Raw genomic sequence first — 72,089 nt, forward strand, 5'->3', positions numbered from 1 at the left:
TATCGTGTTTGATTAGTTTATGAGTTATAAGTGAATCAAGTTGAAACTAAATAAAAAAAGGGTTCGATTTTTCTGCAGATAAGTTATCTGCAGTAAGCCCAATACGACGTCATTTTAGAGCAGAAATTATGGTATTTTTGTAATTTTAATTTATTTCAGGATTATTATAGTCGTTATAATTATAATTTTCTAATCTTTCAATTTTAAAATAACGTCGTTTTGAGAGTAAATATAAATAACTTATCTGCATTAACTGAAGAAATATTTTTCTTGATAAAAAAATTGACTCACTTTTTTTAAGAGTAAATATCATTTTTTGGTACTCAGCAAATTTTACGATATCTGCTTTAGTCCCTAGCAAATAAAAAGGCTCATCGTGGTCCCTAAGAAATTCAAAATGGACCCATTTTAGTTCTTTTAGGGACTAATATGGGTCTTTTAAAATTTGTGAGGGACTACGATTTCAACTAAATTGGTCCATTTTAAATTTTTTAGGGACTACGATGGGCCTTTTTTTATTTAGTAGAAATTAAAACGGGCATCGCAAAATTTGCTGAGGACCAAAAAAAAATATTTAGTCTTTTTTTAATAAACCGTCTTCTTTTTATATCCCAACTTGGAAGTTAGAACGAAGACCTTGACGGGATAAATTATGTGAGTCTCGTGTGTGTTGGTGACCGGAAATTGGTCCCTTTGTTTGTGCCGCAATGTCCTGCTAGTTTGAATTATTGGGTCCATGATAAATGATGTTGCAACGTAACTTAACTATTGGTTTTATATTTTTATTTATTTTTGTGGGAACCATTTTATTTTTTAAATGATGTGGTCCACTAGGAATTCTCGTCTGCTTGTTCTAAGTTACGAACCTTCAATAATATAAGGGTACTTTTGTGTTAAAGTGACGCAACAAAATATTAGGCTATTTGACCAATTGAGGTTTTAATTTATCAATTTGATATTTGATTCACAGTATTTATCATTTAGTGACGCGAGGGGACCAAGCGTCATTGAGTGCCGCGATCCTTCCCTTGCATCACTCACACTTTTTTTTTTTTTGCTTTCTTTTCTTTCAATTGAGTGAGGCCTCCTCCCCTGGGGCATTCATAGGATTGTGCTAAGTGACACAATCTCGTTAATCTTGTTACCGTAAAATTTTAGAAGGCCATAACTTTTGATTCAGGTATCCAAATCAGATAATTTTTTTTTATTTCATACAACTTTTCGAGATCTACGCAATGACATCTCATTTGACTTATTTTATCTCTCACAAATATAATTCAAATTTGCAACAATAGTTTCACTTTTTTACAAATTTAAACTATGTTTGTGAGAGATAAAATATATCAAATGAGGTGTCATTGCGTAGATCTCGAAAAGTTATGTGAAATAAAAAAAATCATCTGATTTAGATACTCAAGTCAAAAGCTATGACTTTCTAAAATTTTACGGTAACGGGACTAACGAGATTGTGCCACTTGACACAATCTTGTGAGTGCCCCAGGAGAGGGGGCATCACTCAATTGAAAAAAAAAAAGGAATGTTAGTGACGCGGGGGGCGGGTCATGGCACTCAATGTAGCTAGGTCCCCTCGCATCACAACCTTGATTGATAAATACTGTGAATCAAATATTAAATTAAAAAATTAAAGGCATAAAAACCCTAAATGGGTCAAAGAGCCCAAATTATTATCTAATGATATATGATTAATTTTGTTTGAGCGAATAGTGGTTTTGGGCTAAGATAAAATATCTTATTAAGTTGGGCCATATCATTGGCATCAAGCAAATTCAATGCCCATCCTTGCCAAAAGATCAAGATCCAAGTCCCAACCCAACATGAGTCCTTGAAGCTTCCAAACCTGGGCCTCATCCAAATATTAGATTGTTGAAGGTTAATTATATCTATTATTTCCTTTTTGGGTCAAACAGTAGACCCACTTGATTCAAGCATTATTTTTTTCTCGTGCCAGATTCAAACAATTGTTACCTTTACCTCACTGGTCTTCAAGCAAGATAAGAAGTAGCCATGAGGTATTCTCCCCTCTCCCTCCCTCCCTCCCTCTCTCTCTCTCTCTCTGGTTAATGGGGATCAAAAAACAAAAAACCCGCAAGGAATTAGATGTCTAAATGAAAAATATCTTCAATATTACAGGAGTATTGAAGACTCAATATATCTTTTACCAAAAAGAAAAAAAAAATTAATTTTACTTATTTTATCCACTCTTTTACGGTTATGTCATCTAAGTCTCACTTTTTCCCATTTTTAGTAAAGAAGTAACTATTACAAGAGTATCAAAGATATGCTCCTATAAATGAGGTATGTTAAGCCATGAGGTAAGGAGAAAGAATATTTAAAATTATAAGAAATATTTGCATAATTAATTTAATAGAATTTAAAATTTTATTTATATACAGCTCTCATCTTTTCTGTTATTTTGTAATTATACTTGTCAAAGTTTTAAATTTTCTTAGGATTATTTTACATAGTTATACTCTCAATTTTGATCGTTGATACTAGATAGGGGATTACTTCTCTCATGTAGTACGAGAGAAGTTTTCTCATACTAAGAGACAACTAAAGTGGATTTCATCAACTTTTAGAAAAAAGAAAAAAAGAAAAGAGAGACACATTTTTTGAAGAGAGAGTGACATGAGAGATCCATCTCACTGTTGTAGAACCCGGTCCGACCCGGAACCCGGTGACCCGATCAGCGGACCGGTTCGGGTCAAGCATTAGACTGGTCATGCATCGACCTGGTCAAACCCAGTTAAAACCCGGACTAAATCGGTCAAACCCAGTAACCCGGTGACTCGTGACCCGGTCGGGTCATGCATTTAAAAAAAAAAACCAGAAAACAAAAATTGTTTCATCTTATCAAAAAAAAATGTAGAACTCATTTTAATTTTTTTTTTGTAATTTTATTTGCTAGTATATTCTTCTACAATGACCTCAAATTTTAGTTTCCAATACTGAAGCAATTTGCGGAATAATAAATTAAGAGAATGTGACATATGTCATTTTAATGTAGTTGAATTTGAAAAATATGAAATGTTATTGTAGAAAGTGACTCTAAATCAGCTATTGCTCTGCTCACTAGTGATGGTGATGCAGTCCGAGAGAATCATCTGATTTCTCGATTACGGACATGGATTCAAAAGGATTGGAAAGTTCATTTGGTTCATACTTTCAGAGAAGGAAACTGCTGTGCGGATTGGCTGACAAATTTTCCTTTTATGAATGTTAATTCTGATGATTTTTGTGTTTTTAATTCCCCTTCCCTTGGAATTGGTCTGCTGTTTGATGCAGATTTAGCTTCTATTTGTAGAACTCGTCGTATTTCAGTTATTTAATTTGTATTGTGGTGTGTTTTACCCCGCTTACCAAAAAAAAAAGAATTTGAAAAATATGAGTTCAATGTCATTGAAAGGGATGTTTATGGAAATTATGAATTGCAATTTAAATTGACATAGTTATTGCGTGCATTTTTATTTATTTATACTTCACGTTTTTGAGCTTACTTAGTGAATCTTGTTTAATTTATTTTATATATGGAGAATATAATTGAATTTATATGTTTATATTTATATATTTTTTTATATATCTATATATATCCGGGTCAACCGGTCTGACCAGTGACCCACCGGTCCGACCAGTGACCCAGTACCCCGATCGGGTCGATGCTCGGATCAGGTTTAACAACACTGATCCATCTTATGCAACAGAAGAGTATGATTTCCCTACTAGATATATTTAATGACTCTTATTTATTGGAGATACAAGTCTATTAATGATCAAGATAGAATATATTTTTACACCGGTCTAAAAATAACTGGTCTCGTGTTTGATATATTTGAATTTTTCTTAAGAAAATTTACGTGAAATAAAATAATTGAAAAAAAGAGATGTACATGTACTTGACTCAAAAGAAGTCAGTAAATCGTTGACGTGATATTCTAATTTAGTATAGAAAGGTAAATATATGTGCTAAACTATTTGTGTGGTATATAGATTAGAGGAGGGATATTCTTACTACCAAAATTTTCTACTACCAACTCACTACCTATCTAATCACTATTGGATCAACATTTTCTCTTTTTTCAAAATTTTTTTAGCATTCTCTCTCTTTGATTCAATGGTGATTAGATAGGTAGTAAGTTAATAGTAGAAAATTTTGGTAGTACGAATATCTTCCCTCTATAGATGATAGTATGTTTCTCTCAAGAGGTATTATTAACTATGAAGCACCGACACTTCAAAAATTCTAACGTGTCGTGTCCGATACTTTTCGACACTCTCGGACATTCCCTGACACTTCAACACGCGTTATAGAAATTCAAGAAAAGTATTAAAGGTTGCGTTGCGTTGAGTTTTTAGTTTCAACTATTAGATTCGTTGGATTACGATTACTATTTTATTGATTTTAATATAAATATTTGGGATATCTTATGTTTCTTTGCAAAATTTATGAATATTATAAATTTAGATTCATTTTTTTGTTAAATTATTGAATATTAAATATAATATACACTATATAAATTAAAAATATTATTTAATATCAAAACGTGTCCTAACGTATTGAAATCTAACATTTTTAGTAATTAATGTGTCGGAGTATCGTGTCGTATTGTGTCACGTGTCCTGTGTCGGTATCAGTGCTATATAAGTATTATATGTCGATATATATAACAATGATCCAGTGAGACAAATGTACAGACCTTAGCTCAATAAAAGAGTTATTTTGAGTGAGTCTCATATGTAGGTTGAGAATTAAGGGAAGAGTGTATGACACAATGATTTTGTTGTTGAATTCTCACAGCATAATAGTAAGAAGAATGAGTGTGCAAAAAAATCCATTTTTAATGGTAACAATGGATATTTATAGGTGAAGAAAATTCAAAACTCATAACAACTTATGTCATTGTAGGTTCCATTAGGCGTGACACAAACATCCTCACCTGATGCAGAAGTGTGTGTGCAAGGGAGTGAATTTCGGTTATATAAGATAATATTTGTCTCATTTTACAAATGTAAGAGTAACCGTTAAATAAACCTTACGGATATAGGTGTAAATAAGCTAGGTTAACCAATAGGGATCTACGGCCTAGTTTATATTAGGCTAAGTTTGACCTATTATAAATAGTCAAATTGAACAAGTCTAGACTTTCAAAAAAATCTATTTAAAAAATAAGTCATAGGCTTTTTTTTGTACATGTCGGACCTATAAATCTACAAGCTGACCAATATCATATTATTTATTTTAAATAAAATAAATAAAATTATTATTTTAATAATTTTGAATAATAAAGTAACATTATTTTTGTTTTTTTTATAATTATTGAATGTTTAATAGGCTTAAATAAGCTAACAGGTTTAAGTCAAAAAATTTATTTTTTAAATATAGGTCAAACCAGACTTGTAATTTGGGACCTGTATAGGGTAACAGTCCAAGGCAAACCTAAAAATTTTAACACAGGCCTGACCTATTTAAGCAAAAACCTAACCTATTTACACCCTTACTTACAGACGAGCCAATGAATTGAACCTCTGTGATTGGTCCACAATATATATAATTATATGAGACCAAAAATGAAAATGTAATGTAACCATTTTAACTCAACCATTTAAATTATTTGATGAAAAATATTTAATAGTTTTAAATTATATATATATATATATATATATATATATATATATATATATATATATAGGGACATGATCCGTTTACAAACTTTTTTGCAATTACACTAATGTAGGACCGGTCGTACACTGTGGGATAAATGTAGGGCGGTCCTACATAATGTAGTTTGTAAGAGTTTGTAAACAAAAAAGTTTGTAAATATAACCTGCATCATATATATATATATATATATATATATATATAAAGATGAAAATATAATATTTTGATTTTCTACAATTAATTTTGAACGCAAACTTTCTTTATCCCATCTAAAATAATGTCATTTTTGGTTGACAGTACGAAACGTTACATACAATGACAGTATACATAATAAATATATATATATATATATATATATATATATATATATATATATATATATTTTCTTTTTTGGTAAGCTATATATATATATATAGAGGTAGGATTCTTTGATACCAGTGTCAAATTTAAAGTTTGACACCTCATCTGAGAGTCATTAGATCAAAAAAGATCAATGGTGTCACATGCTTACAAATCAGAGTCATTGATCTTTTTTGATCTAATGACTTTCAAATGAGGTCAAATTTTAAATTTGACACTGGTGTCAAAGGATCTTACTTATATATATATATATATATATATATATATATATATATATATATATATATATATATATATCTTTTAATGTGAAGGAGTTGGTAAAGTGTACACATCAATTTTGACTGTGCTTATGGTAAGATTGTATTCCATGATTATAAAGTTTTTATTTTTGTGACAACACATGTTCTTTTACATTCTTTTTAGCCCTTTTCTAGCATCATTTACTGTGCTAATCAGTTATGGAAATGAATGAATGGCTTGGACCACAACCAAGTCTTTGGTCGACAAAGCAATTGTGGAATGATGTACAGTACTATAATTCAATACAACTGTGAAGACTGCGTTTTTCTACATTTTCCAATCGAAATCATAAAGGGTGCTTTAACTTTCCACAAATAAAGGGTGGTCATAGGACAAACGGAAATGGCTATTTGGAAAACATTGTATAGCCGAAAGGAACCTAAAGCATCTTTTGTAAAAGTTGCAACATATTACTATATATGCAGGCCAAGTCTGTGTTTTAATTAACCATGGCTACTAGGGGTCGGTGTAGACATAAATAGGCATTAAGAATGATTTTATTTTGGGTAATAAGGTTTAGAATTCAAAGTTTAACAAGTCAAATGACAATATGACATTGTCTTTCAATGCTCCTTTTATGTTTAGATGCATGTGTGCGCTCCAGGCTCTTAATTGCATAGAAAAATAGATCAACAGCTAGTATTAATGACTTATAACTTTGTCTTTGTTCTCGGTTTACTTTACTAAAATGTTATTATAAAATCTTAACACCTTCTTGACGTGTTTGATCATGACCCCAATTTGTTAACGAAAGATGGTTGGATAGCCGCTCGAGGTGCTTGCAATTTTTTATTTGGTTTTGATGTATGTTTTCCTGAATGAATACTATGTTGAAGAAGAAGCACATTGGAATAAAGCCTTAATCCCGTGAACTGAATAATTGAGGTGAAAACATGTGTTCGATTCTCTTAAGTACTATTTTTTGAGAGAGGTTTAAAATCTTAATCTCAAAACCTGTCCTGAATCAGACTAGTCGCGAGGCGATGAATCAATTGAACCGATTGAAATATCTCCAAAAAAAAGAAGAAACACGTTCAAATTCAAATTTTTCATTATGTAATTTTTTTTTTTTTTTGATAAACCATGAGTCAGTAATAAGGCTTTAAATCACTTCTAAAGATGGCATTGACGAGAATTGAACACATGCTCTAATTTCCATCTGCTTAACTCTTATGCACCAACTAAGCTACCATCATTTGATATGAAGTCACTGTATTCAATATATGAGTATCTATCTATTTGATTCCTCTCTCTCTCTAGGCCTTCGTTCTATTTTTTTACACTCCGTATTTAACCCTTCTAGCGTTATATAGGCCCTTGTTCATGGAGCGCATTTTTGTATCGTACTGAATTGGGTGCACTTTTGTAGTTTATACTATGTATTACCGATAGTACATATTATAAATTACAAAAGTCACTTTTTTTTCTTTCTCTAGTACAAAAGCATGTGACATGATACGTTTTTATTGGCTGATCGCACTTACACCGGTTGTATTCTAGATTTTCGTTGTTTTTGGTTTCACAAGCGTACAAAATGTTTAAATAATAAAGGAAAAAGTTCACCGATGCCCTTCTGGTGTGCTTCAGAATCAACTATGCCCCTGTGATTTTTTGTTTATCACATATGCCCCTATAATTTATAAAAAATAAAAAACCACAGGGGTATATATAATAAAAAATATACCCTTTTACAAACCACAAGGACATATATGATAAAAAAAAATCACAAGTACATAAGTAATTCTGAAATAAATCACATAAATATTGGTGAACTTTTCGTAATAATAAATTAAGACACCATTATCAAGATTTAGTAGGTATGAGAATATTAATTATCTAGAGTCATGATTTGATAGGAATTGAAGAAAACTAAACAATTTACTTCATTCAAGCAGGCCACAAAATTTAATAGTTTAGCTCAACTAAATAAATTTTTAGGATTGAGGTCTCAGTCTATCAACTAATTTCAATTGTCCCTAAAATTCTCATAATGCAGGTTAATATTATTCTCAAAGGGGAATTATTCTAATGAACTCTTTTTTTATAGGTTATTCTAATATAATTCAAGCAGCATATTATTCTTAAATCAATGTAAAAATAAGAAGTATTATACTCATTTTTATTCTTTGATTAATTTATTTTCAATGACTCACGTAACAAAAAAAATTATATATATATATATTAAATATAAATGCGACCAACGCCCAAATATTAAAAATATAACCTATAATTCAATTCTAGCTTTCAAGTTCAACGAAATATTTTAGACTTAAAATAATAATTACTTTTGTGATATTATATGAATCAAATTAAATAAATTAAGATTTTTGATAATTCATTTATCCTCAAAGGACTCAGTCCATTTCTAGATGTTAAATTCTTAAGCTTAATTTTTTTTTTTGGGTATAATCTGGAGCGTATCCCCATTTAACCTCCTCCGATCACCTTATTTGAACTCTTGACTCAAGCAAATTTTTGAAAGCTCAGTTGTCAACTGATCTACCGGTTAATTTCCAGAGGTTCCATATTGAATTTCATCTTTCAATTCCTCACCCAATATCTTAAATATTTGTATGTATGGGCCATATTATATAGCAAATATTAAAGGGAAAAATTACTCTTACGCAACATAAGAGTAATTTTATCTCCTACATACCCATCGAAAATCGCGACACTTTTTTTTTTTTCTTTAAATGACGGACTCCACCATATGTATCTCTACAACATGAGAGAAGATCTCTTATGTAACATAAGATTAAATGAACCCAACATTAAAACACTATATTTGAAGGGCTCAACTAATCTCATGTTATATGAGAGAAAATATCTCATGTTGTAGAGACAAATGTGATGAGACCCACAATTTACAAAAAAGGAAAAGAAAAAGAAAAAGTGTATCACTGTTTTCGATGGGTCTATAGGAGATAAGCTACTCTTATGTTGCATAAGAATAGTTTTTCCCATATTTGAATTAAGAAATTATAATTTTTCATATACCATGAAAAGAATCACATAAAGGGAAAATTCAAAAGAAGAAGCTTGAGAAAACTCGTTGATTTCTCTTTGCTTTTGCTCCTATATCCTTGCCGTTACCCTTTTTTCCCCTCCTGCATGTGTTAATAATCTTTTTCTTTTGTTGGTTTTTAAAATCTTTCTAGGCTTTTTTTAATAATTTTTTAAAATAACTTTAGATCAAAAATTGATTTGGATAAAATCTCTTCTTACGTTTATTGGATTTTCTTGAATCAATTTAAAATCTTCAATGTTATACTTTAAAGTATACAAAAAAAATCATAAAAAGCATATAAAAGATAAAATATTATGAATTTAAATAAAATAAAAATGCTAATAGTTAGAAAAATTAATGAAATTTTACGTCACGTCATTCATTTGACACTTTTGTACAATTAATGACAAATTTATTGTAGAAAGTGTATATATTACATATTTTTTCTCTTTAGTTTATAGAACAACAATGACTGATTCACTTAGGTATAAAAGGTGAAACAATAGTGCCTAGTGGATAGTGAATACTAAATGATTTTCTGCAGAAAAAGGAATAATATTACTTAGAGGTTGTTTGTTTCATCTTTTAAAAAAAAGTAGTTTTTATCACTTTCTTATTTAAAAGTACTTTTTACAAAAGTTAAAGCTATTTATATTTTTATAAAATTATTTAATTTTTGAAAAAAATATTTGACTTTTGACTTCTGCTTTTTTAGAAGTTAAAATTTTTAGCTTCTGAAAAAAAGTAAGTTTTTGACTTTTTTTTGTGACTTCTCCTTTTTTTAAAAGCAGATATCCAAACGAACTAAAAACGAAAAGTACTTTATTTCTTGAAAAAAAAAAGCAGTTTTTGAAAGAAAAAAAAGTTCATCCAGGCCCTTATTCTTGTCATGACCGTTATATTATTTTCAAGAGATTCAAAGATTAGATGAATAAATCTCAATTTCATCTTTGTCATTAAGGGAAAAGGAACATTGTTGGCACTGTGCAAGACACTTATCTTTTTATTTGTTGAGCATAATGAAAGGAAGATTTCGGGGGTCCTGTGGGGCGCAAGGAATAAAATCTTTTGATGTTTATTGATAGAAAAGATAGAGACAAGAATTCCCTAGGTAAGTACAAAGCACCAAAGAAACTAGGCCAATCCATAGATAGAATTTGAAGATTTTGACTTCAGTTGCGTCAAGAATATGAATTTTCTGGTGGGAGGAGAATTGTGTGAATGTAAGAGCCATCTCGTTTCTTCGATCTATAGAAAAGGATTCTGTTTTTTTATTTTAATATAAAAACATCCAACTGGTATCAATTTTGTTCTAAACAACTAAAAGTACTAATTTAAAATTTAAAACTCACAGGTGGGATATACATATTAATCACAAAAAGAAAAAGGAAAAAAGTCACACATCAACTTTTATAAGTGTTGCTTAACCTGAAATTCCAAATCTATGAAAGGCAACCATTGCCATTTGCCATAGTGGAATTTGTTCCTTACTGAGACTCACTGTACCATCAATGTTCATTCAATGACTCATCTGGCTTGGGATATATGCCAGTAACCAGGATCATAATCAAAAGTAAAAACTTACCAGATATCCAAGGTGGAGAATTTTCTCGGGCGCTAAGTTATCCTCTCAAATGGATATTATTAAATAACCCAATAGAATTTACGCATAACTTTCTTTTTCCTTGATAATTAAAATTATCCAAAAATCATCTCGATAACAATAGCTCATTATTAAATGATTAGCTCACCAATCCTCTTGTATCATTTTTTTTTTCACAAACCACATAGTAGGAATTATTGTTCGATCCGAAAACATTCATAATATTATGGTGGAGTACTCGGGCTAGCTCTCTTAAATAGAATTTTTTGCATTCACAAGAATTTGAACCCAAGGCTTTGCTTAAGCGGAATCAAACACGTACTCTTTGAACCAACCATATTTGGTATCCTCTTGTATCATTAATTTTATTAAGAGTAAATATCTTTTTTGGTCCTAATCAAATTTCACGATACCCGCTCCCTAGCAAATAAAAAGGTATTCGTGGTCCCTAAGAAATTCAAAATGGACTCATTTAGTTGAAATCGTGGTCCTTCACAAATTCAAAAAAGACCCACATTAGTCTCTCAAAAGGACTAAAATGGGTCCACTTTGAATTTATTAGAGACCACAAACAGCCTTTTTATTTGCTAGGGACTAAAGCGACCATCGTAAAATTTGCTAAGGACAGAAAAGAGTTCTTTTATTAAAATATCTTACTTTTTTTTCATAATTATTTTAGAATTATATGAGATAATATCTCATATTGTAGGAGGAACTTAATTCCATTATTTAATCTTAAAACTCAACGCATTCAACTTATTTTTTTTTTTTTTTTTGGAAATCTCTTTTATTATAACTGTGAAAATGTTACCGCGAGACAAATATTTCTTGCTATAGTGCCATAGAAGCCATGGCACGTTACCAGTTTGCGCAGGAAGCGTCCAAGAAAGACAGATCAGTGCCAAGGTGACATGCAAAACCGTCGAGCAAGCAAGCATACATACAACGAGACATAACGGAGCAACCTGTGTGAATATTTGATAATACGTGGAAAATAACCGACTAGAGGGTCCACAAAACCTGCAACTTAGGAAAAGTGTCAATTTACAACCAAGCAGCACCTTCTAATTAATTTTCAAAGGAAACACTCAAGTGACTCATTAGTGCCTCATTTTGCAACAATTTTTTTTTTCTAAAAAAATTTTATAACTCATTTGAATGGGAATAGTTTATCAAATGTCTTTTCTAACATAGCCGTGTAAAAAATCTCACTAATTCGTTCATAAATTTACTATCAACAATTAGAATAAATATTTTATCTTCTCCATTCTACAAATTTCATCATTAAAACAAAGGAAAAAACTATTCTTATGTTACATAAGATATATTTTCTCTCCTACACACCCTTCGATAACTGTGTCACATTTTTCTTTTCTTTTCTTTTTTCAGGTGGTGAAACCCACAAATTTATCTCTATGACATGAGATAACTATCTCCTTTACCATGAGATTAATAAAATCCTAAAATAAATTGTGATGGTTATCTAGGAACTTGGTCAATAAATTTATCATTCCTCATTTGAATATTATAAGAATTTTGACAAAATTTATATACATTTAGAAGTAAAAAATTTCAAAGTTTTTGATTACTTGTAACATATTTTAGTTTCAAAATATTTTTAATTTTCACCGAAATTCTTATGACTCTAATCAAAAGAGTAGTAATTTTCTTCAGAATTTTTGTAAAATGATTCAAATTCTGGGTCAAGGTAAAAATGAGAGCTTTTGACCATTTGCGTCACTATAGTCAGTACTATAGTACTTAGTAACAGAGGCAAGCAAAAGGGGTGGCAAGGCAATGGTAAACTTTGTTTTGTGTTAAAAGGTTATATGCTGAAATGGGTGACAGAGGGGGTTCTTGTGAGCTTCTGATTAATTAAGATTTCGACAAATAATATTCTTAGTTAAATACTAAACTAAATTCGAGGTTAATAAAGGTGAAGGTGAAGATGCTTTTATGTGAAAACTTTATCATTTTTTGTTGAAGAAAAGAAAGGGAATTAAAATATTGTAAATGTTAAAGCAATGGAGGACACTGGCTCCTACTTTTGCTTTTTCCACATATTCACACTCTAACCTTTTTTCGGTTTTCTTGAACTTCAAGGGGTTCTCGGGCTAAGAAATCTTCTAGCATTTGAAGCATTGCATTACGTTACTGACAAGGTGTGTGTCACCCCTGACCTTGCTCATTGTCTTTTTGTGAATTTCCAACTCCAAAAGAGCGTAAAGAGAGCACAAAAAAAGGGTTCAGTTTGCTTCGTCTCTTCTTTTCTATACTATTTATTTTCTTCTCATTGTCCCTGTTCTAATCATTCTACATTTTGTTTGAAAAAAAAAGCTTGGATTTTTCTTAACCTTTTCCTTTTTGTTTAGTTGGGTTCTGAGAACTGTGGGGTTTCAGTTGTTTTTGGTGCATTTGAATTGATCAAGTTCATTGGGGTAAGAGAAGAAGAATGGCAGGAGGGGGAGGAGCTGCACCGCCGCCTAAACAGGAAGAGCATCAGCCACATCCTGTGAAAGATCAATTACCAAACGTTTCATACTGCATCACAAGTCCTCCACCCTGGCGTGAGTTTACTGCTTCATTGACACCAATTTTTATCTTTGTTAAGAATTGTCTTTTATTTTATTTTATTTTTTTGTGCCCCATATTTTCATGGATGATTATTTATTTGTAATGTCATGGTAATTCTTTGATTTGTCACTTTGATTTCTTTCTATATGTAGAAAAACTTTTGAAGATAATTTTTTTCTTCCTCTCTGTATGAAGAGTCTTTCTGTTCTGCTAGAGTGAGTTTGAGTTTTCTTATGGTTGTCAACTTGAGTGAAAGTTCAGGTCTTTTAGATGCATTAGTCCTTCTATGTTTTTGAGGCACTTTTTTTTTTTTTTTTTTAATTTTTTTAATTTTTAAAAAAGTGTATCTTCATATTCAATTTGATGATTGAGTCTAGAATTTAATTGTTAATGAAGCGGAGGCGATTCTACTTGGTTTCCAACATTACCTGGTGATGCTTGGCACAACTGTTTTAATACCAACGTCTCTAGTTCCCCAGATGGGAGGAGGAAATGTAAGTCTTGACAAGGAGAAGAGGGGGAAAAAAAAAAAGCATGTGATTTTCAATAATGCTGTGTGATTCCTAAGTCTAACAAAGATCTCAATTGTGCTTCAATAGGAAGAGAAAGCAAAGATGATTCAGACCCTATTGTTTGTGGCTGGCATAAACACATTTTTCCAAACATTATTTGGGAGTCGTCTACCTGCAGTTATTGGAGGATCCTACACCTTTGTGCCAACTACCATTTCAATTATTTTGGCTGGTCGCTACAGTGACATTGTGAATCCTCAGGAGGTTGGTTTGGTTCATTACAAACCTGCTTGTTCTTCACTGTTTTGCCATTTTTGTTATATCACACCATCCTTGTTTACCTGATTTGTGATAAATATGCAGAAATTTGAGAGGATAATGCGTGGAACACAGGGTGCGCTTATTGTTGCTTCAACCCTCCAAATTGTTGTTGGCTTCAGTGGCCTTTGGCGCAATGTAGTGAGGTTGGTTCTAGTCTAGATACTTAAATTTTTTTTTTTCTTTCCTCCATCTTAGTCACGTTGTGCTTTGTAAGATTATCCATGCAGTGCTTTTACTTTCTGATGTTGAGATGTTTTCAATTTACTTGTTTGGGTTAGATTTAATTATTTAAATTCTTGTCGAAATCAATTGCAATTTCACTGATATATAGGATTTTATACATTCTTAAAGTTCTTAAAATCATCTTGGTGAATAATTTGCTATATTTTTGTTTAGGTTCTTAAGCCCTCTCTCTGCTGTTCCTTTGGTTGCTCTGTCAGGCCTTGGACTTTATGAGTTGGGCTTTCCTGTGGTATGTTTATATACAACAAGATATGGTCCTTATTTCTTTCCTACATTTATGAATTGCAATTGGTATGATTCACCACTTTCTTGATTGTGGCTTTTGAATTCTAGCTTGCAAAATGTGTGGAGATTGGGCTTCCAGAAATAGCAGTCCTACTAATATTTTCACAGGTGATTTATAATTTTCATGATGCTGAATTCCCTTTCCTTCCATCCTTAGGGTCATTTTTAAAAATAACCATGAGCACCTGAGATGAAATTTTGTTAGTTCTTGCTTTCTCTTTTCTTTCTTTATTCAATTTAAATGTTATATTCTAAAGATAGTGATGTTTCTTTGCACAGTACATTCCTCACGTGATGAAAGGAGAAAAGTCTATCTTTGATCGCTTTGCAGTACTATTCTCAGTGGCAATTGTGTGGATTTATGCTCTTCTTCTTACTGTGGGTGGAGCTTATAAAAATGTACCACCTACAACTCAGATTACTTGCAGAACTGATCGTGCTGGAATCATAAGTGCTGCACCTTGGTAAGGTCCTTGTGGTTTTTCTAATAATAGAAAATGGTTTCTTCTTTATGTAGCAGCAAGGATATTTTGGACTACACAGTTGTTGGTGACTTTTGAAACTTGTTTTTAGTTCTTTGGATATAGTCTTGAATGACAAGAAAGAATGGATTAACTTCTAAGTATTGCTTCTGGCAAAATATATTAATCAGGATTAGAGTCCCGTATCCTTTCCAATGGGGAGCTCCTACATTTGATGCTGGAGAAGCTTTTGCTATGATGGCTGCTTCATTTGTTGCTCTAGTTGAGGTTTGTTTATTTTTTATGCTTGTGATAATGTTAACTATATACTTATCTTTGAACTAAGTGCTGTGAATTCTGAACTTTGTCTCTTCTCTAGAAGCTCATTGTTTTGAGTTGGGCTTTTTGACCAAATCAATACAATTTTAAAAACTATTTATAAATAATGTTGTTAAAAAACAATCTCCTTGCTTAAGTTCTATTTGGCTACGTAATATTTGAGTTTTTTTTTAATATTTTCTTGTTATCATCACAAATTAAAAAAAAAAACAAAAAAAACCTGTTACGTGGAGTTGCGCCTCTCACGCAGTTATGTCACGTGCATGACTGCACTTTGCAGCATGCCACTGATTCTCAATCTTCAACCTTCCCCTCGAGTAAAGTTTGAGTGAAAGTCAGTGCAACCGGATATTTATTTTGTGATACTTAGATAAAAAAAAATCACATCAACATTTTGAATGTGACTTGAATAGATGGCCGATTGCACTGACTTGAATGCAACGGTTGCACTCAACATTTATCCCTTCCCCTCCCACAACAACTTCCATCAATTCCCAAGACAATTAAGAAAATAGTTAGATATTATATTGACTTGTAAAATATTACTGACCACAATTTAACTAATGTGAATAGTTGGACTGCACTCGCTGTAATTTTTTTGAGATTTGGAGAAATTATTATATAATATTAAAGTATGTATTTGATAGAGTTGTATTTATTCTCAGGATTTTGTTTTTCAATAAGAAAATTGTACTTAACACTCTTATTTTTACAAACAGTTTTAAAATTGTAATTAAAATATTATCTAATATAGTTATACAATTAAGATCGGTATAAATATATTTATCTTTTTCAAATAATTTCATCTTTTATTTTTCAAACAACCAAGTTGAAAATATAATTATTATTTTTTTGATACATAATATAATCAATTTGTTTGTTTGTACATAACTAAAATAAATATATAATTGTTATAAAAAAAATAAAAATAAATATATAATTATAATTAAATATACATTGTCTATATTAACATAACCAATTAACCATCATATAAATTTTCATGATTTTTGAGAAAAAAAACTTATGATAACTTTTCTTGACTTTTAAAATTTAAAGTTTATCACAAATAACATTGTCTTAAAAGTCATTAAAATTTTATTAGATTATTTTTAATATTAGTTTTTCACCGGCCTTTAAATTATTCAACTATTCTCTTAATTGCATCGGAAATGAACGGAAGTGGGTTGAGAATTGAGAATTGAGAATTGAGAATTGATGGGATGTTGGCATGTTGCCACACCAGACACTTCTCACAAGAAAAAAACCCAAATTCCACGGGACGAAATGTATCCCAAACAGGTAAATTATTTTTTAACTACATTTTTTTGGGTAAATAGTTTTTAAAACTGTAGTAGTTTAGTAAAAAAAAGCCTTGTGATTAGCATATTTTCCTGCAATTTATTGTATTATAATTTTTTATTTTTGGCTAGAATCTGTTTCATTTGACTCATTAATCTGATAATATGTAGAATGCTTATAGAGTTGAGACAGGAACGGCATTATATATGTTCTCAATAATTTATTAAAGATATAAGCAGATATTTAAAGATATAAACCCTTCACTTTTAAGAAATTTGTGATGACCATCCAACTTGGTGTAGACAAATTTCTATGCAGTTTGTTGCATACTATATATTGGTTCTTTTCTCACATACATTTCCAATTTTCTACAGTCCACTGGTGCTTTTATTGCTGTTTCAAGGTATGCAAGTGCGACTCCATTGCCACCTTCAGTTCTTAGCCGTGGTGTCGGATGGCAGGTAAACATAATTTATGAATTCAAAGTATTTTTCTCACCACCTAAATTATTTGACTTCTCTTTGTGTGATATCTAAATTATAACATTAAGACTTTTAAATCATTTCATCAAATTGCATAATGAATGTCAGCATGTATACGAATCATGCCTTGTTGGTTTTCTGCTTGCTCTAGATGCTATGTCAAATTTTCATTTTTGTTATTGTTTGAGATTATCATTTATTGCTATTTCTTGTGTATCAGGGGGTAGGAATTTTGTTATCTGGGATCTTTGGGACAGGGAATGGATCATCAGTATCTGTGTAAGATTCTTGTTCAAAACTCAATGTGCTGGAGTTCTTGATAGGGTTAGTATATATGAATCATTATAAGAAACATTCTTGGCTTTTCTCCAGGGAGAACGCTGGACTCTTAGCTTTGACACGAGTTGGTAGCCGAAGGGTTGTTCAAATATCAGCTGGATTCATGATCTTTTTCTCCATACTTGGTAAGTTCATAAGGCTAGCAATTTTAGTATATTTTTTCACCTTGGCGAACCAAATGTACTTACTATGAAATGCCATTATATATGCAGGAAAATTTGGAGCTGTCTTTGCTTCAATCCCAGGGCCAATAGTTGCAGCTTTATATTGCCTTTTCTTTGCCTATGTGGGTATGTATGATGAACTCCAGAATCTGATAGTTTCATTCAAGTTTGATTTGTTCACCATTTCTTTTTTTTTTGGCCTTTTTCCTACAACACAGGTTCTGCAGGTCTCGGATTCCTTCAGTTTTGCAATTTAAACAGCTTTAGAACTAAATTCATCTTAGGATTCTCTATTTTCATGGGCTTCTCTATACCACAATACTTCAATGAGTACACAGCATTTAAGGGCTATGGTCCTGTACACACCCACGCTAGATGGGTATCCAGCTTCTCTCTTTCTTCTAATGATTGAATGTGCATTCTTTTGTTAATTAGTTGATGTTCAAACTTGGAAGTAGTTCTTGAGTTATGTTTTCTCATTTTGGCAGTTCAACGACATGATCAATGTCCCATTCTCGTCCAAAGCATTTGTTGCTGGTTCATTGGCACTGTTCTTGGATGCCACATTGCACAAGAAAGACAACCAAACTCGTAAAGACAGAGGCATGCACTGGTGGGACAGATTCCGTTCATTCAAGACAGATACAAGGAGTGAGGAGTTTTACTCTCTACCCTTCAATCTCAACAAGTTTTTCCCTTCTGTGTGATTTTGGATTGGACCATGCTAGCTGTTAATTAGAAAGTTGTATGGTGAAGCCAAAAGATATGCACCCTCCAATGTCTCGTTGTGGGTACTAAAATGTGATCTATAACTTGGAAATCATCAATTTCTTCATTCTTAACTATAAATCAATGTAACAACATGAACATCTTCACTTTGCCGCAGCTTCTTTCTTGCAAAGCTAATAACTTAACCTCGTGGAAAGCTTTAACCATTAAGTGAGCCGTGTTAATTCAAGTAACTTTTACGGGTATCTATTTTAAGGAATTAACGTTTCTATTGCAATTCCAAAAAGATGCTGAGGAAAGTAAAATTTTTAAAATATCTGTATTTTTTTTTTCTAAACCCCATAATGAAATTATTTTAATGTTACATGAGATACATGTTACATATGAACATATTTTAATTGTGCTGGTAATAAAATGAAATCCCCATCTTTTACATGATGAAATGAGATGGAATAGTTATAGAATAGTATAAAATGCTTATAACTAGAAGTTTAAAAGAATCCACGTTTTAACTTTCTGAGGTCTAGTGCTCTAGTTTAGTTGTAACCCTTTTTCCATGGACTTGGTTCTTAATAAAAAAATTGGAACATGAAATCTGAGTTAAATAATGTTACTTTTTATTTAATAATTATTTTGAATCAATTTAAAAAATTATAAAATTCCTTTTCCTTTGACATCATCAGTGCCTGCGTCCGAGGATGATCCTTTTAGTTTGGAACATGAAATCTGAGTTAAATAATGTTACTTTTTATTTAATAATTATTTTGAATCAATTTAAAAAATTATAAAATTCCTTTTCCTTTGACATCATCAGTGCCTGCGTCCGAGAATGATCCTTTTAGTTCCATCTGTTTTTCCGTTGTTTTTTAGCTTCTTGTATTTTGGGTTTGATTGCTTCCGTGTATACCTATAAAAAAGGCCGGACCCGAATCAAGTGCAGTTCTTTTTTAACCACACCTTCTTTAATTATTGAAAACTTTATAATATACTTACTTTTAATTTTTTTTATTTAAAATGTAATTCAGAGGTTAGGATAAAAAAGGCCTAATGTTATTTATTAAAGAAAAGGCCTTATGTAAAGACATATCTGAGCCAAAACCACGTACAATCCAGCTTGATCTGTTATACGAATTAATTAATAATTAAAGGCATCTATTTTGATCATGTCGCTAAGCTAAAGTTAGAACACACACCATCAAAAGCAGAAGGATGACACGATAGGCTCATTAATGTGAATGAGATTGCCTCTGGTTTTGGTAAAATTAATTGATGGCCATTACCAAATGTCAATTGTTACCGGAGCCTTTTTAAGATTCTTGATTCAGACATATAATTCTTTCTGTACATCCGTGACCATAATGAGACTTAATATTATCACAAAATTTTCCAAGGTTTTTGGCCACCAAGTAAAATAACCTGTTATTTGTAAAAAAAAAAAAAGAAGCATTATTTTTACTAGGTAAGGTTTGTTAATAATTTAAATATATTGAAATGTATTTCCATTTGTAGCAACTAGCAAGCATATATTATTTGATTAGTGCAAAATGAGGTTGTAATCAAAGTCACCTGCAAGAGTCATCCTATCAACTTGTAGAATTCCTGAACAATTTATAAAAAGAATAAGAGAATTATTAATCTCATGTTGAAAAAATCTTATCTTATATCAGATAAATACATGGGTCTCTTTAATTTTATTTTTATTTTTATAAAAATAGATTCCACATATTTATCTCTATAACATAATATAATGTCTTCAATAACATAAAAAAATATTTTCCCATAAAATAATGGGAAATATAGTTCTCATATTTTAAGAGAAGTTGTATTCTCTAATAACAAATTAAGATTATGTTTTATGTGTAGTAAATAATTATAATTTTAAATTTTTTTTTTCTCTTTTCTAAAAAAGTTGTTCATTGATATAAAAGAGAAAAAAAATTAACTTTAATATTATAATTATGCATTATCAATAGGGTTTTATTAATCTTCTTTCACATAAGATAGTTATCTTATGTTGTAGAGAGAAAATGGGTGGGTCCCACCATTACAAAAAAAAATGAAGTGCAAAAATCAAAGTGAGAGAAAATGAGATAAGTTACCTTATATAAAATGAGAGTAATATTTCTCTTATCAATAATACATAATATTAAATGATTGCAGGAGAATTCCTTCATTCACATAAAAAGTTGGAAATTTTTTAATATACTACCACTGCACTCAATTTTGTATACATCTATCCAATAAAAATTAAACACATGTTTAATTATTAACGATACAACAGTTGTACAAAAGATGTGCTCGAGAAGTTGGGACCCTCAAATAATAACCAAAATCGTGAGTCAGGCTACTTAGGGGAAAAAGTTCACCTAGCTGTAGCCCAAAAATAGGGTGGATTAGGAGTAAAAAATCCTTCAGTCCAAACAAAGCACTGACTGCGAAAATGGCTTGGAATACATTAGCTGAACTGTAAAAGTTGCCCCAAAAAATGCCCAAAAAGTAGCCCCCAAAAAATGCAAAATAGAAACTGTACAAGTATACCATCAGCCTTATCTTTTTTCTTTTTTTCTTTTTCCATCTCTCTCCAGACACTGACCAAAATGTCATGCTTTGACAAAAATATTATCAGAATGCAACGCGAACAGTAAAATTTTTTAAATTGCCACGCGACATAATTCGCTACACAGTATAGCAAAATATGTCACGTCAGAACCAAAAAGTATCATGTGTCAGAATGTTGAAATTCGCTACATAGGGTAGCGAATTTCAACAATTTTGACACATGGCACTTTTTGGTTCTGACGTGACATATTTCGTTACACTGAGTAGCGAATTATTTGCATGCATAATTCGCTACACTGTGTAGCGAATTATGCCGCGTGGCAATTTGAAAAATTTTACTGTTCGCGTGGCATTCTAATAATTTTTTTGCCAAAATATGACAAAATGGTCTGTGTCCCCTCTATCTCCACCTTTCCTTTTCTTGTTTTCATCTACGGATTGCAATGATGTCTCTGTTTGAAATTTCAGTGTAACTTACATTTCTGATATTAACTGATTTCTTCGATTACAGTTACATTTCAAAACAAGATCTTGAGTGCCTAAAGTTTGTTTTTCCAATGCTGATAAATTGATGAGTTACTTAACATTTTATTAACCTTGGTTTTAAATTACTAATAAAATATTTGACATATAATTTTGAATAATCCAAAAAACTTGATTAAGGAATAAGGTTTGAGATTGTTTTTGGATTAAAATATAGCTAATCTCCATCAAAATTTAAAAAATTGCTAACCTCAAGTGTTTGATATAAATATAACTAAAATTTAACATGTGATCATGTGCCTACTAATATATCTTATGCTTACACGCCACCAAACAACTAAGCTTGAGATTATGTTAAAAATTGAGATAGTCCTAAGATTAGTCAAAAAAATCATATTATTGAATTATTCTTATCATAATATCTTACGATATGATAATTGTTTTTTTTTTTTTTTGAAGGTGAACATCTATGCATTTAAAAAAAAAATTGTAATTATAAAATGTATTGACAGGTGGCATGATTACTTGGTATTACAGTCTGTCTTACCTTGTTGGGTACTGAGAGGTGGTTCTTGCGCTTTGGCTTTAGCTCCCATCCCATATATGTTATGCTACTATGCATCACTTCCACTCACCTTTCTCTCTCTCTCTCTCTCTCTCTCGCACGCACGTTGCCGCCTCAGAAATCTCGTGCTCTCTCATTCCATCATCTATGGCGTCCATCATCGAATCTGGTTGGCAGGTTCTATCTTCTCTGCCCACTTGCTTCATTCATTCATTCTTTGCAATTTCTACAATTACTAGTACCCCATCAACAGCCACTTTTTTATGCTGCGATTTTTTTGACAAATTTATTAGCTTTTTCAAATTATACGTAGATGTCAGGGTTTATTTTGATGTGCATATGCTATTTAAGCAATGGGTTTCAGGGGCAGTAAGCATAAGCATTGATTGTTATTTATTAATTAATTACTTAATTAATTTTTTGCTTTACTTGATGAGAGCATAGACATTAGATTTAGGAATGAGAAATGGCACTTGTTTGGGGCTATGGTGATGGGAACTATGCATTATCATTGTCATGGGTGTTTTGATGCCACTATGAAAAATGCTGGCCCAAGCTCTATTTGGAAGTTGAATTGTTGTTCTTACTCTGCTATCAACTGGATTCTTTTAGATCAGTGTGACTGATAAATTTTGAAATTAAAACACGGGGTTTCTATTTTTTTTCTTTTCTACTTCTAAATTTTTATTTTTTATTGCCCCCCTCCTTCTTGACGTTGGATTTGTATTTTTGGTACTGCAGTACTTGACCACACATTTCAGTGACTTTCAACTGGCATGTTTGGGAAGTTTCTTTCTACATGAAAGCGTTTTCTTCTTATCTGGACTTCCTTTTATATGGCTCGAGAGGGCAGGATGGCTGAGCAAGTACAAGATTCAGGTGCACCCTTGTTGGTATTTGTTGTTATCTTTATATTGTATGATTCCTCCGTTTGTTCTCCAAGATAGAAATTCAATGCTTTATCTTTCTATGTTTTTTCTTTCCTTTCTCTAAAAGTATTTTAGAAAGTTCTCTTTAGAAGGACATCATTCATAACTAAACTGCTCCAGAATTGTTTGCTTAGACATGATATAAATATTCCTTAGCACGCACCATGTTCTTCATATCAATTATTAACTTTACCCTGTTTTCCGTAGTGCTAATAACAATGCTAATACTATCTGGGCCTTTACAAGTAAAAGTTCCTGGAGATCTCTTTTCAATTTCTTCTTCCTTATCTGTGTTCTTACATAGGTAGATGTTCTAACAATGCCCTTTGGTGTTGATTCTCAACCTTTTGGTTGGCCGTTCCATACCGAAACATTTCTCTCCAAAAGTATGTAGCATGGTTTACTTTTTGAGACTTGTACATGCTATACTTGAAGATACTATATTTGAATAATGTATTGACTGAATCCTCCTGATACCAGCAGGAAATGATAATTGTTTTCCATTTTCACTTGTAAATACATTGTTACGTACTTTAGAAAAGAAAATAAAAGTTCAATTTTGTTGATCATGGTATGCAATCAATTTTTCCTGTTGGATCACTGGGTAAGATACTAAGATTTACTTTTGTTGCTAATGCTTGCTTTAATGCAGGCAAAAATTAATAGTCCTGCAGCTCAGGAGAAGTGTATTGCTCGCCTGTTGCTTTATCATTTTGGTGTCAATCTACCTGTTATGATTTTTTCATATCCTGTCTTCAGATTCATGGGAATGCGGAGTAGTCTTCCCCTACCATCCTGGTACTTTCAGGTTCTTTGAGCACTGACATTATTCTAAACATCGGAGTCCCATGTTAGGAGGTTTTCCTGTAAATATTTGGAATGTGTTTCCTTTAAGCTTACTTAGCAAGATTTAATTTTGGTTTTGCAGGAAAGTAGTTTTTACTCAAATAATCTTTTACTTCATTTTGGAGGACTTTATATTCTACTGGGGACATAGGATATTGCACACAAAATGGTTATACAAGCATGTACACAGTGTTCATCATGAGTAAGTGTAATGTGTATTCTGGGGTTTTGGTTTATTATATTGATAATCTATAAACTACTATAGGTTTTTGCTATATTGTGAAGGTATGCTACTCCATTTGGACTTACTTCTGAATATGCTCATCCTGCTGAGATACTTTTCCTTGGGTTTGCAACCATTTTTGGTCCTGCCATCACTGGGCCGCACTTGATAACTCTCTGGTTATGGATGGTGCTGAGAGTCCTAGAGACAGTTGAGGCACATAGCGGTTACCATTTTCCATGGAGTCCCTCAAACTTCATTCCATTGTATGGGGGGTGAGTGTGAAGTTCCTTCTCCTTAACCTGAAACCAGTCACCAGTCACCAGCCATTAGGTTTATATTCTGGTATTATGCTTATTGTTGTTAAATGTTGTATCTTCACTTACAGAGCTGATTTTCACGACTATCATCACCGTTTGCTGTACACCAAATCTGGGAACTATTCATCAACTTTTACTTACATGGACAGGTAAGTTTTGAATTGTGCTTAAAGAATTCTTCAATTTTTCGTGATGGTTGGAATCTAAGATGGTGTTTAGCGATGCCTTGGAATTTGGATGTTTTACTTGTTATACTGACACTGTACATGACGTTTTTGCTGTCATATTAGGATATTTGGAACTGATATAGGGTACAGAAAGTTGAAAGCATTGAAGAGCCCAGGAGTTGAAGACTACGAGCAAAAAAAACAATTAGAACAAATGTTTGGGAAAATCCAGAACGATTAGAAAGTTGATTTCCAACCTAAGGGTATATCTGAAAAATGTCTGTCCTATCAACTGTTCTTGTGTTTTGGAAGCTGGTCTTGTCGACAAAGTGCTCATGGTTTTTTTTTTTTTTTGGGGGGGGACATTTATGCCCTGTTATTCAAAGAACTTTATTAGTGACAGTGGTTTCAATTTTGGGATGTCTCCTCATTGCTCATCTAAATTCTTGATATGCTGTATACTACTGTTATTTGTGTGAATTGAATTGAGTCAAAGTGACCATTCAGATAGAGGAGAGAACTGGGAATCCAAAGAAAATCCAGGATAAATTGATCCCACATGTGCCACATTAAATGGTTTTTGTTGATATTCGTTTAGTTTGATCCCACAATCGAAATACTAGGGAAGAGTATTAATCTCCTCCTGCTTTTTACATGCTTTCTGTCCGAGTGAAAGCAACTCCAAAGAAAAATGATTATATATGTATATAATTGACTCCTTTAAAAATGAGGTTTACTTTAAAATGAAAGTGAAGAGTTATAATTGTTGGTGAAAAAATATTAATGATAGCCATAGCAACTCACTTGTTATACTTTTTAGTTTCTGTTGTAACCATATTAAGTTAGTAAGTTAGAGTTAGTTATTTGTTATTTTTTCATTCTTTAGTCAGTTAGCTTCCGTCTTGTATATGATGATATATATATATATATCATCTTTCGTGTAGTTTCTTTGATCATAATATGAAATCATACTTTTCCTCATTTGGTAATATGGTAACAAAGCTATGAAAAAAGAGCTCTGGTATTCATTTGGCGCATTCATCCTAGTTGCAATCTTCCATTACTCTCTTTCTGCTTTCTTCTCACTTCCTCTTATTTTCTAAAAATGGCAAATGTTCTTTAGGACTATCTGACGTATCCAGGGAATCCATATTTCCTTCGTGCAGGTGAAAATTCATCCATGGTTCTTGTTTCTTCTTTGTTAAATGGGAAGAACCATCACTCTTGGTCGAGAGCAATGAAAGTGGCTCTTCGATCGAAAAACAAACTCAGCTTCGTGTATGGCACCATAGTTGTTCCTAATGTGAATGATCCAATATATGATGCATGGCAAAGATGCAACACAATGATCCCTTTGTGCGTCATATGCTTGGAGAGATCTTCAATAGAGATTCTTTCAAGCATATATCTTTAGTATAACATATTTCTAAGAAGAGATTTATCGAATTCAACAAGATGAAAGATCAGTTTCTGATTTCTACACTCAACTGAAGGCACTTTGGGATGATCTTGAGATCTTACAACCTCTCCCTAGATGTCTTTGTGTCATTCCATGCAATTGTAATTAGTTTGATGAATGCAGGTAAGATTGGAAATTTGAATGGCTAGTACATTGGCTTTTCTCGTTACTAAATAATAACTAGTTTTCAGATTGATTTGATTTATGAGGAAATAATAGTAGTAGTCAGTAGCATGTAATAGTTGTCATTTGTTACTGCATGCATGTATTTAGGATTGAATCGGAGAATTTGAATCCCTTTTCCTTGCCAGCAGAGGAGGGGTTCGAGGAGAAATATTCCTTGCTATCATGCTCATTATATCTATAGTTTCTCTCCCTAAGTAGTTTGAAACCATGTTACCTCTTTTAAATGTAATATCTTTCTTTTCTAGTTTATACATTCATGTATTTGTTTCAAATTCTTGATTTGAAAAAAGTATCAATTCATACATATGAAGTCCGTTCTTGATTTGAACAAGTCTACACATTCGTTAAACTTATAACAGCATTAGTAAAATTAATATTAAAAACTTACAATAACCCACTTTATCAAATGCATAGAGGTATCAACTTTTCACTGTTGAATTTATTGAAGATAGCAATCAATGAAATTCAAAATATGTCACATGCAATTCCACAATCCACATTACTTCTCGCCTAAAGTTCTCATTCTGTAGTCATCCAATTTAATTGACTCCATTAAAAGCCTAATACTTGTTAATACCATAGAAGTTCTCCATTCTTATGTGAAAGTTATCAATTAAAAGAAGGGTTTTATAATTCTCATGTTAAAGGAGAATTGAAATATCATATTATAGAGATAAAAAGCATGTGGGACCCATCTGTTAGAAAAAATTATATGTAAAACCCATGTCAGCACGGAAATCGAAGGATGTGTAGGAAAATTGTAATTCAAATGAGAATTATAACACCCTTGAAACAATTAGGTAACTTTACATGCTTTAGTGCTTTATTGTCGCTAATCGCTACCGGTCTCTGTTGCAGTAACCACATTATTTTATTTATTTTTATTTAAAAAAGTACAAAAAGGTTAAAACAAGAAGAAGAATCAACATAAAAAAAAGTAATTATGAAAATTAAAATTGATAAGATCATATCCTATTATTCAATAATAGAAGATGATTTAAATTAAAATCACAAAACAAATAATCAAAATAATTAATGATACAGTAATAAATAATTAAATGATAATTAAGAAAGTAATCAAAATCACATCTTATAGTATATAATAGTCACTGTATCAATGATTTTCCATTTCTTCTTATCCGCGTGTTCAACATCGGGCACAACACGTGCAGCTTGTACCAAACGCTGACATAGTTCGATTGCACCCAAACATAGCCAACTCAAATCAGGCCATGCGTGTTGTGGAAGGCTAGAAGCAAATGAAGAAAGAAACCGTAGCAAAATGGCGCCAAAGACAAAACAAACGAAGAAACAATCTAACCCTCAATCTCATGGAATGGTTGTCTTCTTGGTCCCAAAAGGAGTTCAAGCTCGTCGGTTGCAGGTGCAAACTTCAACCGGAAATGCTAATCACTGTGACAGCGTTTTTTTCCATTTTCAATACCCACTTTTTTATTTTCAATGAGTACCCATTTGCAATTCCAAAGTTTGTATCTTTTTTCTCCTTCTGTCTAAGATTTGGAAGCAGAGGTTGGTGCAAATGGGGGCTATCATAGAGGAGTTTCTATCCAAACGAGTCACTCATGTTTTTGCTATGGACTCAGATTCCATTCTCCAGGAATTGGACAGGGAGCGTTTGTCACGTTTCAAAGGGGTTTCCTATTTTAACTTTTAAATTTTTGTAATTTATGAGTGGTTGAGTTTGCAATTGTTTCAATGGGGATGCAAATATAGTAATAGTAGTGAGTAAGCACTCATTTTGGCCCTTCATTTATCATCAATGGGGATGCTTTCTTAAGGACCAATTTGGTTTTGATGTTTTGTATATCTTTGAAGTACTAATTTGATGTATTTATTATTATAGGGATGTCATGTTGCTAATATCATTCAAGGACGAAAATGGATATTTACTAATAGTATTTGAAGGGCTTAATTATGTTTTGAGCTGTTTTTTTTATGGAATTTGTATGTTGTACTTTGACTTGTATACACTGAAATCTATTTTGTTTGCGTAACAATCACCTTTGAAGTGCATAATGTGGATTTCTATTTTTATGTTTAGAATGTGCTTCTACGTGGCTTTACCCTTTTTGGTTAATGATGCTTTGTGCAGAGAATTCTCCTTTATCAATGGCTGGAAGACTGCTTGAAATCAGGGGAGAAACTATCTGAGGATATGTATGTACTGAAGTTGGATCCTCAAGGTGAAGATATACCTGATAAGTCTTTGGACCCTGAGCAAACTAATGGGAACATTTCTAGCGATCCTCAGCAATTACAGAATAAAAACATCAAATCACCTTATGAGGATACAAATATTGTAAATCTTGAAAATATTGAAGATAGAAGAGAAAACGAGCTATTTTCATCAACAAGCACGACAAGCAGTCAGGGTGAAGTTGACAGTTTAAGTTATGCAAACACAAGACCTCAACACCTTGATGCTGCAAATGAGGCAGTAAGATCTATATGCCTACTGTTTAATAGAATAAGCTTATGACAAAATTTAAGTTCCATATTTTTTTGAATATCTAGTGCCATATAACTGTATCTAATTATCTATTTATGCACATGCTCACATGCATATCTTGACAACCTCTATACCCTATGCATGACACACTTACGCACACCTGGAGGGTAATTAATGCAAATGGCTTTGAAGCACATACATTTATGAAATATAGTTTATCTTTAAGCTCAAACTCTGAGTTTTATGCCTTCTTCTTGAAACACTTCTAACAAAGGGAGAACATTGCAGTCATCCTTGCCATACTGTCCACCTGATCTAAACAAGAACAAAACAGAGATATTTGGCAAACTTGTGAACATATATAGAGGCAAGGCTAATATAGCTCCTACTTTTTTATTTTATTTTATTCTCAAGCTCTTGTTTATTGTGATAATGCTGTTTTAAAGCATTGGGTAATGATCGGAGGTCTTTCAGCTATTACAAGGCTATTGCAGTGATTGAGAAGTTGCCATTTAAAATTGAAAGTGCTGACCAGATAAAAAACCTTCCGTCAATTGGAAAATCAATGAAAGATCATGTAAGTGAACTATGTGACTAGACATTCTGTCTTTACTACTTGGCTGCTATCTTACACTGCACTTCATGTAGTTTTATCTACTGCCACTTTGAATGACAATATATATTGTTGGTTTCCAAACATTAGTTGCTACTACTTAAATGTTCTTCTGTCCTATTACATTTTTCTTATCTAAAATTTCAGCTGTCTCTAGTGGAAAATATCATTTCTATCTTATATGATATCCTCCCAGTTGTCATTTATTATTGTGGGAATAAAGGTGCATATGTCGTCTGGTTATGCTGGGGGTCCATTTAAGATGACAATTTAGTATTAGTGTGCTAATTTCTCTATGATTCTTGGCTTTTTCAGGATGTTTGGTATTGGGTCGTCAAATGATGATGTTATTATCAGATAGTTAGTTGGTTCTAATATTATGTTATGATGCTTATTTACTCTCCATTGATCGTACAACAATCTGAATTTGGACATCAATAAGACTTTTGTGTGTCTTCCTATTGAATGATTTATGATTTTCTTTTACTTTTGGCCAGATAACAACACAAGCAATCATGTTTTCTATGTGCAGATTCAGGAGATAATAACTACCGGGAAATTATCCAAATTGGAACACTTTGAAACTGATGAGAAGATATTATAAGTGTTTACCCCGAGATCCGTGAAAAGTTGTATAATTTATTTTGATCCATGATCCTTGCGTGATCGCATTTTTTAATACTTTTGTATCATATTAAATTATATGCACTCACACACTAGCACACATTTATTTATTTTTGTAATTTCTTGAGCGAAGTTTTAAGTCAGTTTTTCCAGCTAAGGGTGGTTTCAACTCCTGTCTAATGTGCACTGTATTAGTAGCTAGGTTGTCAGTAGCGGCCTGTAGCGCTGCTAAACCGCTACCGTAGCGGGTAGCTGCGGTCGGCCGCTACAAACCGCGACGCTACGCAACATTGGCCGTAGCGAAAGGTAGCGGCGTAGCGTAGCAGCAATACCTCTACCCGCTACACCACTCCCATGTTGGAATTTGATGGAGAATCCGGAGATGATGATGATTTTCTTTATTAGTTCACTTCTTGTACTTGACTATTTGACAATTTTATTGTTCAGTTGTGTTTAATTTTGGATCCTTCCTTTATGTTCCTTGTATTTGACATTGATTGTGGAATTATGTGTTTGATTTTGTGTGACTTCTTATATTTGAGCATTAATACTAAAAGCGGTATTGCCTCGTTTCTTGACTGTTAGTATAATATATGTGGAATTAATACTTCACCGTAGCGGTAATACCGCTACCCGCTACACCATTTTCGGGGTCGGCCGCTACCGGCCGCTAACTGCTATTGACAACTATGATTAGTAGCATGTATAGTGAATTGTTGGTCCAATGTATGTAAAATATTCTCTATGAACTTTTATTTGTTATCTATTATTGTTTAGTTGATCCATGTGTAATATGAAAGGCCACATATTCTTTACAACAATAGCACCGTCTACGTTTTTGACATTTTATTGCAATCTTGCTAACTTCTCTTTTATTATAGGTGAGAACAATATCCTTATTTGAAGAAGTATGGGGTATAGGTCCTGCCACATCACTGAAATTGTATGAGAAAGGACATCGTACATTAGATGATCTTGGGAATGATGAGTCACTTACAAATGCACAGAAGTTAGGGTTGAAATACTTTGATGTTATCAGGCAACGGATTCCATGCCATGAGGTCTGGTGATGCTGTTTGTGCAGTATTTAAAAAGAAAAAAAGTGAAAAAAAAAATCATTTTGTTACACCCAAAAGCACTGATGCCTTTTTTGATTTGATAGGCTCGAGAGATGGAACAAATTTTGCAGAAAGTTGGAGAGAATGTTTTGCCTGGGGTGAGCACAACAAAATTCTGACTGGACTGAGATTGATATGAGCTTTCTATCTTGTCAAGAGTGTTAGATAAGAACCTGTCACATGAAAATCTTCATTTCCTTCTCCGTGTTTGTGTGTGTGTGTATTTCAAAATAGATTTATCTCCAAGCTGCTTGGGATGAAGTATCCATTGTTTATTAGATATGTTGAGATATATAGTCCCACATTGGTTGTATGGGTTAGGCTACATTAATGGTTTTATATATCTCAACAAGATAGAAGTGTTATGGTGTGTTCTTTGAAATAAAATGGGTTGTTTGCTCAAACTATCACTGGTTATGTAGTTTTCAGTGCTGCTTTAGTCTCCCATCTCTCTTTTAAGGATGCAGCATATGGGTTTGACTTCTGGTTTTTGGTCTTGGTGCTCAAAGGTGGTTGGGACTCAGATAATATAATGTTGGATGATACAAGCTATATTTAGAAATATGCAACTTCTTACGTCTATCTTGTTATAATCACATTTCAGGAAATTGTTGCTGCTCACTTCATGTAACTCTTAGGGATCTTGTTTCTAGAACCTCCTCCCTCCTGTATTTCAGTTCATGCTTTCACCTAAACATGCATCAACATAGGTTTTTTTGTTGCTCCCTCAGTTTGAATTGAAGCATGACATTGAAATCCTGGTTATAGTTCTGTTGTGTCATTTAGGTTGTTATCATTTGTGGGGGATCATATAGACGTGGGAAAGCTACCTGTGGGGACATTGATATCATTATAAGTTACAACACATCCTCCGGATGGAACAAGGTACTCTTGATTTCTCTTAGAACCTTTATTCATTGTTGAAGAAAATCTGCAGTTGAATGGATACATTTCCAAATTCCAACTGAAATTTTGTTGTTCAAATAATACTTGTGTCATTATTATTGCTTTTGTGAGTTTATTTCCTTTTGTACAAAATATAATTTGAAGTTATAAATTTAAATAGGATAGTAATTTGTAGTTTTTGATTGGGTTCCATGTACTGAAATATTCCCTTGGTAAAACGAAAATCTTAAATATATACTTATTGAAGTATTCAAAATATGGGAAGGAGGGTGTTGGGAGAAAGCAAAGGAAATGGATTTTATACAAAGGAAAGATGGTGGTGGAATGGAGAGGTGCAAGAGGCAATTAAACATAAGAAGGAGTGCTTTAGATCTTTGCATAAAAGTCCCAGTGAAGAGAACTTGTAAAAGTTTAGATTGGCGAGAAAAAATGCAAAGAAAGCAGTGCGAGAAGCTAGAGGCAAGGTTTTCGACGAGTTGTATAAAAATCTTGGGAGCAAGGATGGTGAAAGAGGTATTTATAAACTTGCAAAAATAAGGGATAAGAAAAGTAAAGACCTCACCCAAGTTAGATGCATCAAGGATGAAAATCAAAAAGTGAGAGATGAAGATGTGAATGAAAGATGGTTGAACTACTTCAACAAGCTGTTTAATGGGGATGGAGATACAAGCGAGGTGGACTTGGAGGACGCGTATGATGATATGAATAGAAGATTTGTGCGCAGAATTAATACACATGAAGTTAAGGAGGCTTTAAAGAGGATGAAGACTAATAAAGCCTTGGGGCCTGATGGTGTCCCTATTGAAGTGTGGAGAGGCCTGGGGGATGTGGCAATAAAATGGTTGACCAATCTTTTCAATAAGATTCTCCAGACAAATAAGATGCCTGATGCATGGAGGAAAAGTATGATTGTGCCTATCTACAAAAACAAGGGAGATATACAGAATTGTTCAAACTATAGAGGCATTAAGCTAATGAGCCATACTATAAAGTTGTGGTAGAGGGTTATTGAACATCGCTTGAGGAGAGATACCAAGGTTTCTGTAAGTCAATTTGGATTTATGCCAGGAAGATGTACCATGGAAGCCATTTTCTTGATGCGACAACTAATGGAAAGATACCGTGAAAAGAAGAAGGACTTACATATGGTGTTCATAGACCTTGAGAAAGCATATGATAGGGTTCCAAGGAAAGTTTTATGGTGGGTTCTGGAGAAGAAAAAGGTCTCATCAAAGTATGTAAAGGCAATCAAGGATATGTATGATGGGGCTACTACATGTGTAAAAGCTTGTAACGGAACATCAAGCTATTTCCCTATCACGGTAGGTGTACACCAAGGGTCGGCTCTAAGTCCTTATCTCTTTGCCTTAGTTATGGATGAACTAACAAAAGATATTCAAGAGGAAGTGCCATGGTGTATGCTTTTTGCAGACGATATTGTGCTTATTGATGAGAGCAAGGATGGTGTTAATAGAAAACTTGAATTGTGGAGAAGCACATTGGAATCCAAAGGGTTCACATTAAGTCGAAGCAAGACTGAGTATCTGAAGTGTGATTTTTCTCTGGTACGAGATGGGGACCAAGATCCCGTGCATCTAAGTGGTCAAGAGGTACCCAAAAAAGATGCTTTTAAATACCTGGGCTCCGTTTTGCAAAAAGGTGGAGAGATTGATGAGGATGTAAATCATAGAATCAGAGCAGGGTGGATGAAATGGCGCAGTGCATCTGGGTTTTTGTGTGACGGCAAAATCCCCCTTAAGTTAAAAGGAAAATTCTATAAAACAGCAGTAAGACCGGCAATGCTATATGGAGCGGAATGCTGGCCAGCACATAGGCAACATGAGCATAAGATGAGAGTAGCAGAGATGAGGATGTTAAGGTGGATGTGTGGTTATACAAGGATGAATAAGATAAGAAATGAAGATATTTGACGAAAGGTAGGAGTTGTACCGGTAGCCGAGAAGATGAGAGAACATAGATTGAGGTGGTTTAGACACGTGATGAGAAGGCCCCTGGATGCTCCTGTAAGAACAGAAGTTTGTTACCAAGAGCTCAACACAAAAAGAGGCAGAGGTAGACCGAAACTGACTTGGGGGAAGGTCGTAAAACAAGATTTAATGGAGTGGGATATAGATTGGCTTTTATTATTATATTTATTTATATATATATATATATATATATATATATATATATTATTACTATTTATTTTTATTTTTTTAAACCGTTTTGTATCTTTCATATGGGTTCATCTACCACCAACCCCAATTAATTTGGGATAAAGGTGATGTTGATGTTGATTCTTATTGAAGTATGATTTAACTTTGAATACAGTTTTGAGTTTGATTGATTGAATGGTTATGTGTGTTCTAAACTGTTAATAAGTAACTTAAGTCATAATTTTTTAGATTCCTTGATTTCTGTTGTGCTTTTTTCATTTCCATTATTTGGAAAAATATGTAAACTTGTAGCAGCTAAGACAATCACTCTACTCTTGCTGCTAGGAGAATGTGATTGACTAACATCATGCCCTTCTCTTTTATCTTTTGTTTGTGGAAACATCTTTTTTCATGTTCAGGGGCTCAGTAGATTTGTTTTTGGCTTGCAGTCACAAAGGATTTTTGCCAAAGTTTGTAAAACATTTAAAGGATGTGAATTTCCTGAGAGAGGATTTAATTTTCAGTACTCACAGTGAAGAGGTAATATTACCATTTGCTTGTTGTCTACAAATGCATTCTTATTTGGCTGGGTAAGCTTTCCTGCAAAACAGACAATTATTTTTCCTAGAGAGTCACTGTCTTATGTATACCCTGATATTTTCTGAAATAAGGGTGAGAGTCTGTACTCGCATGTGAAGAGGCACATCAGAGAAGACTTTGTTGAGTTGTAAATAGCAGTTTAAGCTCAATTCCTCCACATTTTTGGGTGTATATTCAAAAACTTCTATTCCTTATAGAATTCATAAGGTTAAAATTTCCTTTTTTAATTGTTTGAAAGGTTGAATAAGCTATACTGTGACTTAATACTTTGAAGGGGAGCATGAATCTTGAAATGACCTGTTTTCTGGAGAAAATGAGGAAGGTGGGCCTAATATGTTTCTACCTTTTATCATTTAGACCTTTTTAACTTAGATTGGGAACTTAAAGGAATGTGTTAACATATTACAAATTGATAATCCTAAGTTCAAGAGCCAGTAATTACCTACTATTTGTATCGTACACCGTGACAATTTGGCGTAAACCATCATCCTATTCTATAAGGAGCTCATAATCTCATCCCCTATTTTAGATGGCCTTATATTTCTATAAGTTTTAGCTAGATATAAATTTTGATAAATAAAAGAGCGAGTCTGGAGCAGTGATAAAACTACTCTTTTGTGACCAAAAGATTATGAGTTTGAATACAGAAGTCAGAAAACTACCTCATTGCAAGAATATAAGGATAAGGCTGTGTGCAAGGATTTCCTCATCCCTACCCATGCGAGTCGGGGTTTCATGGAGATCTCTTTACACATTTTGATGAATCAATCTGTATTTGATATTTTTCTGTATTCATCTATCTGCTAGATGTTTCTGCATTATTTCTTTTTATTCATTGTTTGCTTTCTTTTTTAATCTTTCCATGTATGCACAGGGTAGTGATTCTGGTGTTGACACTTTGGTTTTTGCACCTATCCTGGACAGGAGTTGCGGCACCGTATTGATTTAAAGGTGATAGATGGTATATCTTTTCATAGAATAATGTCTAATGAAGGCTCATGGGTGTTCAAAAAATTGCGGATTTTCCAGATTTTTTTTTCTCATTCTTCTTACATGTACTATTCAACATCAACATTGCCATTATCCCAAACTAGAGTCAATTATGACGTGTACTATTGCATATTGGTATTTGTGCTGTTGTATTGCCATGATTCTTTCGTATTGCATACAGGGATTATTCAAAATTTAGTATTGTCTTCAATTTCTTGTTTTTGGTCAAATACTTAGCAGTTAGCACTTAACCATAGTATGGACACGTACTTCTGGTTGTACTTTGTTGCATGGCCAACTTTTAGCATCCGCAGACTAATTATTTATGGACATTTCAGAAGTACATATGATTGATTTTAATATTTTGGCAAGTATACCCAAGAGACGTATATGCTTTTGGACTTATAGCTTGGACAGGAAATGATGTATTAAATAGGAGGTATTGTTGCTTCTACATGCATTGAACTTTCCATTTCTAAAAGTTTTGGCCATTTCTCCTCTCATAAAGAAGTTCAAAATAATTTCTCCAGGATTTTTCTTTTGATAGTGTATTGGATTACTTGCTTACACATATGTAGTCAGTAATGTAGTGAATGCTTGCAGAAGTGAAATGAATATTTAATGATATTAATAAAAGAGTAAGGAGATAGAAATGCGGGTACCATGACTATTCCCCCAATGACAAGCAAGCCACATTTAGGTATATGTTATTTAAAAAAAATGCTGAACTGTTGGATCTTAGAAATTGGCTGTCAGAAGTGAGCCAGATGGCATCTTAATTTCAGTGTCATTGTGTCTAACATAGGGATATCTTTCAAGAAATCTACTAATCTTGCATTGTATTCTGTGTGTGTGTGTGTAAAGAATGGATGCTTTGATAACCATACTTTATTACCAATTTGATGGGGCATAGTCAATGCCTTATTTATCTATTTCATCATTTTCTTTATCATCTATAGCTGGGGAGTTATGGTGCTTTTTTCTTTTTTTGGGTGTTTTAATACACGTTGAGACTGCAAGCTGAATCTAAAGGATTCCGGCTTGATGATACTGGGTTGTTTCCTGCTACTCAGGGTTCTGGTGGCAAACGGGTAGTTTTTTCTTTCTTTTCAATAATAATTTTTTTAAGGAATGTGTCCTGATTTCCGTGAATTAGCTAGTATGTTTATATTGCAGGGTGCAAAAGGTAGTGCAAGTTTGAAATTTTATACAGAAAAGAAGGTGTTTGATTTCCTGGGCTTTCCTTGGTTTGGTGTTAGCCTTTCGTTCATATGAGGCACAACACCCTATTGTGCTCAAATGTTATTAAACCCAAACCGGTCATCGACTCGATCGGGATACCGAGTTAGTGGATCCCGGATAGATATATATAAATTTATATTTTATACTCAATTATATAATAAATTTTTTAAATGGTGCAATTTAATCAACAACTTAATATAGCCTAGTGCAGTTTCATAAAAAAAGAGTCATTAGTACTTGGAGATTCTAGCTTTTATTTGGGTGGTCTTCTTCCACTTTACATTTCTACCATATTGTTATCTCAACTTCATCATCTAGTCATCAATACTTCCTTCAGTATTAGTATGTATCTCTTTATTATGCAGCAAAACCTCAACTTGGAATTGGGTTTTGGAATATTAAATCATTTTATTATTAGATGGATTTAAGTTAAAGGAGATATGTAGTCTTGCAAGAACTTGACCAGCCCAAATCCAGAAACATGAATCACAAATTCTAGTTCAATAATATGTTATTTGACTTGGGGTCTCTATGGAATATCACAAGGGAAAATATTTTGCAGAAAGACATTATCATGAGAATAATCTCTATTGATCCCCACAGCTTCTTAGCATCTCCATTTAGCATGGTTCATCGGTATATAACCCCAACTCCTCTTCTTATGATACTGTTTTTCTTTACACTCTCTTAGATACCTTCATTTACATATTCTTGCTTCTGAAATACTATTAATGCTTTATCTCTCCATCTCTTTGCATTCGATGAATTGTTGTTATTGCTTTATGGGAATTCCTTTTTCCTTGCATTTACAAGCACCACATCAGCCTGGACAGAAATGGATTGATTCTTTATAAGCATGTTTCGGTAGCTTTAGTAGCAGACTGGATGCAAAGTGGACCACATGTGACTCATTTAATAAATTGAACAATTAACTGGGTTTATTTTAAACGAGTTGAGTTGCCAGTCTTCCCGAAAATTGACCGAGTCAAACGGTTCCTGTTTGGTTGAATATATATCCAATCTAATAAGTCACTTGGACCGGCTACAAGACTGATTTACCGGTGTTCGAGTCCAACCGGCTGGTCCAAGCTGGGTTTGGTTTTGGTGAGCTACGCTATGCATTCTATAATAGCCCTCACTAGTAGTTATGGATTTAATGTTGAAGAATAATTAGACTTAAAAGAAATAAAGTCACCTTTGGTAAAAAAGGAGTTAAAATGACAGTTAAGGGATAAAAATGCGGGTAAACAAAGTTACCCGAAAAGTGAAAGTAAATTTAAAAATATGATTAGAAAAATATTCTAGTCCATTGGGAAAAGTTTAGTAATGACTGGAGGTGTGTAGTTAGATAAACCTTTACTCAGTTGAATTTAACTTGACCTATATAAGTGAAATTTCTAAAAAAAACATATGATTCATTCTTATTTCTCCTCGCGGACGACAGTGGCGGAGAGAAGGAAAATGGAAGTTTGAAATCAAATCTTCCAAGGATCATAACTTGAGCTAGAGACCTCCAAATCACTCTGTTCCAAAGCCATACTTGTGAGAAATTTCGAGAGGAATCCATTGTACCAGTATTTCTGGGTGGGTTTCACTGTAGAGATAGATCTTCCTCATCTAAGATTTCGGATTTCATGGATAATGGGGATTTTGATGGAGCTTGAAGCCATGGGAACTTGAAGTAAGCCTTCCTATTCGTTCTAGGTAAGTTTATGTTGAGAAATCCTGGTTTTCTTTGAGTTTTGAGGAAGATTGAATTTAAGTTTTCATTTTGAAAGTTTGGTTTGATTGAGCATGTTAGAGCTTGATTGAGGCTTGACTCATGTTGAGAAAAGTGTTCAGATGAAGATTTTAACAGTGAAAATGTATTTGGAAAAATTGAGATACCGTATTTTTGAATAGTGACGTATATGAATAGTACCGTATACGTGAATAGTAACGTATACATGAATAGTACCGTAGAGATGAACAATACCGTATGTATGAATAGTTAAGAAATATTTGATAAGTAAAAGATGAAATCAATAAATGGTGTGTCTGGTTAACTACTTGGCTTTGAATCATTTTATTGATATTTGTATGGATTCCGTATTCTAGGTGCGCCTAAGAGTCTTGTTGAGGATCCTACATCAGAGGAGGCTTGGTAACTCGGTTGTTGGGTAGGCCATCTATACAGCTTTGAGAGGTAAGCTCTATGTTTATGGGGTTCGCTCCTACTTTGTGTTCCGCCATAGTGTACGGACTGTGGTCAGGTTGCATGATATGTATGAGATATTTGATATAGATGCATTCATATAGAGCTATATGATGATGTGATATGATATGTTTTGATGTGGTAAATTTGATATGTTTTGATGTGTTTAATTTGATATTTTTTGATGTGTTTATTTTGATATCTTTTGATGTGTTTACTTTGATATGTTTCGATATGATTTCTGTAATGATTTCTGGACATTGATTTGTTTATGCACTGATGTCCGCTTGGGGTCCTCCCTTAGGAACATGTGCACTGATTTCCGCTTGGGGTCCTCCCTTGGGATTGATTGTGTACACTTTGTTATGTGATGATCTTTGGCCATTGATCCTATGTGCACTGAAGTCTGCTTGGGGTCATCCTTCAGGACTGATAGTGTACATCTCTGATATGTTTTTGGTTCCGCTTAGGGTCCTCCCTTGGGAACATGTACGTTGATTTCTGCTTGGGGTCATCCCTTGGGAATGACTACGTACATCTCTGATATGATATGCTTTGTTCTGATGTGATTATTGTGATGATTTTTGTATATGATATTTGTTACGTGCGTTGATTTTCGCTTGGGGTTATCCCTTGGGAATGACTGCGTACGTCTCTGATAAGATTTGTGTATATGTTTTGTTTAGTTATGATATTTGATTATATGATATGTTAAACGAGATATGTTCAGTATAGTATGATATATGATGTTTTGTATATTATGTATCTGACTGTCATGCAGGAAGTGAGCCCAGGGTATGGAGAGTTCTCTATAAACCCGGAGCTTACTAGAGATTCGTCTCTAACTCCGTTTGGGGATATGATTTTAGGAACACAGTTAATTGAAGAGCCCTCATGGGATAAGGACACTACCCGTGGCTAGAGGTACTAGTATGAGGATATGGAGTTCTGGGTAGCCGGAGGCTACTATTTATTATAGATGTTATTTTTGGAGAACATGTACTGTTGTATAGTGTTCTATTCATTTGGTGATCATGATGTCTGATCCTTTATTTTGTATATGGCCTGTATATGTTTTGTACATGTCTTTCAGTTGGATGCATGTACACATCTGAGTATTCAGGCATGTTGATATGATGATGTAGTATTCAGTTTATGTTTATGTGTTGGATTGCATGTTGTTAGACATAGTGACACGGAGCCAAGTTATGCATGCGCCTATGGATGGATATATGATCCTATATGAATATCTGGTATGTCTGAAAGCATATACTGTATAAATTGTCTATCAGGGTACCTTGAGAGTGAGATTTGCAAATCCCCAGTTGTCCGATTTACAGAGGTTACTCTGTCCGATTTTCGTCTCCGTCAAATAAGAATTAAATTAGAAGAAGTATGCAATGTGATATGTCATGTGAAAAAAGATTAAAGAAAAAGAAAAAGTTAGCTCATATTTTCGTAAGTTAAGTCTTCTGCTGTTTCTGTTTGTATCATATGTATATTAATTGAACCGGCTCAAAACGGGAATGTTACACATTCCACCTTGTAGAGTATGGGTGCTGCTTTGTAAAATATGCTAGGATACAAGTTTACAATGGTGTCGACTTCAATATATGTTTTGTGCACAGAAATTGCTCAATGGGATGAGTGCAGTTTTGCTTTAGAATTTGTTAATGTATTATAAGTTCAACGTCATGATTACATATATTAATTAAGGGGTTTGATTTTCTCATGTTGAATGAGAATTCAATTCTCATGTTGTAGAGATAAAAAGTATGTGGGACCCATGTGTTAGAAAAAATTATATGTAGGACCCATGTCAGCACGAAAATCGAAGGGTGTGTAGGAAAATTTGAATTCTCATGTTGAATGAAAATTATAAAACCCATTAATTAAAACAAGGTGATCTCAAAAGTCCTCAAAATGTGGAAGAAAACCACTATCATTGTGAAGCACTAGGTACTTCGATTGTTGACTGCATGCAACACTGCTTATTGCAGTCTAGTTATATCCTACCAAATAAATGGTCTCTTCTTCTTGGGAAATAAAGCTGGAGAGTGTTGAAAATGATAACTTCCACAGAAAAGAATAGTACCTTGAACATCCATTCAAGCAAATAATAAACTCAAACAGCCTAGAAAGAAAAGACACAAAAGTGCTACAAGGAGACCCTTCTTCATTATCTGAATATCAAGATCTCTAACCTCACAAAATTACCACCAATGTCACTCTCCCTCACTGAACCTCTTCTTATCCCCGTTTCTCTCTTTCTCTTGTTGGTTCACAAGGCCTCTGCCATTCTACCCATCATCCTAGTTAACACGTGGCACAATAGCAGACAAATGACATCAATATATATCCCTATAAACCTGACAGCATTTTTAGAAGTCGAACCTCTCCTACCAATTAAAGTCATGAATATGCACTTTTTAATACATTGACAGGAAAATAAAAGAGATCAAATTAACAAAGGAGCAAATAATACAAATCTATGAAGATTGTACATGTACATATTGTCTGCAAAAACTTAAGACTAAACTTTATTCCTAACTTAGCTGAAAGATGCAGACAATGCAGTCTTCAGACGCCACCTGCTGTAACCATCTTGACATTGTCATTCTCAAAGTTCACCACGGAGTTCTAAACACAATGAAGAACATACATAATCTTCAGTTTCAGAATAAAATATATTGTGCAGTAAAAGTACGATAAGATAAAAACCTGAAATCTAAATCTAATGTAGGGAAAACATTTTCTCATGTTGCATAAGAATTCAACTTTCATGTTGTGACCCTTCGATTTGCGTGCAAATTTTTTCTTTTCTTTTTCTCTTTTTAATAAATGTGGGGCCCACCATTAGTTGAGTCACAACATGAGAATTCAATTCTCATACAACATGAGAAAATCAAATCCCTCTAATGTATTACCCAATTCTCTGACCCTTATTATTGATGTTGAGCACTTTAAAACTTAATGTCCATTTAAATTTAAATAATAATAGTTAATAACCCGTACAGGAGAACTAAATGTCTTCGGAATATGAGCCATCAAGAAGCTACTAACCACATGAACCGAAAGGGGTTGTTGTTTTTTAACAGGAGATGGAAGAAATTTAATTCCAGCAAAGAGTATTTTGAATTCTCTGTAACATACAGAGGTGATTATTAAGTTCTGATTACTTGAGCAATTTAAGGTATATTTGGATGTTAGGACTTGGGAAGTTAGGAGGGAGAGAAAATGGATAAAATTAAGAAAAAGAGAATGAAACAGGAGAAATGACAAGTGAAACAATGAATTCTATAGCTTTGTTTGGATACTCTTAATATTGGAAATTTTCATGAAAATAACAAATTTTATTTCTTAATTTTATAAAATTCCATATAATATTTTCTACCTCTATATCTAATTTGAATACATTATCTAAATGATATCGTATTATATCTTAATTATATATGGGAAAAGTGTTTGTCATTTTAAATGACATAACACTATGTCCTTTTAAAGAGAGACAGACACTAGAAAAAAAAATTATTTAAATTTTAAATTAAAAAAAATCACCCACTTTCTCTCTCCCATGATTTCTATTTTCCTGTGTCTATCTCTTTCCTAAAATGACATAATTTATGTCATTTAAAAGGAAAAATACCAAACCCATTATATATTAATAAAGGATCTCGTGGGATTAATTTCCCTATTTTCTTATATTTCATGGTTTGTGTTTTTATTTTAAGAATTTATTTTTTGTATAAATATGGACGCTTATGTCCGAATCCCAAAGGGTTGGAAAAAGAAAATGAACTCCACTCATTTTTATGTAGAAGAGATAAAATTATTTTCAACCCTTTTAAAGTTCTACTATTAATACAAATAAGAATTAGTAATTTATCTCTTGTATTAATCACGCATCAAATATATAATATTTTTCATAATTCTTCCTTTTTCTAAATTATTTTAAATCACTGTAATTTCAGCATAAACAAATATTGATATGGTTTGTAAAAAAGATATAAAAAGTAAAACAACCTGCATCGGAGAAGGAAATTATATGTACCTGAAATGATTCCAAAAGAAAAATCACCTCTTTTCAGACATGACAATACTGAACGTGAGCTATTTTTGGCCAGTCCTCCCCTGTTTCCTTCTGACATCGATTCCCTAACTCATGGCAACCCCCAATATTCAATGTTTTCAGACAGCTAAGGCGTTGAATGCTCATTGGAAGACACATCAACTTGGGACATTCTGAAATAACTAATGTGTGAAGCAGGCCAATGTTTCCCAAGCAGTCAGGCAGGGATCCTAGGTTTGGTAGATCACGCAATTCTAATGTTTGCAGAACAGTCATATGCTGTAAAGCCTCATGCAAATCTTCAACCTCTGAGGAGCCCTCAATCGTCAATCCCTCAAGACAAGTTAGATATCGAAAACCTGCTGACAATTTGAACTTAGGGCACCGCACAATATATAATATCTTGAGAGAGTGCAATCCTTGCAATACTTCATCCGTCAATGATTTGAGGCTGTCGCAATCATTAATATACAATGCTTGGAGAGCATTAAGGTTAGCCATTTCAGTTGGGAGTACCTCAAGTCTAGAGTTCGAATAAATGTGCAGTTTCTTCAGAGAAGTAAGGTTTCATAGCATACCATCAGGGAAGCAAGTTAACTCTTCATTTGCAATGAAATAAAGGGATTCAAGACTACCGAGTTTATGAATTGAACTAATTAGTAAATCTTGGTTGCATTTCCCCATTATATGTAGTTCACTGAGAGATGGAAGGCAAGACAAGCCCAACAATTTAGGACATTCACTAATTCGAAGTGTTGAAAGGAGCGGGAACATGTTTTCTCCATCCTCACTTGATAACCTTATCAGGTTTGGCAGCTCCTCCAGTTCCAGAGTTTCCAGAGCCATGAAACTTATCGCAACTCCACCATCATAGGACTCCTCTTGCAGGTACATTACACGACTCATGTTGGATATACATAGACTCTTTAGAGAAGGTAGTTTCCCCAGCTGCAGAAGGTGTAAACAGCTTTTGCAATGCATGAGTTCTAAGTAATTTAAATATTTGAGAGAAGGAGAAGACATCCATTGTGGGAAACGGGCACCTGGAAATCTTACTACACGCAACGTTTGAAGTTGTTGGGTATGAGGTTGAAGCACTTCAAGAATCTGCTCAACATTTTCCTGTAATTCGGACTCTTCATTTCTGCCCCATGACAGCACCAATCTCTTCAGTTGCTTACTCGACATATTGGCATCTTTGGCATCCATCACACTTTTTACTCCTTCAAGGTTCTCGATGTGAAGCTCTCCTTTAAGGTTCAGTCGTCCCAATTCTGCCAAAAGAAACCTTCTTTCCTTGCCAACAAAGTACTTGCTTAAAGTCCTTAGCGAAGTCAACTTCCCTATCTGAGAGGGCAAGCTTGATAGTGAGTCGCAACCCTTCAATCCAAGATGTTGTAGAGCTTTCAGGCGTATCAAACTCTTGGGCAACTTTTTTAGATCATGACAATAGTCTAATTTCAAAATCTGCAAATTCCATATCCTACAAAGGGATTTCGGAAGAGTTTTGAAGCAACCGTGAGAAATATCCAAGTACCGTAGATGTTTTAAATGACCAATCGAAGCCGACAAATTGCTTAGCCTCTTGCTCTGAAGCACACGCAAAGAATAACATTTCCATACCTGAGATGGAAGTTGGCGATCATTATGGAATACCGCTCTATGTAGGTCTTCAAGGCTTTGACTTCGTGCAAACAAAATGACTTCCACCTATAAGTTGAGAGATGGCGAATTCTTTCGGGCGTACTAGTTACATTATTATTATCATCTGTGATGCAACAAACCTCTTCTGCCACAGATTGAGCAAGATCATGAACAAGATCATGCATCTTGAAACTTGTGATTTTGCCCAATATATCTGTCTGAATGTCTTGAAAGAATGATCTCCAATATAACTCATTCCACACCTTATCGCCAATATCTTCTGCATCCAATGTTTGATTAGATGAGACGAATCCATTAGCCACCCAAAGTTCAATTAGAAATTGCTTATCTATTACTGTATCTTTGGGAAATAATGCACAGAAGGCAAAACATTGTCTCAATTTTACTGGCAAGTTCAAGTAACTTAATCTCAAGGCAGGCATGATAAAGTCCTCATCTCTCAAGGCAGGCATGACAGAGTCCTCATCTTGTAAACCCCATAGATGGCTTTCCTTGACATAGAGCCATTGCTTTGCCTCTCTTTCAAAGCGCAAAAAACCTCCTAGTGCTTTTGCTGCAAGAGGCACGCCACCACACTTCTTTACTATCTCCTTCCCTACGACCACAAGGCCTTCTCGTTCTACCTCATCTGGTCCAAAAGCTCGTTGTTTAAACAATTCCCAACAATCATTGTTAGATAGCAATGATAAATCATGAGGAGGCGATGTTTTCATGATTTCTGCAACCTTCGAAAGACGAGTAGTGACCAAAATTGATGCACCCTTTGCTCCACAAGCCAATACAGATTTCAACCTCTGCCAATTCTCTTGTTTATCATCCCACACGTCGTCCAAAACAAGCAAATATCTTTTTTGTTGGAGTAGATCCTGAAGTCTTCTTTGCAGTGGCTCTAGATCCATATCCCCGCAGGAATGCCCAGATGCAGATTCCATGATAGCTTTCATCATTCTCTTCAAACTGAAATCTTCTGGAACACATACCCAAATTCTAAGCTCAAAATGGTTGACTACCCTCTCATGGTTGAAGATGAGTTGGGCAAGTGTTGTTTTGCCAAGTCCACCTAGACCAACTATCGGATACACAGATAAATCCTCAAAACCAGAAGCATCAACAACCAAAAAGTCTAAAATTGTATCCCTATCTCCTTCTCTTCCATAGATTTGAGGTTGAGTAATAATTGAGGTGGTTTGGCGCCAGTCAATGACACCAGTTCTTCTCTCTGTGACCGTCTCAGTCAAATGAAACTTAATCCTTTCTTCAACAATTTGATCCAATCTCTCGCTTATCATCTTCATTTTCTTAGCAGTTTTGCGACGGAAAACAACATGGTTGGGATGAAAAGAGGATAAGCAAGAGCTTTGTACCTTGTGTGATGGTCCACAATTGAATCCTTGGTACTCCATCTCCAAAGCTTGAGTGGCACACTCGTCCAAGAGGTCATCGAGCATGTGAGCTGCATCTTTCAGCTTTTGAAGCCAATCCTTGATAGCTCTGTCTGAGAATTGCTTCTCCTCAGCATCTTCAAGAGTGGCCTTGATTGCACTGAGAATGCTGCGAAACCTCTTCACCTCTTCATCGAAGCCCAGAAAAAGTCCCACCTCATTTTGAATGAGTGAGTTCAAATTATCAAGCGCAATTTGAAGGACAGCCTCAGCCATATATGTTCTGAGTTGTAACTCACAAAGTGAAAGTGAGAATGCAACAAAGAGTTTGTAGAATGGAATGGAATGGTAGTTTCAAGCAAGTAAGATTAACAAGAGAGATGACATGAGACGTTTTGCGTAGACTTGTGAAGTCAACATATGGAACCCACTAAATTAATAATGTATTATTGCAATTTCGCAGAAGCTGCAAGTCTGTCTCTGTCACGGAATTAACTCATGACATTGTGCAATCAATGACTTGTTTCCACTTTTAATTATTTGAAATTTCGTGGAAGCAACGAGATGAAATGGACGACTTGGATTTTTTGAAATGATTTTTAAAATGTTTCCAAAAATAAAACTTCACTCTGTCACAATTCTAAAATTGGAGATGCGTTTTCTATAAAAAAAAATAAAAAATTGGAGATGCGTGAACTTATTCCCAATAATTTTTATCATCATTTGTTATAGAATTTCTTTTTATTTTTCTTTGAGAAATAAGGTCAAGTTAGCACCCTTAGAAGATCAAATGGTGCTGATCTCAAATAGTATTGCGAAAATTTTAATTGATTCCAATTGTTGTGACCTCAAATAATATTGGGAAAATTCAATTGATTAGTAACTCAATTATTTCCTACTTTTTTTCGTTGTCAGTCATCTTTTGAAATTTTTTAACATGCATTGTCGCTTGAATTTTTAATGGTGTTTTATGCAAAACAATTGGAAGTATAATAACAAAATAATATATGAAAAAAGACTTGTTAATTTGAACTTTTGAAGTCCATCAGCGCCTTAACTAAACTAAAGAAACTCCCTTCATTTCTACAAAATTCTGATTGTTTTCTCTTCAAAGTCTTACCCAAATCGTGGATTATTCAATCGTATACCAGATAGAAGAGAAACGGACCATACAATCAAGTTTCTTAGAGGATTAAATGAACAATTTTCAAATAGCAGATTATAAATTATGCTCATGCGACCTCTCCCCTCAATGAATGAAATATTTACTTTAGTTACTCAACAAACTCTTCATTACACGCAAATCACTCTAATACAACTGATTCGTTTGTCATTCCTCAAAATAAAGTTTCATTACATTGTCAATGTCCATTTTATCTTTGGGACTATTAAGTGGTAGACTCAAGAATTTTTTTTTATGTCGGCACATTTAGGGGTAGGGGTTCAGGGATGGCGCTCTTTTTATTTTTATTTTAAAGATCATAATCATGATTCAATTTTCGCTTCCACTTCAAAAGTAAAGCTTTGGTGAATTAAAATGACAAACATCAAACACAATAATAAACACCGCAAAAAGATATTTGTAAAATATAGTGTAATTGTAGGGATTATTTGATCAAAAATCCACCTCTGTTGATGTCTACTTGTTCCAAAGTTGGTTACTTTTGCTTCATAAAAAAACGTGAAAAATTTCATGCGATTCTCCTTCACTTGATGAAGATTGAATTTCAAGAATCGTTGATGTCTATTAAGATTTGGAGCTAATAAGGTTTATGTTTAAAAAAAAAAAGACAAAGCAATGCGCTACAGTTTAAGCTTTAAGCTTTTAATTGTAAGGGTTGGTTGGATTGAGGCTATCTTTACCTTTTTCCTTACAATCTTCCTATTTTTTATTTTATTTTTTACCTAACCTAAATCACCCACCCTTGTGGGAAAAAAATCCCCAACTTTGTATTTGCAAGTGCAGACAATTGCAACCACTTGGGTCCACCATCGGGACTACTATTGCAATCTATCCTCATCCAAGACTATCGCAACATCTTCCTCAGGTATAACTTCAACCCTTAAAACATCTTATCTTATTTCTTCGGTTATTTCTTTTGATCGTTGCTCACCAACCTATACTAAGTATTATCTCAATATTAGTACTATGGCATAACTTAAGACCTATACTGAAGCAGCTACGCACGAGTGTTGGCACCAAGCTATAGATGCAGAAATCTTGGAACTTGAATTAAACAAGACGGGTGTTAACTGATCTCCCTCATGGCAAACAATCCATTAATTGCAAATGGGTGAACAAAATCAAAAATAAGGGAAATTGAAGCATAAAGAGGTACAAAGCCAAACTTATAGCAAAGGGGTACACACAACTTGAAGGTGTTGACTTCTTCAATACATACTCTCCAGTTGTCGAGATAACTACTGTTTACATTCTCCTCGCCATTGTTGCAGCTAAGAATTGGCATTTGGAGCAGCTAGAAGTTAATAATGCATTCGTTCATAGATAGTTACATAAGGAGGTTTACATGACTATTCCTCCTAGCATTTCAAGTTCGAAACCAAATTAAGTGTGGAAATTGACAAAATCTCTCTACGGTTTAAAACTGGCAAGTTGCCAATGGTTTTCAAAATTATCCATTGCTCTTAGATACCATTCTTCCAATGTTGATCGCCATTGGTTTATCAAGAGTCCTTGTTCTCTACTTACTGCTATTCTTTTGTACGTGGACGACATCATCCTAATTGGAAACTACATATCCGAGATTTCTAATGTCAAATAGTACCTGGATAATTAGTTTCAAACTAAGGATCTTGGGAGCCTTTGCTATTTCTTTGGTCTTGAGGTTTCTCGTTTGTCTAAAGGATTAGTTAACAAAAATACGCATTAGAGCTTTTGGCTGACAATGGTCTCTTAGGTTATAAGCCTTGTTCTACTCCCATGGATCCTTTGAAAAGCTTTAAAACATTCAAGGTTCAGCTCATTCTGATCCCTCCGCTTATCGTTGTCTTGTTGGAATATTGTTTTACCTTACAACAACTCGCCTAAATCTTTCATTTGCAGTGCAGCAACTTAGTCAATATGTTTCCAATCCTATGGAGGCACATATGCAAGCTGCAATGCGAGTTCTGCGCTACATTGAAGGTTCTCCTAGCAAGGGGTTATTCTTCCCATGTAAGAATGATCTTCTCCTTTTCGAATTTTCTAATGCTAACTGAGGATGTTGTTTGGATGCTCGAAAGTTTGTCTCTGGCCTATGCGTTTTCACTGGACATGCTCTCATTTCTTGGAAATCGAAGAAATAGACTATATTTTCTCGATCATCTATTGAAGTTGAGTATCGTGCATTGGCTAGTATAGCTTGTGAGCTTTAATTGGTTAGATATCTGTTGCAGGATCTCTGTGTTCCATTTTCTAAACCAACCTTAGTATATTTTGATAGCCAATTTGCTATCTATTTGGCCACAACTTAAGCTTCCATGAGCAAAGTAAGCCTTCGTTTGGATGGGCTTCTCCGTAGTCAGAAGTTGCTTTTTTTTAAAAAAAAAAAGTGCTTTTAAAATTTTAACAATGTTTGGATGATAGCTTTAAAAAAAGCACAAGTTAATGAAAAAGTTAAGATTTAACTTTTTTCAAAAGCTAAAATTTCTGACTTCTTGGAAAAGCAGAAGCCAAAAGCTAGTAGCAAAGCCTCGTGGACAGATTAGACCCTCAGCTCCTACGCCATTTCTTCTTCCTTTCCATCTTCATGCAATCTTTCATGCCCCAACAGTCCTGAATCAACCTTGAGGTTGAAGACATGAACGGTTCCCTTGTCACTTGAGATAGCTAGCCACTGTGCAGGATGAGAGAAGGCAAGGCTGTATATTTCTGCTCGGTCTGCACTTCTCCGTACCTGAAATCATCATCACACTAATTTCCATTCAAACCTCTAAAATAGTTGAACTCAGCATAAGCCTCTTCAACACAATACAATAAAACTCCTAACATTTCAAAACAATTAGCCTAAGAAGAAAGAAGATAGAGACAGACCCCAAGTTTGGATGAGCTTTTTCCCAAATCAGATTACATCTTATGACAAGAAATTAATTAGTCTCAAATTAATATGAAACAATGGAATGATTGAACAATTAATAGGACATGAACGTGAGATGAAGAGAGCGTACCGAATGATTTCACAAACAAGAATGAATTCATGCAAAAGGAGAGAGAGAACTCAACGAAAGAATGAACGAATTCAGCGAAATAATGAACCAATTGCATGGGCGACGCCAGACTTGTCAGGGTTGTAACGCCCGGCCGCTTCAAGAATCAACGACTATCCCCACATACTAACACGAGACTTTTCAGTGTGCTTTTTTCTCACTCGCAGACTTCCTGAGAAAACTTCCCAAGAGGTCACCCATCCCAGAATTGCTCCAAGTCAAGAACGCTTAACTGTGAAGTTCTTCCGTTCCGGGCTACCGAAAAGCAGATGCATCTTGTTAGTATAGGTAGTACCAATTAATTCTTATAAGCTATCCCAAACTGTGCAGTCTCATACCTGCACAGTCTTTGGAATCCCTTTCTTTCGGGTGTCGATTCGATTCATTTGTTCATGTAACCCGTCACCCATCCCAGAATTGCTCCAAGTCAAGAACGCTTAACTGTGGAGTTCTACCGTTCCGGGCTACCGAAAAGCAGATGCATCTTGTTAGTATAGGTAGTACCAATTAATTCTTATAAGTTATCCCAAACTGTGCAGTCTCATACCTGCACTGTCTTTGGAATCCCTTTCTTTCGGGTGTCGATTCGATTCATTCGTTTATGTAACCCCCCGCTGGAAGCCTGTCAGGAGCCGCTCCTTGTCCATGCCCTTTCGCACCGGCGATCACTCCCCGCCCTCGTCAGCGCTCGGGATGTTACATGCCCACCAGCTTCCGCCTGGTTCGTCCTCGAACCACACCGTACTGGAAGAGAGGCCCTGCTCTGATACCACTTGTAACGCCCGACCGCTTCAAGAATCAACGACTATCTCCACATACTAACACGAGACTTTTCAGTGTACTTTTTCCTCACTCGTAGACTTCCTAAGAAAACTTCCCAGGAGGTCGTTCATGTAACCCCCCGCTGGAAGCCTGTCAGGAGTCGCTCCTTGTCCATGCCCTTTCGCACCGGCGATCACTCCCCGCCCTCGTCAGCGCTCGGGATGTTACATGCCCACCAGCTTCCGCCTGGTTCGTCCTCGAACCACACCGTACTGGAAGAAAGGCCATGCTCTGATACCACTTGTAACGCCCGACCGCTTCAAGAATCAACAACTATCTCCACATACTAACACGAGACTTTTCAGTGTACTTTTTCCTCACTCGTAGACTTCCTAAGAAAACTTCCCAGGAGGTCACCCATCCCAGAATTGCTCCAAGTCAAGCACGTTTAACTGTGGAGTTCTTCCGTTCCGGGCTACCGAAAAGCAGATGCATCTTGTTAGTATAGGTAGTACCAATTAATTCTTATAAGCTATCCCAGACTGTGCAGTCTCATACCTGCACAGTCTTTGGAATCCCTCTCTTTCGGGTGTCGATTCGATTCATTCGTTCATGTAACCCCCCGCTGGAAGCCTGTCAGGAGTCGTTCCTTGTCCATGCCCTTTCGCACCGGCGATCACTCCCTGCCCTCGTCAGCACTCAGGATGTTACATGAGCCGTGATTGCAGGGAGGGGAGTCGAGGTGGTGGTGGTAGGCGTGAGTAGCAGCACGACGCTGAAGGTCTCCGATGGCGTTGCAGAGGCACTCCTCTCTGCGTCAGAGTTATCTGGTACTTGAGGAGTGGAGGATAAATGAAGTGAAGGGTACAATAATCATTTTGTAATTAAAAAGTGCTTTTATATTTTAACATTCAAATGACATTTATACTTAAAAGTATTTCTCAAATATTACATCCAAACGAAAAATAATATTAACTTTTAAATAAAGTTCTTTTAAAAAAAGTAATTCATAAAAAGTCCTTATTTTCAAAAGCTCATCCAAACGGGCCCTAAAATATATTGAGATGGATTGCCATATTATTAGAGAAAAGGGTCACACTAGTTTAATCCATTTTTTTGCTATATCCACCAATGCGCAACTTGTTGACGTTCTGACAAAGCCCTTGCATCTAGTTATGTTTCATGCTATTGTGTCCAAGTTAGGGCTCATTGATATTCACCTTCCAACTTGAGGGGGCAATAATGATAGCAACGACAACTAACTTCTACTATTTTTTCTGATTTTTATTGTAACAATATTAAGTTAGTAAGTTAGAGTTAGCTATTCGTTATTCTTTTATTCTTTAGTCAGTTAGCTTCCATCTTCTATATGCTGATCTATATATCAGCTTTCGTGTACTTTCTTTGATCACAATATGAAATCATATTTTTCCTTATTTGGAATAAAACATGAAAAAATAAATTTAACCTCTTTCTTGATATTAAACGCATGAATTTTATGATTTTAACTTCAAATCATTAACAATTATAATCTTACCATAGGGGAGTCAAATTTGCAATTTATTCATCTACCTTTATAAACTTTTCTCAATCCAATCGAAGGATGACAATGCATATTGTTAGAGAATATTATAAATCATTAAAAAGACCCTCACTCACTAGCTTAAGCTTTTGGGTTGAAATGATTCTTTACATAGTATTAGAGCTTTGTGTCCCCGCTTCAATCCTCACTGCTCCCATTTTCTCTTGTGAAATTTTCTTAGCACAGGTAGTGGACCTGTGCATTGTCCACCTTTCAAGCCCAGTGGGCTCTCGTGTGAAAGGACATGTTAGAGAATATTATAAATTGTTAAAAAGGCCCTCACCATCAGCTCAAGCTTTTGAGTTGAATTATTTCTTTATACATACTATTAGAGATGGCAAATCAGGTTAGGTCTTAGCAGGCGGGGCAGATTATGTTTGACAACCCACCAATTTGCCTAGCCTGTCCCGCCTAACTTGCTTTTTTTTCTCTCTTTTTTTTTATAACTTTTACTTTATACATTTCAAAAGCATGGCAGGGTGGGTCAAGTTTTTCATCCCTCTTTCAAAAGCGAGGTAAGGGGGTTAACCCTTATTTGGCGGGTTGATGGCGTCTTTGCTATATACAAGTATATTCCTTGTCGCTGTCTCAAATAATCGGCATGGTTATGATTCAAGTCTATAACTTGGTGTTTATACATATATAGTTATAGGCATGGAAATGGTGAGACTAAGTTCAATTTTTGCTTAATTAGGTAACTTAGAGGTGGCAAAGCGGGCACCCCATCCCGCCAAAAAATGAGTCAATCTGCTCGTCCGAGCTTGGCGGGCAGGGTAGGTTGGCCCAATGGGCTGCACCTGTTTTGCATAAAAAAATAAAATGAGTTAGTCGAGTTGTAAAATGCGGTCGGCCTTATAGGTTTACCTATTTTTTAAATATAAAGCTTGAGTATGACTTATTACTTCAAAAAACCTTTTTTCTTTGATGTCGTATAACTTGTTTAAAAGGTAAACCTGAAAACTGATTTAAGGAATATATATATATATATATATATATATATATATATATATATATATAGAGAGAGAGAGAGAGAGAGAGAGAGAGAGAGAGAGAGAGATAAAATATTTTTACAGCCACTTTAGATAACATTATCTACAACTATCTTTTTTTAACTAAGTCTGATCAATAAAGAATAGTTATAACAATAAAGTTGTTCTTTTTTTTCCTCTTCTCAGACATTGTTGACTGAAATGGTGGAGAGAGAAAATACAATTTTATTGTCTTACTGGTCAGATTTAGTTAAAAAGGATAGCCATAGACAACCTTATTTAAAGTGACTATCAGTCTAAATGACACAACTTTGTATGATTTTTTTATATTATTTCTCCTTGAATATACACACTCTGCACCAAAACGACGTCGTTTATGACACAAAGTTGTGTCATTTAAAATGACAAATATTTTTTCTATATATATAATAGGGGCAGGATCATCTTACACTGGTGTAAAAATAATAAGTCTTACACCAAATCTTAACCGTTGATTTTAGAGCATATAACGGTTAAAATTTATTGGGTCTCACTCATTAATTAATTTATAATTTCCAATTAATCTCAACCGTTAGATACTCGGAAAATAACGATTAAGATTTAGAGTAAGATTTATTATTCTTACACCGGTGTAAGTTGATCATATCCCTATATAATATGGTAACTTGTTAATTTGTTTTTCAAAGCCATAAAATGTGACTTATTTAATTAAACAAACTTTTTAAAAAACTTTCTCATGATATTATTACTAAATCAAGTATGCTCGTGCTGTAATAAATCCAATTTCGGGTTTTAGGCTTCGTTAACTTTTTAATTATAATGTATCCACATGGGCTAATAAATTGGAGCAATCCAAAGCGAGAGAGACGACAGTAGAGGAAATCTGGTCCACATCATTACAAGGGTTTGGGCCTCTATTTGAGACAAAGATCGTGGGCTTCGGAGCCCGGAGGGCCCAATCGAGGAGGTTAAGGTTTTGTAATCTGATCTCCGTGACCACAATTTCGATTCGGCGGCAGTGGCAGAAAGCAACGATGGCGAAGCATACGGAAGCGGCGAAGATTCTATGGGGGGAGATGGAGGAGGACGACGGCGAGGATCTGGACTTTCTTCTTCCGGATAAACAGGTAATAGGGCCAGATCAGAACGGCATAAAGAAAGTGATAGAGTACAGGTTCAACGAAGACGGCAACAAGGTCAAGATAACCACCACCACTCGCATCCGCAAGCTCGCCAACGCACGCCTCAGCAAACGCGCCGTCGAGCGCCGCTCCTGGCCCAAGTTCGGCGACGCCGTTCAAGAGGATGTCGGTAGTAGGCTCACCATGGTCTCCACCGAAGAGATCGTCCTCGAGCGTCCCAAGCCTCTTGGTCAGTCAATATCATTTTTTTTTCTATTTTGTGAATAATATTATGCGATTCGTAGTTATTTTAATAACACTGGAATGTGCTGATTGTGACACTATACCTAAGAAAGTGTTTCTGGGTTGGAGTATAGAAATATGTAATGTATAAAATAATAAAATCATCATAGACTTCAGTGATTAATGTTGCTTGTAAAATGTTTTCTATGTACAATTAAATTGAAATTCTGTGCCCTGGAATTTATGCTTCTGGGCCTGCAATGGAATATGTTACATTTTTTTAGCCTTCTTCTTGTTTTTCTGGAATGAATTTTGCTCTACATTAGAAGGTAATTGTTAATTATTAATCACTGATGGCATCTGTAAGACTCTGTCAAGCTGAGATGATATTGTATGCATATCTTGTAGTAACTAGTTAGTATCGGATGTATTTGTATATATATAGGTGTTAACTTGGCCTTAATGTGTGTAGGTGTCTACTTTAATAGCGGATTAGCATATCTAGTACATGGTATAATAAAACTTTGCAATTGTTTACAGGTGCAAAAACTGAGGAACCGACGGTGGCTGGAGATCCATTAGCTCAATTTCAGAAAGGTGCTGTTCTTATGGTCTGTAGGACTTGTGGGAAGAAGGGTGACCATTGGACTTCAAGGTGTCCATACAAGGATCTTGCCGCACCATCCGAGGGATTTGTTGATAAGCCTCCTGCGTCTGATGCTGCCACTGCTGCTCCGGGTTCAACTAAGGGCGCATATGTGCCTCCCGGATTGAGGGCCGGTGCTGAGAGGACTACTGGATCAGACATGCGGCGTAGGAATGATGAGAATTCTGTGCGGGTCACTAACCTCTCAGAGGACACGAGGGAGCCTGATTTGCATGAACTGTTTCGCCCTTTTGGTGCTGTGAGCAGAGTCTATGTTGCTATTGATCAAAAAACTGGTATGAGCAGAGGTTTTGGCTTTGTTAACTTCGTTAACAGGGAAGATGCTCAAAGAGCTATTAGCAAACTCAATGGATATGGCTACGACAATCTCATCCTTCGAGTTGAATGGGCCACCCCAAGGACAAACTAGATTTTGTTTTTATTTGCCTTATCCCTTGAAACCTGTCTTGAAGTTCTATATTTGGCAAGAGTATTGTATCATCTACATCTTTTGAGAATTTTATTTAAATTTTCAAGATCTCTTGCGAGGTTTTTTTGTGGTTCATAAATATCAATTTCCCCTTGCTGGTCATTTTATAATAGAAATATAACTTTGAGTTTCTTGATCAAGTTTCTCTCGTTCATGGCATGGATTTCACGAGGTGATATTCTGATGCAGTTCATACATATATCGTATTGAAGATTATGAAACATTAGGATCATGAATTGCACAATTTATATTTGTTTTATAGAAAGAGAGGATTAATTCTCGTGTCATTTCCATCCAAGTAGTTATACTTTTCCGTTTTCGCAGCTACATATATGCATGAAACTGTGGGTAATGTATAATTTTTTGTTCGTTTACCACAGTATAGTATAATATAGTATGTATAACATGTGACAAAATCAGTAAATTAAAAGTGGAATTCTGCTAACACAGTTAGACATGGTTGAATTGATATGTTACTGCACAGGAATCGTGAGTTGTGACTTAAGAAATGGAGCTTGAACTGCGTCTTCGTTTTTGATGCTTCAACAAAGGAAGGTGGTGATCAAATAAAGTTGAAAAAGATGACTCATTTTGCGAGTTTGGAAAAATTAGTAAAACTAGGTAAAAATTCAGAATAATTAGAGCGAATAAGAGGTCTATGGGCTATTTTGGCCAGAACAATTTATTTTAGAAAATGATTTACTAAAAAAGTAAATTAGAGAAATGGTGTTGATTGCACCATACTGAAGATGCAAGTAGGAAGGATTCACATGAGTTTGCGCGGCTCTCTCTCCCATGCCTCAGCCCCGTCCACAGCCACGGTTCATGGGAGGCCCTGTCTGTTTCAAGAAAATTGATATTATGTCTAATTTTTTTCATGCATACTTTACCTATTTGTTAGATTAGAATATCAAAAAATAAAATATGAAGGTTAGTTGTAATTCTGATTAAATGCAGTGGGAGATGAACATGTATAGTACACATGCAAAAAAAAAAAGGTAGCTACAATATTTGCATAATCCAAAATCTAATTGTTTTAGATTCTATTTTTTTTTTCAATGAAAAACTTACCCAAACAATCTAAAATACAAAGTAATTCTTTGAACAAAACAAACTAATTATTTTCAAGAAAAAATATGAACCAAAGACACTCATAATTAGTAACTGAGATGATATTTGCTCAACTCTGGTGAAGAACAGGTAAAAAAAAAGAGTGGAAGGTGTGTGATTTAACTCAATCTTTAAATATCTTAGAGGGATGACGTGGACGTGGGGCATTCTCTAGTCAGCAGTAAAAGCTCTCCACTCTCGAGTCAATTAATAATGTTGTTTGTGGGGACCATTTCATATGCATTACTTCACTCTCTGCCTGTATCTTGAGACTTAGCTCTATCTTTTCAAATTTTCTTCTTTCTGGGTTGTATCAGCCATGGCTTCCTTCGTCGAATCTGGTTGGCAGGTTCTGTCTCTTTCCACCATTTTGCTTCATTCATTCTTCTCCTTTAGAATTTCAACTTTATAATCATCCTTGATTTTTGTAATGTGCCCATTTTAATTTAAAGATCAAATTCACCTGTCACATGGCTTGATTACATATATACTAGGAGTTGAAGAATGGAAAGTTGATTGGCATTTTAGTATGTAACAATTTCAGTCTTATAACTTTTCATATGTAAAAAACATTGTGGAAGGGAGAATTCTGCAATTCTGGCTAGGACCTGCCATTTCACAAAAAATATAATTGATGTTTCTTCCTTCATGATAGTTTGGCTTTTACAAGTGGTTTTTTTTTTTTTTTTGGGGTGTGGTTGCAGTGGTTGATCACGCATTTCAGTGACTTCCAACTGGCATGTTTGGGAAGTCTCTTTCTGCATGAAAGTGTTTTCTTCTTATCTGGGCTTCCTTTTGTATGGATCGAGAGGGCAGGATGGCTAAGCAAGTACAAGATTCAGGTTTTGCCTTATTCGACTTCATTCTTCTCTTTATAAATTTTGTGATTTATGGTTTTTATTTTTATTTTTCAAGCTAGAGATTAACTGCTTTATGTTTGCTCCAATGTAGTTTGCTTTGGCAATTGATATGGTGGAGATATTCCCTAGGACCTGGTCTTGTCCTTCATATCAATAGTTTAGTTCTTCCCTGTTTTCCACAGTCCAAAAATCAATTCTATGTTGGCCTTTAGGACTGAAAGTTATAGCAGATTTCCCTATGTCTCATCTTCCTTGTTTCCCCTATGTCTCATCTTCCTTGTTTCTATGTCCTGCATAGCATGGATTTCAAATAATCCTTTTTACATGCATGTCTATTCTATGCTATAGTTGAATATTGCATAGGCTAAGAAACCCCCCAATGCCAGTACTAAACAATAAATTTCTCAATTTTTATTTGTAAATATCTAATTATCTACTTCCAAAAAAAAATAACTGTCTTGCCTTGTTAAGATTTATGGTAGACACTAATGCTTACTTTCATGCAGGGAAAAAATAATAGCACTGCAGCTCAGGAGAAATGTGTCATTCGCTTAATGTTGTACCATTTTGGCGTCAATCTACCAGTTATGATCTTTTCATATCCTGTGTTTAAATACATGGGCATGCGAAGTAGTCTTCCATTGCCATCCTGGTACTTTCAAGTTATTTACGGCAGTCTCATTATTTCTGGAAATTTGAGCTCCATGATAAGAGCCATTTTTGTAAACATTTCTGATATGTAATTCCATTAAGCTTACAGGGCAAGATTTTTTTATTTTTTATTTTTGGTTTTGCAGGAAAGTAATTCTAACCCAAATAATCTTTTACTTCATTTTGGAGGATTTTGTATTTTACTGGGGACACAGGATATTGCACACAAAATGGTTTTACAAACATGTACACAGCGTGCACCGTGAGTAAGGATTAGGTGTATTCTAGTGTTGGTTCTCATTTATGCTTTTTAAGGTTTTATTTTGCCACATTGTGAAGGTATGCTACACCTTTCGGACTTAGTTCTGAATATGCTCATCCTGCTGAGATACTTTTCCTTGGAGTTTCTACCATTGTTGGTCCCGCTGTCACTGGGCCTCACTTGTTAACTCTCTGGTTATGGATGGTTCTGAGAGTCCTGGAGACAGTTGAGGCACATTCTGGTTACCATTTTCCATGGAGTCCTTCAAACTTCTTTCCATTTTATGGGGGGTGAGTGTCAAGTTCGTTCTTCTTCACTTGAGACCAGGCATTTGGTTTATTCCACTATAGTGCTTATTGTTAAGCTTTGCATCCTCACTTTCAGAGCTGATTTCCATGACTATCATCACCGTTTGCTGTACACCAAGTCAGGAAACTACTCATCAACCTTTACTTACATGGACCGGTATGTATTGGACATATTTTGCTAAAAGCGTAAGTATTTTGGTTAAAATCTGAGGTGGCCTAAATGACATTACATGGATTTTCCTTGGAGGATTAACATGCTTTTCCTTTTTAGACTTTCCCCCAATAACACTGACAATGGTGTGTTATTTGTTGTTTTTCTTATTAGGATATTTGGAACTGATATAGGGTACAGAAAGTTGAAAGCATTGAAGAGTGCAGCGGTTGAAGACAGAAAAACCGGTCCCCATGAAACATAAGCATTGAAGAGTGCAGCAGTTGAAGACAGTTACACCGCTCCTGATGAAACTTTGAGTTGTGATGGTAGGGGTAAGGGGAATCTTTGTACACGGCCTTACTCTTGTATTTTTTGCAAAAAGGCTGTTTATTGCAGTTTAAATTTCTGGGATTATCCAGAAAAATCAGAATGTTGATATCCAAATAAATAACATAATGGAAAATGTCTTGTCCTATCATTGCCTTAATGTTTTTGGTTTGGTAGCAGTTCTTTTATACAGCGTGCGGAAGGCTTTCTTTAGAGACATCTAGTCTTGTTTTTCAGACAAATATAGTAATGTTATTTTCAATGCTCCAAGTTGAATCAAGTTGTTCTACTTTCAGTTATGGTTTGTTTCTGATGTTAGATGTTAACTTTCTTTGGTTGGCAATTTGGTATTTTGTTGTTATGCTTCTAAGCAAGTACCATAAGCTTCTGTATAATCTGATCTTAAATATTTGGCCTGTTAGGTAGCTAACAAGGAATCTCCTAATCAAGATTAACAAGTATTTGTCAAGAAATTGGAGAGAAGTTGCGGTTGGGATATGTGGAATCAAGTACTGAGACGTCCAGCATACAGTGATCTGCTTGAGATATGTGGTAGGAAACATCTTAAATGAGTGATGAGTAAGCTACTACAAGACGCCCTCATTATACTTTGGGTTAATGCAATTCAATCTTGCTTCTTGAGCAAACTCTTATTAGTAACTTACCCTATTTAAGAATCATGTTATGATAAGTTCTTGTATATTCAGATAATAATACACTCTTCCAATTAAAACATAACAATCGATACTGAAATTGAATATGTATCAGATTTATTTTAGATTTATTTTTTTAAATAAAATGTACACCTTTGAACTACTCTCAGAATCTCCCAACGTGATGGGTTGCAAGGATTAAACAGATGACTCTTTAGTTTCATTGGTGTCAGATGCAGGACCAGCCAAATATTTTTCATTTATAAATTAAGGGTTCTTTTTTTCTCATGTTACATTCCTGTAACCGTTTTTTAATTATGTTCTTCCGAAAGTACGTAATTATATTATTAAAGTTATTTTTTTTAACTATGTACTCCTGGAAATACATAATTAAAAAATGATTGTAACATGAGAGACACATTTTTAATAAATTAATAGCTTACCGGACAACAATATAATTGGAGGTGATGGAGGCTCAGTCCAAAATGGTGTAATGTAATGAAAAATAAATGGGCCAAAACACCGTCATTGTAAGCCCTTTTTTGTATGTAATCTTATTAATTTGGTCTATTTCTGTTGACAGCCCTGTTTGCCAAAACAATTCACTCAGCAGTCAGCAGGCCATTTGTTCACCTTTCAATTTCTCTAATAGTATTTTCTTAATGAATTTGCTATAATGACCCTAACTGGTAAATCTTAGTTAGAGATTTAATTTAAGGATTTAAATGCCATAATTAGATTCAGTGAGCGATTTCGAGTATTTTGACTGTAATCATGACTATGTTATGAACAGTGCGTTCTGCCGGAGAATTTACAGTTTTGTGAATTAACCGGTAGAGCTTAAAATGAGCAAAATAATTTTAGGAACATAATTTGAAAATTCTGATGACAAATATGAGTTCAGAACGAAAAATTGTATAGTCTGGCACTTTCCGTGAAAATCTCGTGAATAGTGTTTCTACCGGGTATTTTGTACTGCTGTTTAAGCAACCGGTAGAGTCCAGAAATAAATAATTGATGAAATAAGAATAAGAAAGTCCAATATATGCCAAGCAAGTCAATATAGGCCCAAGAAAATGATAAGTTTATAAGTTTTAAGTTTCGTAAGTAAAGGAAGTACAATTAGTGATGCACAGTGCATTTCGTCAAAAACGGTGCAAAAACCATACTGTGAATTATGAATATTGTTACTTAGGAAATAAAAATTAATTTAAATGACTTTAGAAAAATAAAAATATATCTGTAGCTTTAAGTTAAGTTCCGGGTCAATTAAGTAAAAATACGCGATAGAAAAACAACCGGGTAAAAGGGCCACATGTGCTTAAAAGCTTAAGTGACTCAAATGAGCACTATTCAAAATCAGCTCTCTCTCCTCTCTTCCTCAAAGAAGCCGAGCTGCACTTGGTGAAAAGGGGGGGTAGGGTTTGGTTCTTCATTTCTTTGATTCTCACTCCAAAGTTAACCAAATCACAAGTCCCACTACTTGAAATCGATGGGAAACCACCCAATGAGTCCATCCCACCCATTTATTTGAGCTATCATTGGTTGTGTGAGGAGATATTTCCTTCCCCAAATTCGTGTACTATTCATCAAGAGGGCAAAATGAAGTTTTTGATGGAGATTCTCTTGGTGTAGGTCTTCTAGGCTTTGGGTAGTTGATTTGAGGAAACAAACCTCTATTTCCATGATGTTGTTTTGATTATTTAAGTTATAAAATTGTGTATATGCCTTGGGTGGAAAAGCATGATGTGTTAAAATATGTATTGATGAGGAATAATTGATATTTTGATGTATAAAATGAAAATAAGCATTTGTATGTATGTAAAAAAATTAGAAAAAAATCCTATGATTTCCTCTACATGTTCGGCCATCATAGATGAAGAGTAGGTTGTTGTGCAAAAATTTTATCTTAAGAATTGTGAAGGTATAGTGTGTTGGAAATGAGTGAAAATGGATGAGTTAGTAAGAATGCCTAAGTAAAAAGGACTTGGTGTCTAAACTCAAAATAGGAATTTAGTGGAAGCATTCCTAGGTGTTTGCAAGTTGTAATGAAGTAACGAAAATGCATTGTAAAAGAGAAGGATCTTTGGAAATTCCCCTTGTAGGATTCGACCTATAGGGTATTTAGGGACATATTTTGTACATTTTATTTTAAATAAAATGTGTTGTAATAAATTGTATAAAGGTGATGAGTTTTGAAGAAAAATAGCATGATTTATGTTGAAAATTCCTAAGGGAATGGTTGATTAAATTAAAGAACACCGACGGTTATAAAGAGGTCTAGACTTGTGTATTGGCATAGGATTGGCAAAAATGCAAAGAAAGGAAAATAAGCGATAAAATGTATGCTTATGAAATAATTATGGTATTGCATCATTTTATTGATGCATTGTAAATTATTCTCTAGGTGTGCCTAGGGATTGAGAAGGATCGGAAATCTCTTGAAGCGATAAAAGTAACTTGTTCCACAAGTAAGCGTATTGGTAAAGCTTCAAGAGGTAAGCTCTATGTTTAAGGAGTCTTTTCCTGCTTGAGTGCTCCACCATGGTTAGTGAACTATGGTTGGACTGTATGACTGTGATTTAGATGCTTTGTATGGATGCATTCATATAGAGTTATTTGATAACATGATATGTTTTGCTCTGATGTGACTTCTGTAATTTGATTTCTGTAACAATCTCTGGCCATTGATTGTATAGTACCCGGACGTCCGCTTTGGGGTCCTCCCTCGGGACTGATGGTGTACTCCTCTGATATGTCTGGTTCCGCTTTGGGGTCCTCCCTCGGGAACACGTGCGTTGATTTCCGCTTGGGGTCCTCCCTTGGGAATGACGGCGCACATCTCTGATATGATATGGATATATGCTCGGTTCTGTTATGATATCTGTTATATGTTGTATTTGTATACTCTGTATCTGAATTTCATGTAGGAGTGAGCCAGGGGTATGGAGAATTCTCTATAAACCTGGAGCTTATTGAGATTTGTAATCTCACCCCTCTTTGGGGACACATTTTCAGGGGCCCAGATTTCCGGTGAGTCCTCACTAGGCAGGGACACGACACGTGGCTGAGGCAGTTGACAGACCGGATTTTGAGTGGCTGTAGGCTACTACCTTTTTGGAGTGTTTGATGTATTCTAGTATTTTCGCATTTGATGGATCATGATATTGATCCTTTATTTTGTATATGGCCTGTATATGTTTTGTACATGTCTATCAGTTTGATGCATGTACATTTGAGTATTCAGGAACGTTATATGATGATGTAGTATTCAGATAGGTTTATGTTTTGATGGCATGCTGTTAGATTTAGTGGCACGGAGCCATGTTATGCATGCGCCCATGTATGGGTATTTGATTATATTTGGATATCTGGTATTTCTGAATTGATATGTTGTATAAACTGTTTATCAGGAAATGCTTCTGAGTGGGATTGGAAAATCCCCAGTTGTCCGATTTATAGAGGAAACTCTGCCCGATTTTCGTTTACGCCGAGTAAGAATTAAGTTAGAAAAAGAAAAAGTTAGCTCATCTTTTTGTAAGTTAAGTCTTCCGCTGTTTCTGTTTGTATCATATGTATGTTAATTGAACCGGCTCGAGACGGGGATGTTACATTTGCCAATATCAATTTTTCTTATATAGTTTTGGTCTGCATATTTTTAGTTTTTTTTTTCAAATTTATATATAAATGAATATATCTGATCTTCAATATCTAAACCCAAGTAAAGATATGTATGTCGATTATATCAAGGTCGCAGTGATTCTTCTGTCAGTCACTACTTGATATGTCTTCACATAGAAATATGTGATTGAATGGAAAACTCTATGGCTATAGCAGCAAAAGCATCATATGGACACCCCATCAATGAAAACAGGAAGATCCATCCAATGAAGATACTATATATGCACAAGTTCTTTGAGGCGTGGCACCCAATTTTGAATTTACTTAAAAGGACTAATTCAAATTAAGCTCATTTCTTGCGTACTATAGAACCTGCAGGCTCTATCAAACCTTCTCAGTGTTTATTATATGGTTCAAGTGGCAAGGCCTTGCGTGATTTGAGTATTATCAAAAGCACATTTCTTTGAGGATTTATATATTTTTATTCCTCAAATCAATTCCCTGGGAAAAGGAAGATAAGGAAAAGACAAAAGTTTGCCACCCGGTCTGACATATAATTGACACCCAAACAAGAAATGTTTCAGCTAATGCATATAATTATCCCATTATGACCTTATAAATGTTCCCAAAAACTATGACACGCCCAATTTGATTTGATTAAAACAAAATGATGTGGGTGACAAGGTGGCCACCATGAAAATCGTGGTGTCCATTTCTCACTTCTCTTCAAACTATTCTTAGTATCACTTTATTCCTGCCTAACCAATAATTCTAATCTAGTGTTACTCACTCGTGCCTATCTCTTTCTATGTGAGGTTAATGTGCAATGAAGCAAATAGACAGTTAAAATCATCATCAGTGGGGAAAAGTGAAAGAAAAGAAAAGTGATAAATCTTTTGCCATTCGTGCATGAATTTGTCAAATATGTGTCAAAGAGGAAACACGACTTTATGCTAAAGTTTTTGTCTTGCTGATGGTTAGAAATGTTGTTCTAATCCATTATTTGTTGTAACAGTGGTTCCATTCGCATATAAACTATGATTGTTGTACGTCAAAATTTGATTACAATAAAACATTTGAGATCATGCACTAACCAAGCATATCACATCAATCGTGTGGTGGGTTAATGGAATCAATGATTTTTGCTCATCACACCAAACAACGGTTCTTTGCACATGGTCATAGAACTGTGCAGATTCGAAATATCAAGCAACCCACCAACAATGTTTTTTCAAGCATATTATTCTTATTTTCTAAAAAAAAAGTAGGGGAAGGATATTGTAACAACCAAGTTGTGTTACTACCATGTTACTACCAATCAATCTCACCGTTAGATCGATTATGTTGATTCAACGGTTATATTTATTTCCATATTTGTATGGTCATGATTTCTCATACTTAAAGTGAAAGCATTAAATATGAGAAATCATAACTATACAAAGATAGAAATAAATATAAAGTATTAAATATGGGAAATCATGATCATACAAAGATGAAAATAAATATAACCGTTGGATCAACATAATCGATCTAACGGTGAGATTTATTGGTAGTAACATAGTAGTAACACAACTTGGTTGTTACAATATTCTTCTCCAAAAAAAAGTAAACTCAAATTCTTTAAACTAATTATATATCTTTTTATAATTTTAAATATTTTCTTATTTAATTTATATTTTTAAAATTCTGGTTAAATTGATCATGCATGCCTCTTTTTATATTTTAAATATTTTTTTTATAAACTTTTTCTATTTTCTATTTTTAATATTATACCTGAATTTAAAAAACTACTTGCAAAATGAATAAAATAAGTTTTTGCTACTTACCATAATCGGGCGCTGCTATGTAGGAAGATTATTTATGCTTGTTGCTTGTGGGTTAAAATTGAATTTAAAAAAAAAGTGTGTTAATTGTTGCGGTCCCATTCTTGAAGATTATGGATATTCAAGTCCCAATAATGACCACGCAAACAGTGAAATTTGGGGATTTCTATAATTTCATTTTATGAATTTTCTTGTCCGGGGTCAATTTGGCTTTGCTACAAGATACTACTCATGAGGTGTTTATTTTTTAATTTGAATTTAATTTTCATATATTTCCATATAAATTTTCTTTTATTATCCTTATCATGTCATTGTATAAGTTTGATTATGGGGTAAAGAATCTCCTCAGTCAATAGAGATAAGTTATCTTCAGTGAGTTTAAAATAATGTCGTTTTGGGACGGAAATCAAGATATTTTTATAATTTTAATATATTGCAGGGTTATATTAGTCTGTATCATTATAATTTTTTAATCCTATAACCCAAAATGACGTCATTTTGGACTCACTGGAGATAATTTTATCTCTTATGACTGGAGAAATACTTTTTCCTTGATTATAACATGAATTATTTAAAGGGTTCATTTTTTCTGCAATTACTATAGATAAGTTATCTGCAGTAAGTCTAATACGACGTCATTTTGAGCGAAAAACATGGTATTTTGTAATTTTAATTTATTTCAGGATTATTATAGTCTTTATAATTATAATTATTTAATTTTTCAATTCCAAAACGACGTCGTTTTGAAAATAAATGCAGATAACTTATATACAGTAACTGCAGAAATATTATTCTGTTATTTAAAAGGTTAAACTTTTTGGAAATCTGTTAACATATATATATAATTGTTATTTGCTTGATTCAGGAATAATGTCATACTTGAGCGGATTTTTTTCCTTTCGAAATTATGGTGTTATCAAGAGACCTGACTGACGCAAAAAAAATAATTAGGATCATATAATAAAAAAATATTATTCTTCGTCTCTCACTTGATGTTTGAATTATATTAAAAAGCATTATTTTTGTAGTGAAGCGCTAAAATTATGACATAGTAATAACACATAAAATCATAAATATAAGATAATCTCAACTAATTGAGTAGGTTGCAGTCTTTGTTTATGGTTTGATTTTTTATTTTATTTTTAAGTGTAGAGGTAAATGTAATAATAATAAGTCATAAAAAAAATAAAAAAATGTTTTCGATGTGTCAATTTGATGCACTTATGGTTGGCTCATTACACATGATGAAGTCAATCAGAAATATGGCTCAATAAATAGCTCAATTGTTAATAGAAACAGTAATTACGATCAAATTCAAGTCCAAATGAAGCAACATATATGATTCTGATTTGTTTGGTACGAAAAAGAAACAACACATTTGGCATGATTTGAGATCTAAAATTTGAGACGTGTTTTGAATGTTATTTTTATAGCCAATGTTTTGAATGATTTAATTCTAATTATTTATTTATTTTTAAATATTAATTACCTTTATATTTATTTTAAGAATTTTTCTTATTTTTAGGATTTTAAATTTTAAATTTTGAGTCAATTTGTAATTAGTCAATAAAAGGGTCCTTACCGCCCTTATTGTAGGAGTTAAAGTTTGTTATTTTGGTTTACCAAAAAAATTTATTATTTTGTTAATAGAAACTGAGAACATGAGATAGGGTGAAAATGAGTTAGATCGACTTACAGGGGCCTACAACTAGCCTCTATCAGGCTAGACTTAGCCGATTACATATAGTCAAAAAAGAGCATACCTAGGCTTTTAAAAAAATCTATTCAAAAAGTAGGCCGTAGGCTATTTTGTACATGTCGGAGCTATAAGCATATAGGTCGGCCTATATCATATTATTTATTTTAAATAAAATAAATAAAATTTTTATTTTAATAATTTTTAATAATAAAGTAATATTACTCTTTTATGAAATCCTTACTTTCTGTTTTAGCTACATTTTCTACGTACCTTCGACATCATTTGGTCTTAGAGAACTAGGTTGTTTTCAACCAATGGTTGAACAAAATTGTAGAGGTTGTGGATGGTGGACTCATAAAGATAAGGGATGTGGATTTATTCATAAAGAAGATGGATAATCGCATCGGATAGACCTGCGAGACATAGAAAATGAAGAGGTTGGAAGAAAAATCCAGGATTTGAAGCGACAAATTGAGCAGACATTGGACAAGAAAATCCAAGATTTGGGCGACTACTAAAATCTAAGATTTGGAAAGAAAATCCAGGGGCGACAACTCGTGCGAGCACATAGTGAGAAAATTCAAGTTTTGAAGCAACAACTTGTGGAGGCACAGAGCATGAAAATCCAAGATTTTGAGCGATGACTTGCGAGAACAAAGTTAAACATTCAATCCGAATAAGGAATGAAATCAGAGGGTGCATCAGATAACAAAGAGGAGGACGTCAATACTTTGAGAATTCTTAACCAGGTACGAAATTAGGAAATACGACATGAAAATCAGTCCATTTTTCAAGATACTGAGATGCAAATCGACATTCATGACTTTGAAGTTTATGATCATAACACAGTTTATGATAATTATCCAATTTATGATAATTATTTCTTTTATGATGATTATCCATCTTATGATGAAAATTCAGTTTATGATAATAATCCAGTCTATGATAAATCTGAAGGAGAATCTGACGATGAAGATCTAGTAGAGGAAGAATTATTAATTGAGTTTTTACCTAAAGAGATTGATGAAGAAGATTCGATGATGAATCTTTTCCTAGCATGAGAAAATGATGCACTTATGGTTTATCCCTTGCACACACCTAACTATTGGTTCAATAAACTCAGATTCAACCAGAATTATGACCCAATAAGTATGGCTCAATTGTAAAAAGAAGCAATAATTTGAAATATAACAAATTATGATCAAATCAAAGTCCAAAGGAAGCAACTTATATGATTCTGATTTGTTTAGTAAAAAAAGAAAAGCAACACATTTGACATGATTTGAGATATAAGATTTTGGATGTGTTTTGAATAATTTAATTGTAATTATTTATTTATTTTTAGAGGTTACTTACCTTTGTATTTATTTTAGGAATTTTCCTTATTTTTTGGAATTTAGATTTTGAATTTTGAATCAATTTATAATTAGTTTATAAAAAAGTGTTTATGACCCTTATTATAGGAGTTGAATTTTATTATTTTGTTAATCGAAAATGAGAACCGGAGTATTCTTTTATGAAATCCTTACTTTCTGTTTAGCCATATTTTTTTTTATAAACAAAAGGGTTAAAAGTCCCAGACAAAACAAAGAGAGAAAAAACAAAAGAAAACTATCCAGGGAGTGTCACAGCACGCTCCCTTCCTACAGAAGCAAGATCACCCAGATATAAGAGTTGAACACCATACAGAGGTTGACTAAAGTTTAGCCATATTTTCTATGCACTTTCGGCATCACAATTCAATATTAAGAAAATCTCCAGTTTAATCGTTAAAAATCAATAACATTAAATTGATTTTAAAATATTAAATTTTGGTTATCAAATAACATCAAACAATGATTATGAAACTCTGATGTCAAAATATTATCTTTTGATAATTAAGTTAATTCATAATCTTTGACGAAATGATTTAGAAAAAAATTTAAGGACCAAAATAATATATATTTTTTCTTTGGTAAAAATATTAGAGTTTACTATTATTATAGCAACTATAATGAATGACACCTTTTTTTTTTTATTTCTTAGAGGTGTGCTTATCTATTTGGATGAGACTAATTTCTTTTAAACGTAGAGGATAAAGATTTTTATCACTGGTCTAAAAGTACTTTATCTAAAAATCAACAACCTTTCGATCACAAGAGTCTGTTCCTTGGAGACAACCCGCTTATCAAATTTATTGGGGTTGAGTGAACACCTATTAGTCCTCCGAAAATATTACATTCACTCTAATTTTAATTTATACCTTACGAAATCCCAATCTGTTTCATAAAATATATAACAAAACCATATTTTACAAAATGTCAGATGATTAAGTTGATTAATGGTTGTACTTAGAGAAGTCCGTTGACAAAGCACCCTGAGATTCAGTAAATCTGTGATGTGAGAATCTTTAGAGCCTGTTTGGATCCTCTTATTTTTTAGCTAGAAGCTACTTATAAGCTAAAGTTAAAAAAAAAGAGCTTAAAAAAAGAAGCTAGAAACTGTTTGGAAATTACATAAAAATTTTAGCTTAAAAATGACTTAAAAGCACATATTTCAAGAAAATTATCTCTCTCTCTATCTATATCACTCTTCATTTAAAAAAAAGCACACAATTCAAGAAAAACAGATAAGAGCTTAAAAAAAAGCTCCTCCTAGGAGCTTTTAGTTTTCAGCTTTTTTCTTCATTATAAAAAAAAGAGCTTTTCGTTATAAGAACTTTTCTCAAAACCTATTTAGCCTAGCTTATACTTATAAGGAGCTTCTAGCTTAAAAAAAAAAAATCCAAACATGCACTTAATAAGTTCCAATACGTGACAAAATTTGACAAGCCTATGCTACTTACAATACTACTATAATCCCACCTACCACTTTTTGACGTATTTATACTGCATAGCCTATTAGCTACCTAAAAGCTAGGGGCACTACCACAATTCCACATGGCCACTGCAAGAATCCTGAGGATAAGTCTTTTCCTGCATTAATTGCATGCATATTGCATGGTAAACTCAAGCGTCCCATCGAGTTTCTTTCTGTAATTATCTCCACTCATTTGGTCTTGCTTGAGATTTCGCAGGCTTTTTGACCACTATAATCTTTTTTTTATAATTAATTATCAAATTGATCTTATTTATAAACTATTTCAAAAATTTAACCTCTTCATAAAACATAACACCAATCTGCCCCTGTTTGACCGTTGACCATGAAGCCTACCCGGGTACATCCCTACCTACCCGGGTAAATTTTGAAATTTTTTACCTACCCGGGTACACCCCTTCCTACCCGGGTATATTTCTTGAATTTGGAAACATTTTTGAATTATTTACCCAGGTAGGGAGGGATGTACCCGGATAAATAATCATACACTCTCATCTGTTCATGGTCAAACATCGAAAAATAAGCTAATGGCATATTGAAAATGAATACACAGATCACTTGGACCTTAACCGTCCTTGTTATAAAAAAGAAACAAGAGCTCAAGTTATGAATAAGACGCAAAATACTAAACAATCTCTAATCTTCTAATTTTGGTCATCTCTTCAACTTCTTCATTCTGCATGTACCTAACACAATCTTGAAAAACAAACAATAAATCCAGTTAGTTTCAAAGTGTGCTTACGTGCTATAATCTATTTTGTTCAGTATAATTACTATTTTGTAATTAACAAAATCCATTTGACTGCATATTTACGCTACCCTATGTTGACCCTGATCGTCCTGTCTCGGCATGTTGCTATTTGCGCTAAGAAAGCATTCTTTGGTCGTTCTGTTCATTCATGCCAAAGCATTATTTACCCGGGTACTCCCCTCCCTACCCGGGTAAATAATTCAAACATTTTTTCAGATTCAAGAAATATACTCGGGTAGGGAAAGGTGTACCCGGGTAGGTAAAAAATTTCAAAATATACCCGGGTAGGTAGGGGTGTACCCGGGTAGGCTTCATGGTCAACGGTCAAACAGGGGCAGATTGGTGTTATATTTTCTGGAGAGGTTAAATTTTTGAAATAGTTTATAAATAGGGTCAATTTGGTAATTAATTATTAAAAAAAGGTTATAGTGGTCAAAAAACCGATTTTGCATGACACAACAAGATAAGAGAGCAATAATTGTTACAAAATTATCATCTTCGATTGATGAAGGAA

The 72,089-nt window shown here is 34.0% G+C and overlaps 5 protein-coding genes and 1 pseudogene across 8 annotated transcripts; 5 read left to right on the forward strand and 1 right to left on the reverse strand.

The window, feature by feature from the left end:
* The first annotated feature begins 13,399 nt into the window (after positions 1-13,399).
* Positions 13,400-18,673, forward strand: LOC133312903 (nucleobase-ascorbate transporter 6-like). 2 transcript variants are annotated; one of them, XM_061514179.1, is made up of 14 exons: positions 13,400-13,514; positions 13,918-14,019; positions 14,125-14,297; positions 14,397-14,497; positions 14,751-14,826; positions 14,931-14,990; positions 15,162-15,346; positions 15,535-15,631; positions 17,356-17,442; positions 17,684-17,742; positions 17,836-17,927; positions 18,015-18,092; positions 18,185-18,345; positions 18,455-18,673. In XM_061514179.1, exons 1-14 carry the CDS (start codon positions 13,400-13,402, stop codon positions 18,671-18,673), a joined length of 1,605 nt encoding a protein of 534 aa, XP_061370163.1. The 2 variants fall into 2 exon arrangements, with proteins under 2 accessions (XP_061370163.1, XP_061370162.1); XM_061514178.1 differs by having other exon boundaries at positions 13,918-14,015; positions 14,121-14,297.
* A 3,637-nt stretch (positions 18,674-22,310) lies between these two features.
* LOC133312904 (methylsterol monooxygenase 2-2-like) lies at positions 22,311-25,547 on the forward strand. 3 transcript variants are annotated; one of them, XM_061514180.1, is made up of 7 exons: positions 22,311-22,479; positions 23,064-23,181; positions 23,884-24,029; positions 24,160-24,279; positions 24,363-24,575; positions 24,689-24,769; positions 24,911-25,547. In XM_061514180.1, exons 1-7 carry the CDS (start codon positions 22,346-22,348, stop codon positions 25,026-25,028), a joined length of 930 nt encoding a protein of 309 aa, XP_061370164.1. In that variant the 5' UTR covers positions 22,311-22,345; the 3' UTR covers positions 25,029-25,547. The 3 variants fall into 3 exon arrangements, with proteins under 3 accessions (XP_061370164.1, XP_061370165.1, XP_061370166.1); XM_061514181.1 differs by having other exon boundaries at positions 22,367-22,479; positions 23,044-23,181; positions 24,363-24,578; positions 24,656-24,769; XM_061514182.1 differs by having other exon boundaries at positions 22,367-22,479; positions 23,044-23,181.
* A 2,199-nt stretch (positions 25,548-27,746) lies between these two features.
* Positions 27,747-37,184, forward strand: LOC133312923 (DNA polymerase lambda-like; annotated as a pseudogene).
* Positions 37,185-41,484: 4,300 nt separating this feature from the next.
* LOC133312897 (putative disease resistance protein RGA4) lies at positions 41,485-46,808 on the reverse strand. The gene is given in 3 exon segments (XM_061514171.1): positions 41,485-41,985; positions 43,397-45,064; positions 45,067-46,808. Coding segments are annotated over 2 exon segments (3,306 nt in total). The 5' UTR covers positions 46,738-46,808; the 3' UTR covers positions 41,485-41,985; positions 43,397-43,429.
* Positions 46,809-55,005: 8,197 nt separating this feature from the next.
* Positions 55,006-56,617, forward strand: LOC133312902 (uncharacterized). Its single transcript, XM_061514177.1, has 2 exons — positions 55,006-55,371; positions 55,905-56,617. Exons 1-2 carry the CDS (start codon positions 55,035-55,037, stop codon positions 56,438-56,440), a joined length of 873 nt encoding a protein of 290 aa, XP_061370161.1. The 5' UTR covers positions 55,006-55,034; the 3' UTR covers positions 56,441-56,617.
* A 1,312-nt stretch (positions 56,618-57,929) lies between these two features.
* Positions 57,930-60,698, forward strand: LOC133312905 (methylsterol monooxygenase 2-2-like). The gene is made up of 8 exons (XM_061514183.1): positions 57,930-57,959; positions 58,315-58,452; positions 58,977-59,122; positions 59,268-59,387; positions 59,461-59,673; positions 59,768-59,848; positions 60,017-60,177; positions 60,595-60,698. Exons 1-7 carry the CDS (start codon positions 57,930-57,932, stop codon positions 60,105-60,107), a joined length of 819 nt encoding a protein of 272 aa, XP_061370167.1. The 3' UTR covers positions 60,108-60,177; positions 60,595-60,698.
* The last annotated feature ends 11,391 nt before the right edge of the window (positions 60,699-72,089 follow it).

Source organism: Gastrolobium bilobum, unplaced genomic scaffold (genome assembly GCF_033153095.1).
Source record: "Gastrolobium bilobum isolate Gb01-03AN ecotype WA unplaced genomic scaffold, APGP_CSIRO_Gbil_v1 utg6455, whole genome shotgun sequence".
NCBI classification, from domain to species: Eukaryota; Viridiplantae; Streptophyta; class Magnoliopsida; order Fabales; family Fabaceae; genus Gastrolobium; species Gastrolobium bilobum.

What these genes read in the sequence shown, in the direction of transcription:
- LOC133312905 (XM_061514183.1), top strand. Translation starts at nt 57,930, where the DNA reads ATGGCTTCCTTCGTCGAATCTGGTTGGCAG. An exon ending in AGTCTTCCATTGCCATCCTG is followed by an intron (nt 59,123 to 59,267) that starts GTACTTTCAAGT and finishes TTGGTTTTGCAG; the next exon opens with GAAAGTAATTCTAACCCAAA. An exon ending in TTCTTTCCATTTTATGGGGG is followed by an intron (nt 59,674 to 59,767) that starts GTGAGTGTCAAG and finishes CCTCACTTTCAG; the next exon opens with AGCTGATTTCCATGACTATC.
- LOC133312902 (XM_061514177.1), top strand. Translation starts at nt 55,035, where the DNA reads ATGGCGAAGCATACGGAAGCGGCGAAGATTCTATGGGGGGAGATGGAG. An exon ending in CGAGCGTCCCAAGCCTCTTG is followed by an intron (nt 55,372 to 55,904) that starts GTCAGTCAATAT and finishes AATTGTTTACAG; the next exon opens with GTGCAAAAACTGAGGAACCG.
- LOC133312903 (XM_061514179.1), top strand. Translation starts at nt 13,400, where the DNA reads ATGGCAGGAGGGGGAGGAGCTGCACCGCCGCCTAAACAGGAAGAGCAT. An exon ending in ATGAGTTGGGCTTTCCTGTG is followed by an intron (nt 14,827 to 14,930) that starts GTATGTTTATAT and finishes TTTGAATTCTAG; the next exon opens with CTTGCAAAATGTGTGGAGAT. An exon ending in CCTTTTCTTTGCCTATGTGG is followed by an intron (nt 18,093 to 18,184) that starts GTATGTATGATG and finishes CCTACAACACAG; the next exon opens with GTTCTGCAGGTCTCGGATTC.
- LOC133312904 (XM_061514180.1), top strand. Translation starts at nt 22,346, where the DNA reads ATGCTACTATGCATCACTTCCACTCACCTTTCTCTCTCTCTCTCTCTC. An exon ending in TCATCGAATCTGGTTGGCAG is followed by an intron (nt 22,480 to 23,063) that starts GTTCTATCTTCT and finishes CACACATTTCAG; the next exon opens with TGACTTTCAACTGGCATGTT. An exon ending in TTCATTCCATTGTATGGGGG is followed by an intron (nt 24,576 to 24,688) that starts GTGAGTGTGAAG and finishes CTTCACTTACAG; the next exon opens with AGCTGATTTTCACGACTATC.